This window comes from Vitis riparia, chromosome 5 (genome assembly GCF_004353265.1).
Source record: "Vitis riparia cultivar Riparia Gloire de Montpellier isolate 1030 chromosome 5, EGFV_Vit.rip_1.0, whole genome shotgun sequence".
Taxonomy (NCBI): domain Eukaryota; kingdom Viridiplantae; phylum Streptophyta; class Magnoliopsida; order Vitales; family Vitaceae; genus Vitis; species Vitis riparia.
Genome location: NC_048435.1, coordinates 3666046 through 3719745, shown reverse-complemented (window position 1 = coordinate 3719745; position 53700 = coordinate 3666046). Strand labels below are relative to the sequence as shown.

Below are 53700 nucleotides of genomic sequence, written 5' to 3'. Positions count from 1 at the left end.
ACGTCTCTTCATCATCCTAACTATATATTAAATTCATACAAGTAACCCATCATCGGGCTTAAGAACATCATTGTTGCACTCCAACATTACTAAATGGAAATTAACATGGACGCACTTCTAGTTTTGCAACCCTTGTTTCAGTTCATAGGGGCTTCGCTTGTCTTTTCATTTTAGCCTAACCATATTTTTGGAAAGCAATTAACTAAAATAACCTCTCAAATGTGGCCAAATTTCTATTCAAATTATCTCCCAATATCATCACCAAATTACCACCAAGTGCACCACAAGAGGAAATCCTTTACACAATTATAGCAGCCCAAGTAAGGTTTGGGCCCGGAGGCCAATATTTGGGTTGGGTTGAAACAATGGGCCACAATTTAGCCAGACCCACAAAATGAGTTGCAGTCCTAGCCCACCCAATAGTTGAGGCATAGCCTGGGCCCATTCTGCTTTCCAGACCAGCACCCCATCTGCTTCTAAATCCTTAGGTAGGTGTCATAAGCAAGGTATATGATAATATATACTATTATAATCTATGGTAATGTAACATTCATTAGTTGCTTGAATTGGCCTTTTTGTAATGAAATCCAATGACCCATACCAAACATATGCTTTAGAATCAAATCCCTTTTTTTGGATTACTTGTCAATTGAAATCTAAGATTTTCACCCATAAGTTATGCTTTTAGTAAGCTTATGCTTTATTATTCTCTCTATTATCCATCTTCACCTTTATTTTCTTGATTTCATCCCTTCTACACTCCCCTTTTCTTTTCTTTTCCAAACATGTATAAAGCAAAAATAAAAAGAAAAAAAGTAAAAGACTCAGAAGAAATTTGAAAAGTAAAGGAAAAAAACTTTTCATATACTCCAAGTAAAATGTAGAAAGAATTGAAAATATCATCATTTTTTGAATTTTTGTGGAAGTGCTTATTATATATTCAATGAGATAAAAAAGAAAAAAACCAAAAAAAAAAAAAAGGGAAAGAAAGCTAAAAATGTGAGAATCTTGGTGGGGCTGAAACCCTAGAAGGTGATATGAAAGAGATGGGTTTGGTCCCTAATGCTGTTGAAGTTTGTTACCCAATCCAAAGCTTTTTCCAAAAGCTGTTTTGGAGGCTTTTGCTTCCATCACCAAACCCCAATGAGAGAGACTTTTCCACCTACTGTGTGTCTATCTTAATATTCTCATACCCTACAGAAACTTCCAAAACTGCATTTGGGACAAGCTCTAAGATACAAACCAACCATACCTGATATGTGGGGGATCACCTTCTTCAACTTCTAGGACAAGTGGGCTTTTTTTCTTTTTTCTGATTCTTTTTTTTTTCTTTTTTCATATTGACTTTTAATTTCATAAGATATTCATTTTTTGGTCCACAAATACATGATCCATTATCTTATTAATTAATTTTTATTATAATGTTAAATGGCCAGGATTTGACTTGGGAGAAATCAAAAATCAAAAATTAATTTTTAAGTTTAATAAAAAAATTATATTTATTTAATTAATTTTATTCAAAAAAATCTATAACTTAAACAATATTAGCCTCAAGTCCAAAATAAAAGGTTACCACGAAATTAAAATTCGACATGGCTCCGAGAGGTTTCAATCACTCTATACAACCACGAAATTTGTGGTTGTCAAATCATGAACTCAAGGTTTATCTTCATTCATTGTAAATGTTCAACTTTTTGCACCAATCCATCAATAGTATTCTCTCAAGGCATTATTTCCATTATATATGTATGGATGTAATGAAATCTCACAACTTTAAAACACCTCCACATAATTAATAGGAGTCTACACTTATATAATGTTGAAAACTTTTTCTCTTATTCAATATGGGACATCACAAACACCTCTTTTACAAACACAACATTGTCCTACAAATAGATACCTCTCATGAGGCAAAACAAACTTTTATACCAGGTTGGGAATTGATTTTGATATGATTTATAATGACCGTCACTTAATCGTGATATTGTCTGATCTGAGCTTAAAGAATCTTTACGATTTTAAAATGTGTTTATAAAATTTAAAAAAAAATTCATGCTTATATAATATAAAAAACTTTATCTACTATCCAATATGAAATATTACAACGTTTATTTATATATCGATTTTATTTATTTGTATTTTCCTGATTCGGATCGTTATCTAATAATGTAAATTTCACTATATACATTTAATGGTTTAGATGATAAATTGATTAATATTTGATCCGATAAGTTAATATTTTCTTATTAGATATGAGGGGTTGAAGAAAATGGAAGCTTAGTCTAAATTTGTTTTCAATTTATGGGTAAATTAAATTACGGGGGAAGGTCTTAAATTATAAGAGTGAAAAAGGAGAAGGGACAAATTGTGTTACACACGAGCGACGACCAGAGTCTGGCTCTGTGGATCGTGGAAAATATACACTTGTCACTTTCCCGGGATTTTCATTTCAATTTAATGGATGGACCTTTGTTCCTTCTCTCTTTCTCTCACGCACACATCCACAATCGACTGTGCATGTTTGTCTTGGGACATGGGCTTTGTTGCATATGCGTACATGGATGGACAAATCTTTATCATCTCTCTTGAAAGAAGCCCCGATTTCGTCATCATCAGAACCCCATTTGGACTCTTGCTTTAGGTTTTCATTTTCTTCAATCTTTGCTTTAAATGCTCTCTTCTTGAGCCGTGATCTTCTGCGCCAAAAAAGTACATTGTTTAAAATTTTTTTTTTATATATATGTTTTTTTTTTAAATTGTGTGTGAACCCCACAAGACGTCCTGTTTGAGGAAAGGGTGTTGTATGATCAGGGCCAAGGTGTCTCTACTTTTTGCTTCTTCTTAGGGTTGATTTAGGGTTTTCTTATCCCTTTTTCTCTGATGGGGTTTCGTGTCAAGCGTTTCTTGTTCTATAGCCTATTCTAATCTTGGGGAATTTTTGTAGGAAACCTTTTGTGGAGGATAACCCAGATGCCAATCATCATTTGGGAATTATAGTTCTCGTCAACAGCGCAACCCTTTTTGTTATTTGGGTTGTTTGTTTCTAGGGTTTGCTCATTGTGGCTTAATTCTGCTCTTGAAACATGGGTTCTAGGCAGAGCATCGTTGTTCAAGACCACAATGTTGACTGCGAGCAACGCCCATTTCACCACACAGCCCTCCAGGATTTGCATTTCTGTCACGGTTTGGCTCAACTCGTTTTGTATTTCGCTTAGGGCTTCTTGCAAACACGTGGGCTGCGTTTGGATTTCTTTGTTTAGTCGGTTGATTGTGTCCTGAAACATGGGCTGTGTCCATGGAAAGTGCTGTAGTCGTTACCCACCATCATCAAACGGTGATTCCCGGGACTACCGTGAAAGGGGCCGGTATGGTGGAAGGCACATAATCTCAGACAGGTTGTTGGAGTGTGTTGCTGTTCCTTCTCATAACTTCAATTTGGAGTACTCGGTCCTATCGCAGCGTGGCTACTACCCTGACTCGCCAGATAAAGAAAATCAAGACAGTTACATCATCAAAACAGAAATTCAAGGTAACCCCAACGTCCATTTCTTCGGGGTATTTGATGGCCATGGGCAATTCGGTGCTCAGTGTTCGAATTTTGTTAAGGACAGGTTAGTAGAAGTACTATCAAATGATCCCACATTGTTAGATGATCCTGTAAAAGTTTATAATTCAGCCTTTTTAGTGACAAATTCCGAACTACACAATAGTGAGATAGATGATTCAATGAGTGGTACAACGGCGATTACGGTCCTTCTTATTGGGAATACCCTTTTTGTTGCAAATGTGGGTGATTCAAGGGCTGTGATTGCAGTTAAGGAGGGGAATCGAATTATTGCAGAAGATCTGTCTTATGATCAGACACCATTTAGAAAAGATGAATATGATAGAGTGAAGCTTTGTGGGGCCAGGGTTCTGAGTGTGGATCAAGTGGAAGGCCTTAAGGACCCAGATATTCAAACATGGGGTGATGAAGAAACTGAAGGAAGCGATCCTCCAAGGTTGTGGGTACAGAATGGTATGTACCCTGGGACTGCATTTACAAGGAGTGTAGGAGATGGTACAGCTGAGAAAATTGGTGTGATTGCTGTTCCTGAGGTGTCAATGATTGAGCTTGCATCCAATCATCTGTTTTTTGTTGTTGCAAGTGATGGGGTTTTTGAGTTTCTCTCCAGCCAGACCGTTGTCGAGATGGTATGATAATGAACTCATTCTAGGACAGATAAATAACCCTCCTTAATCTAGTTTGTACTTAATTTACTTCATCCGTCTTTCACTGTTCATATTCCATTTACTGTTTTTTGTCATTAATTTCAATTTGATTCACCTGTTTAATTTTGAAAGTTGTTCAATATGGCGTGACCCTTGACCACTTGCTGCTTCTAGGTATCACCTTAAGATGTGAAGGAGTTGGAGAATTTAGCTCTAAAATTTCATTGGGAAATATTAACATCTAAGCATTATGTTATTAATACAAATGTGTAGATAGAAGTCTCTAGGTTAGTCAAATTGCCATCAGTGTGCTATGACTATACCCACAATGTAGTGAAGTACCAAAAGTTTCTTTCTTCCTTTCTCCTCTTTGGTCCTTTTCTTTTTAAAACAAGGGTCCTTGTATGTTGAGCATCACTAACATTCCACATTCCTACACATACTTTATATGATCTCGGGCCAAGAATAGAAAATATCATAATATGTAATTGTATATTATTTTTTCTTCTATAATCCAAACCTTGCAACAAATAAGCCCAGGTGTGCTGTCCTGTGTATTGTCTTGTTCTGTTTCCTCATTATCTCATTGCTGTAACTTTTCATCATGCACTTTTTTACCATCCTGTTAGAATATTCAAAAAGGAAGCCTTAGACGCTGCATGGAAAGGGACATTGTCCACAATATAAAGGAATGTAAGTAGGGTGATGTCATGAAATTCTAAAACCAGTGTGATGTATAGTATGGAGTATATTGATTTCAAATGGTTTGGGAAACTAAATAATCTCATTTTTGTGTTCTATGTAAGTCACATTGGTGTGGTGCATTCCAAAGGTGTGTGCTAACATCCCTACTATATTTCATCTGTCCAGATTTCCATTTGAAATAGATTGGACGGCAAATGTTTTTTTTCTTTCTTCTTGACAGGTAAATTTTTGGCCCCATTGGGACATGAACTTGAAACCTCCCACGAGCTCTCCCCAACACTTTACCACTTGAGCCAAGCCTCAAGGGCTGATTAGACATCAAATATTATTACTTGATTGCTGACTAGAATTTATTACCTTCAAGCATTTTTTTTTCTTCACAATTTCTGATGTTGGTAATTGCATAGAGATAATCACAGTTGTGCAATTTGGGGTAGGATATCTGCTTGCATTTGCTATATTAATTAATGTAAATTTATATTCTAATCATGCTGGTATTAGAAAAGGAAAAAATTAGCATTTTTCTGAATTGGGTCAATCTCTCCTTCAATTGTATGGCTGCCTTACAGAAATGATGGGCCATGAACATCTCCATTATTTCTAACCAGGCATATTTAATGCCTTAACTAGTAGAAATGTGAAGGTAATAATAACTGCGGAAGCAATGAAAATGTAAGAGAAAATTTTGTTATAATTTATAAGTCTATACTGCAGTTTATTCACATTTTATGCCCCTTATTTGGCAATCAAGTTGTTTTCTTCAACTGCTTGTGAGCCTCTGCGTAGCAATATCCATTTCCAACTTGTATTTTTGAGTCTGTTGTTCTGAATACTTGAGACAAATTGATTTTGATTTTTCATTTTTAGCAGTTCTAGTCCTATTTTTGGAATTTTTTTCCTCCTGAACATAGAGTCAGAGAACTAAATTTTAGCATTAAGAGTGCTATCTGTTTTAGTGAATATTGATCAGTTTACTTTGACAAACTGAAACAAATAATTTGGCTTCAAAAGCATTGTAATTTTGTTGTGGCATTCTTGCTTATCTTATTATTTCAACTGTACTTTTTTATTAACCGCAGTCCCACTGTTCCCCTAACAAGTTCTAATGGTAATTCTTATGTAGGTGGCAAGATATCCAGATCCTAGAGATGCATGTGCAGCCATTGCTGGAGAATCATACAAACTGTGGTTGGAGCATGAAAATCGAACTGATGATATAACAATCATCATTGTACACATTAGAGACCTATCTGATGTATGAATAATTCAAATCTTTCTTTGGATGTTCATTCGTTACTTTTCTTTTCACTATAAGCTAAAATCTTATCTTCTAATTCTGCATTAATGTTCACTGTTGGCAATGGTGGAACTAGTGGTAAGTAAGCCTCTACCTCCATTTTGGCAGGGTCTAAGTTCAGCGGTTTATGCTACGAACTGCATGCATTGGTTGGCTGCTACTGCTAATTATATTTCATGATTTTTGGCATGTTTAATCCAAGAGAAAGCTTAGATTCAAATGGTTATGATCATCCACTGGTTTAAACTCAACTGTAGTGGACATGGACCCCTTCCAAGAAAAATAAATATACTAAAAGTAATATTGAAAAAAAAAATCTTAAAATAAAATTGTTGTGTGTCCCTGCCACATTTTTCCTTTGCTCACTTGCAGAATTTGCTGCTACCATCTGGGTGCATTAGTATTCTATCCCACTCCACTTTTTTTGGTTTTATGGTGGCCTAATATTTTTTGTAATTGGTATAGTCAGGTGCCAATACCACGGCTATTTTGAGGACAGGAAGAGGAGGAACTCCTGATGTATCCATTACTACTGGGTCAGAAGTTTTTCATTCAACGGTAAGTGAATTCTCAGATATGCAGCTTTGTTAGTGTGCTCTTTCAGTGAATCAAAGCCAAGCAATTTGTTGCTCCCTCTCCAACACATTTTAGACTGTTGGAAATGGTGGGTTAATCAGGCTCTGTTTCGTTCCAATTATATACCTTTTTCTTGCAAACTGAGCATTTTTCTTCTCTTCATTGATTGCAGTGATTGAGTCAAAAAGAAGTTGAAGTTGACTCAAATTGCCCTGTTTCATTTGCCTTGAAATGGTACAATATCCACGTCTTGGAATTTGATTTGCTTTTAAGAACCAATCAAAGAATGTGTTCAGGGAGACTACGTGTAACTATTTGCATTCAATCCTTCATTTGATCTCACTGGACCTTCTTTTAAATTGATAGGGGGTGAAGGCAAAATAAAATAGGGAAAGAAAGAATAAGAAAGTAAGTTGGAGAATTGAGCATCTTTATTTTTTCTCAGAATACTGAACTACTTTTGACAGGGAACATGGAACAGGAAGGAGGTTGTTATTGTAGGCTACTGGGGTTGGAAGCATTCTGTTCCTGCCCATACCTATCTACTTATTTGGCTGATCTCCACACTACAAGTCCATGTTAAATTTCTGATGACACAGATCTTTTAACTATACAAGTTGGCTTTAAGGTTATTCTGCAGCCACTGGCTTGCACCTGCTAACATACAAAAGCTGGGACCCATGGATCGTGAGATCAGATATGAGCACAGATACGATGATGTTTCCTCTAGATCAGATTTAGGAAGAACAGATTTCATAATGTGTTTAGCTGCAATGCTTAACCATGTCTATCCACAAATAGTTATGATTTAAATCAGAGATGTACTCTTGGGACTGTTAATTTCATTCTCAATCTTATATATAGAAATATCAATTTCAATGGTTCAAATGGTGTAGCATTGGGTGTACCATGATTGAAATTAAAGGAACCACAGTTGTTCCAATGATTATGCTTTTCATTCAATAATGTTTGGAAGGTGTCATCTCTGGATGTTGAAGGTTAATTCAGTAGTGTTATGTGAGGTTGGAGTTGGTTCAATAATGGTGTTGAGGTATGAGGTTGTTCATCATAAGATGCGGCTTTTCATCCTCTTGTTCTTGTTTTTCCTTATGAAGTGACTAAACCATGGGGTTTCAGAGTGACCCACTTGCCTACCCAACTTGGTGAGCAACCTTGCTTTCCTCTCCTCAGAAATATGAAGCATTCCTTTCTGTGAAGAGCTCCATCCCTTCCCCGAAAGAACCTGCCATTTCACTTTCCTAATGGGTTTAGCTCGTGTCTAATCATTTCCTTTGTAAAGTGATGAGTGTGCGTATTCCGTTCTTAGAATTTACAGTTTGGAAGTTGGTTCAAAATAGAAAATTCACTTCATATCAAGCTCAGAATTTAATGAAAAGACATTTGGCGAATGGAAGGAGAAGGCACGCAACAGTTTCGGGGCCTTCGATCAAGAAAAAGAAAGATTCCAGCAAGGCAGCAACGAAAGCACTTTCTCCTTTTGCAGAACAAAGGCCCAAGCTCAAGCCATTGCCAGGGCTTTCGGCTATGGGTCCCTTCTACTGCAAGGCATTTTAACAGATTCCTTTCAGCTTTTCTTTCCAACAAACCCAAAGTTTCCCCTTGCAGATAAACATATAAATATTAAGAAATATCTCATTTGCTGAGAACCTAAGCCCTTGAAAAGTTAAGTGAAGTTGGATGATTCTAAGCAATTTTTTTTTTTTTTTAATTTCTCTAAATAAAGTTACTGAATATATCAATTATGGGAAAAGAGCATAAACTTTACACCCTGCTAAGATTTTGTTAGTCACTAAGGTGGCATCACTCCTTGTGACCCTTTAAAAGATTGACCATGTAATCGCCATGAGCGAGTGAATCTACACAATGCCTGCCCAGAGAAATGTCTTCAAAGCTCTTATTATTTTCATTGCATGAAGAAACATTACAATAGAATTACAGAACTCCAAAACGAAACAGAATTCTTCGAGAACATGTGTGCGCACCTATAGATACAAAAATTTTCAAGTAGAATAATTAGCATATCAGAAATAAACTGAAAGCTTCTTATCTATCATGTTCTGCAATCTGTTACACTGCTCTACCAACTTGCTTAATTTTCCAGCTCCCATCGTTGCCTCAGTAACCACTACCAATTCTCTACTGCCAGTAGCCCTTAATCCATCAGTTGAGTAAGTATAACCATTTGATTCTGCCAACTCAACACCCTGTACAAAATTCCCTTCATCCTCCTCCAAATCATTGGTGTTATATTCCTGAACATGAGAACTATCATAAACCAATCTTGGTAGAGGTTGAAAAGGCTCGGGCTCTGACCGACCCTTCCTGGATAAAAGGGGGCTACAGCCAACTTCAACCATTTCATCTAGAGTGGGATGAATTAAACAATACGGTGATGATCTGCTACCTTCAAGCCCTGGTTTATCAGAACTTCCCGATTTTGTTGGAGCAGCACTGTAGTGCTCCAAAACATAAGCTGCAGAAGCAGGTCCGCTAGATAAACTCATTAACCGCCAATTGAAAACCCGTCGGAAAATCATTACCCACTTCGGAACTATATAGTAGCTTGAATTATGGAGCTCAAGTTTGGTGCTGTTCTGAAGCATGACATGGACCTCCCTTTTTGCCAGTGCCAAGCCCATCATCTTACTCAACTGAGTGAGGTATCTGATCAAGCAATTTTCAAGAAGCAATCTCTGGTTCTCAATCTCCTGGCCCATGCTGGAACCTCTGTTCAACCAAGATATATCATCTGGGAAAGTAGGGAGTTTACAACCCCTTAATGCACATACAAGGGGTTCAATTCTTGCAGCAGAGCTCCATCTTATGCTTGGCAAGTACAGCTTAATGGCTCTATGCTCATGAACAGACTCCTCTAGCAAAGCAATCTCAGGACATGGCCAACTGGTACGATTTGCATCAGCTGCAACACAAATCTCTCCTTGAGATCGATCCAATGCATCATTGAAGGCAGAGATACACTGGTCTGGACCCACCTCGTATATGTTCATATTTTCAAGAACCTCCAAAGAACAATTAAGGTGGGTCAGAACCAGTTCACGTGTTTTGACACAGTGAAGAATGGGTTGTAGGGGTGATTCGCTAGCCAACCAATACAGCCCCTTTCTTAATTGCTCGTCACTGAAAAACCCATCAGTGTGTTCAGTTTGCTGATCTTGAACAAGGAAAACAACTGAAAAGCGACTTACACGTGACCTATCAATGCTGTTGAGCCCCAATTCATCAATTATGGCAGAGGAAGGATCTGAAGCATCCTTTTTGTATGTGCCACTTAAGATCAGCAGTGGCAAGCATGAACCAGAAGGTAAAGACATCAGAAGGTTATGGAGTCGGGCCTTTTGAAGCTCCAATGGGATGCTTTCAGATACAAGGAAAAGAACTGCACTTGCACCAAGTGCTGTCTGGTTTAGATTATCAAATTTTGCTTCCACAACAATGGACAAACAGCAGGTCATATCAGCATCAGATTGGCTAGGAATCCATTTCTCCCACATAGACAGCCCGGGTAATGAAATTACTAGACCAGCATCGTCATCTTTTCTGGTAGGCAGAAGCTTAGAAAGCAACCACGTACCTGCTACAAAATGGGCAACTTGGCTCCTATGGCCCATGTTTTCTCCTCCTGGGTTGTTCATCTGGGAACATACAATAATTTTCCAGCACAAACATTTAGAATCGGGATTTCTTCCACTCAATTTATCTGCTACCACTTCTGAAACATTCAGCCTGGACCAGGATTGTTCATGTTTTTGGTATCTCTCCCTCATAATTTGGTCAATATTGAACTCGCTGAAAGTGCTTGGTTGCTTCACAGGAGGAAAATGAAAATGAAGTGAGAAATACAAAATAAGTTGAAAGGTCAGGAAAAAATCAATAGAAGGAATATTGTTTGCGCAGTGAGTGAAGTTGGTCATTCAACTACAATATACTGTACATAAAAAAAAAAAGGTCCCAAAATGCATAATAAGGAACTTATCTAGTAAGCAAACAATCATTAAAGTCAATCGTGACCTTGCATAATTACAGTCAAATAATGATGTGTAGAAACACAGAACAAAACAACCTTTATGATTTCACTTTTCTAAAATGGCTGGCCCAGCTTTTGTTTGCGGACTGTCACCCCATCAATTTCATAGTAAAAGGCAACAAGATGCTTATTATTGGGTTTTGAAATGCCAAACAAACAAAAGTTTGGAAACCAATAAGGAAGAGTTGGATTACCCATACAAGATTTGCTCACATGTATATAAATTGCATTGATGCTTAGCCAATGGACATGGGCTCAAATTTTCATGAATAAGAAACTGGAAGCCAAGAGAGGAGAGGTAAATTACATAGAAAAGAGACGCACACACACACAAAGAGAGAGAGAGGGAGAGAGAAAAGAATTTCAGTTCAATTTTTTTATTTATTTTATTCAGACAAAGAGATAGGAGGAAGGCCCAAGAGAGGATAGGATGGACAAGATTAAACAAGAAACAAAAAAACAAAAACAAAAAAAAAAAGGAAGAAAAATAGTGAACAAACTTACATCTTCATTATGTTGAATTGGTGGGCCCAGTGATAGCAAATCTAGTGCAGCACTTGCTGCTAATTGCCTCTGTTCACGCAACTCCCTTCGCTTTGAAGAACGTCGCCTCCATATTCTGACCAAAGAGACATGCAAAAAAATAATTATTGTAAGGGAAACCCACATTCATTTACAAACAAATCAGATGCACAAACCACAAACCTTAAGATCAATTTGAGTTTAGCTTCCGCGACTTCTTCAACCTGACTACTTGCCACAACATCATTTTCAACTTCTTGGTGAATGTCAGTAAGTTCTTCATCTTCTATATCTTTAATTACTACAGTTTGTGGTACTGAATTTTCCACAGGATAATTAAATTCAGTAACAGGGAATCTCTCTTGCATAACTGGTGTTGACACAACCTGTGGCATTGCTTCCATGTGAGACTGTCTTCTTTTCTCCAGAGAGTTTCTGAAGAGTGCATCAAAATTTGGTTGCCCCACTTTTCCAACTTTAGTTGGCTGAGATTCAGGGGACTTCTGAGCTAAGGCAAAATCACATGCCATTGAACTAACACTTGCCACCCAATGGCCATCTGCACTCTGCTGGGAAACTGTTGATGGCCCAAGCATCAGCTGGATCGGCGTGCCATCTTTTGGGGATGAAACAGCTTCAAAATCAGCCATTTCTTCATCCGTTGCAGGGTTATAATCATTTGTGCCGACAGATGCAATGGCTATTGGCTCATGATTGTAGTCCTTACTCAACTGAAGCTCTGTTGCTTTTGCAGAAGGCAAGGACATTGATTGACAAGAAGATGCAACATCCTCAACTATAGTATTTGACTTTTTTGAATGGACAAGTTCTGAACATTTGGTGGGATAGTCCTTATCAGCATTAAGAAATGGGCCTTCCTTCACCATATAAGGCTCTTCAAATTCCTTTATCAAGAACCCATGATACTCTATAAGGCTTTCTATGTCTTCTTCCTGGTTTCAATAATCAAAGCACAAAACATGTGAGAATTGAGATAAGTTGGTTGGGGACAACTTCAGTGTGTAAAATGGATATAGGATAATAAACACCAAGCCAAAAAAAAAGGTACCTCCATCCCAAGCCACCTGGCAACATGGGCAACAGGGAGACCTTGGTTATTCTGTAGGCCACAGTGTAGAGAAGCAAGTGCCTGTGTTCGTAACTGAAACAAACAGCATAACATATGAGACAACACCAAACCATGTGTGTCCACATGAGCATGTTCAATGTATAACATATGTGTCCGTAACTGAAACAAACATCATAGCATACAAGATCCCCAAAAAAAATGGAAAAATATAAGGATTCCACATAACCAGCACAAAATGTAAATCTCATGATTAAGATTCAGATGACATGTTATGACAATCTAGAATTTGACCAATCCCCATCCTGGAATTTCAATTGTTGTGATTTAATAGATAAGGAAATTATTGATATCCCCAATCTTGTGCTTTATTTGAACAGTCTTTAAAAGTCCCCTATTTTTTCAAGTAAGAGGTTTAAATCCTTGATTCCTCCATGCTTGTTCTCCTCAAAGTCCCTTTTCTTACCGATCTAAAAGTGATTTTCCAGTGCCTTCCCTCAAGCTAACTTTATTTGGAAATTGAAAGTTCAGCCTGTAGTCAAGATTCTTGTTTGGTTTGCTTAGGCCAGGGTGAGATGGTGGATCACCCTTTTCTTCTGTTTTGTTGCTCTAGGGTTATGACACAAGTCATTCTGCTTGGTGAGGTATTTGGGTTTCACCTAAAGGTGTTGCAGAGATAATTATTATAGCTTTTAAAGGTCTTACGAAGTATCATGAGTAAAGTGCTTTGGGAGGCTTCATTTGCCATCTTCTCTATCCATTTAATTTCAAATTGACTATTTTTTTTTATTTACCATGTTTTTTATACCAGGATTAATCCAATTTCTTATTTCTAGGTGAAATGCACGTGATATGATTGGAGAGGAATGCCAAGATTTTTTTAGGAAGATTGCAGTTTCATAGAGTTGTGAACACAATCCACCACCTCACTTCTAAAGATAAGTTACAAAAGCTTTTCTGGATGCTCCCAAGATTGATAATGTTGGATTGAAGGGAGGTAATACAGTCAACAAGCAACAGGTATGGTCAGGGTGTGTAGAACCCCTTCATCAAGTTGTCTTAAACAGTTAAGCTTAACTTTGATGAATGTTTCCCACAGAACCTTGGGTAGTTGGGAATTCAAGTGTTCTCAGAGATTATTGTGGCAATACAAGAATCTTTGAAAGGTGCCTCCCAAAAATGTTTCTGAATTTGATCTCTCTTTGGGACACAATCTCCCCTTGGGGATTTCACCTCTCCCTCTCTCTCTCTTTGAAAGGTGCCTCCCAAAAAATGTTTCTGAATTTGATCTCCTTTGGGACACAATCTCCCCTTGGGCATTGGACCTCTCCCTCTCTCTCTCTCTCTCTCTCTCTCTCTCTCTTTGAAAGGTGCCTCCCAAAAAATGTTTCTGAATTTGATCTCTCTTTGGGACACAATCTCCCCTTGGGGATTTGACCCCCCCCCCCCCTCTCTCTCTCTCTCTCTCTCTCTCTCTCATGGGTTTTTTGGCCAGTTGGGGGCACCAGAGATGAAATATGTGAATTCATAAGATTATAGATTTTCAAGTTGGGTTATTTCTTGAACACAATTCATTATTGGTCAACCAGGTTCCGATCTAATTAGTTAAGCATATAACTTTCTAAGGGATTTCATTACTGTATCACACTAGAATGAGATCATTATGCATAAACCTAAATATATAACTAATTTACCTGCTGCATATATGATAGCTAATAAAATGATCAGGAAAGGCAATTAAAATTGTAGTGACATGTTGTTCTCTGTCTGTCCTTGCAATATGCTGGAAACTACACACACACACTACCCACACAGCCCCACTATCCACTAGTGAATGTAACAGCAATTGAGTTCATGGTTTAAAGTAAAGAGAGCTTAAGGTTTGTAGAGCTGAAGTACCAAATTTCAGTGGTGATGTTCTCTATTATAAGCACTAAAACCACAAGCAGCGGTGACTATACCTTAGCAAAGTGAGCATGCATTAGGCATGCTTGAAGATAACTTGCTTTCTTCCCAAGCCGAAAGAAAGCAATGAAATTACTTGTTCTGCAAGCTCTGCATGAAGACAATCACTCTAATATGAGATTCTGTTCAATGCTTCAACCTGACAAGTGGATTTAAGGGGAGGCAAACCTTGCTACATCTCGGGCAAATACCACCTCTGGGGTTTGTCTCATCTCTGGAGTCATCTTTGCAAGATCCAGTGAGAGCTCAGCAGGTTCAACCTAATAAAAACTGCTTATCTTAATAAACAACAGCAGAAACAAAACCTATACAATTAAGCCGTCAATAACCGCTAACTTACTTTGTACCCAGGGTGCTTGTCCAGCTTAAGAAGTGCATAATAGCCACGGAACTCTTTTTCTGTTGGCACAATTATTCCCTTCTTTCTATGATCATCATACATTTGGAATAATTCAACTGAAGTTTTGTTCATCTGCTCAATATTGAGGTGTGCATCAAATCCCTCAGAAAATCCCTCTCCTTTTGTGTATTCACATAATTCATGCATGGCTATTATATGAAGTCTTATCTGGCACCCACAGAAATCAGAAAACTCTCTTAGTCTTGAGAAGAATCATATGACACTTTGGAACACATCACTCAGACTAATGCATATCCTCCAGCAGTAGAACAAAACTATAGCTCAGGTAGATATTGATAGAGTAGATAAAGGAAAATAGTTCAGGGAGACAAGAAGATTGACAAAGTAAATAAAGGAAAAAAAGGAACAAATGAATAAAAAACTGACATAGAGCTAACTTAAGCTTGTGCCACATAATCAATAAAAAAGGAAAATCTATCAGTCAATCCTCCTAAAACAAATATTATATATTGCTGGATGTGTGTGGTCCTACTAAAGATTAAAATCATCATTTAGCATAATTTGCATAAGGAAAATAAGGTCATTGCCTCCAAAAGCAACACCATGCAACTGCAATGAAGACGCTAAATCTGGAACGTCTTACTGGGGAAATCTTCAAGGTCAGAAGTCAATTAAATTAAATGATCAAATTATATAATGGTAGCACTTCTTATCTGGATGCTCAAAAAAAAAAGTGTCACAACACAAAACATATTCAATAAATACTTTTTCATCAAGTAGATGTTTTTTTGTCATAGAGCTCATCTATATGGGCCCCATTAGGACGGTTGCACATAAGCTACATGCATACAGTAATCAGGAAGAAGCATTTCTTTCTCTCCTCCCATCCTGACCTAAGTTTCTTCCTCAACAAAGACATGTTATCAAGATGTTAACCCATGTTTAGGAACTGGGCAAATAGCATATACATGATATGCAAATGGAAATTGAAGAAATAAATTAAAACATGACAAACCATTTGTTCCAGCATACTAATAGCCTGTAGGTCAAAAATGTGCTGCATCCTCAGGTCCATCCGGATTGCTCTCATCCTATCCCACAAGAAATTATACATGCCAAGGAACCTGTCATCATAAGGCTCATATAGCAAATTCAGAAGATAATCAATTGTCTGCTGCAGGACCGGCATGGGACGTATCAAGACCGCTTCTCTCTCTGCTGTCCTATTATACTGAATTAGAATCACATAAAAACATCCATCACATTTCCTCTTATGAATTATGACAAAGTAATTCATACAAAGAAAACACATGTTTGCTTAAGAGGGAAAAAAACAACCAAGGAGTATGCTCTTAACAGCAAGATATTTGCTCACATTTCCTCTTATGAATTATGACAAAGAAATTTAAAAAACAAAAAACACATGTTTACTTGAGAGGGAAAAAATGACCAAGGACTACCTTCTTAATAGCAAGATATTTGTTGGTTTGGTTTCTATCCCCATCCAAACGCTCATACTGATCAAGATCCCCTTTCCTCTCTCGTTCTGCCCTTTCTGACTCTGAAACATGAAGTAAGAAAATAAACATCTGACAAATTTCAGATACCCTTAAAGCTCTTGCACAGAACACACAAAAGATCAGCTAATTTTCTTCAAAAACTAAAAAATGAACAGAGATTCAACTCAAGTTACAATTCTCTTTGTATTTAAAAACAATGAGCTTCTTCTTCACTAAAAGTAAAAAGGGAAATCAAAACTCCATGAAGCTAGTAATTTGATTCACATAGATGGGACGGTACCAAGCAACTGAAAATTGTAATTTGCAAGTTTGCTCCTAGATCAAGAAGCTAAGAGAAATACCAGGACACATATCTGGACATAACCCAATAATAATACTGGGTGGTTCCAAGCCTTCATGATCAGCTAAAGCATTGCCATCAGGGAAACTCCTTGCTACATCCACAGAATGTTCCCCAGCTATTTTTTGCTTCTCCACCATCGACAGATCACGTCTATTTGCAGAAATCTTTTGATTAGCAATATCAAAGCTGCTTTGCACAGGTTGCTCTAGTTCGACCTTGAAGCGGGCCAATCGCTTTGCCTTTGCTTGCATTTCCCTACAAATCACATGTAAATATAAGAAACATAATGCACTGGAATTTATGAGGACTAGTTAAAATATAAGAAACATAATGCACTGGAATTTATGATGAGAAATATGAGGACTAGTTAAAATGGAATTAATCCATCAACATTTTACCGTTCAGTATCATCTTGAGTGGAAAAAGAGTTTCCCTGGAAGACATGATCATTGGAATGCAAAGGGGGTGACCTTGTCCGTGAGATGCTAGTGGGCTTGGTTGCAGCAGCTTCAGCATCAATACTGAGCATAGATGGTGGGGACTTCTTAAGTATTTGAGAAGCAGGAGGAGCATGAACACTTGACCCGCTGAACCTTGGAGGAGATATAGAAGGCCTGGATAAGCAAGAACATGATGGTGAAGTGAAAAGGAGAAGGGAAAAAACTGATGAAAGATATGTTTATAAGTTCCCATTAAATCCTACATAGAGACTAAATTATCTTTTCCTATCAAAATTTTTTTTCCTATCGGCAAGAAAATAGTAAAAGACTTTTACCTTTTCTTTTGAGCTCTCTTATACAATACTCTCCCTATAACTCCTCTTATTCTCTTGCTCTGTAGCCTTGCCAAGAATTCTTACTACCTAGATTCAGATAGATCTACATAAATTAGAGTTGTCCTCAGTGCAAACTTTTTTCCTATTATCCTTCATTCCTTTTTCTCTTTGATTTTGAATGTGGGATTAATGGTGGCCCCACTTCCATCATCTTTAAAGGCATAGGAGGTGGGATGTGCGTTCTTCACTTGGCATGAAAGATATGTAATTTTCTTGTGGCTTCCTGGTGATCATATTGTGAACCTTAATTCGGGCTTTATATGTCTTTTTTCACCACAGTTGCAAAGTTTATCACTGTCATTCCATAATTCTTGAGAATTAATGATACTACATAACCTTAAAAAATTTAAGATTCAAAAATCTCAAGTTTTAATATTTAAATTAACAGGTGGATGGGGGTGGTGGTTTGCTTTTGATGTTTTGACTCTTAAAGACTAATGGTGCCTTCATCAGCACATTCAAAGGATCAAAGATTAAAATTTGGTACTAATTTCCTATTCTAATTTGTCAGTTCAGTCATCTTGAGTCAAAACTTTAAATTTAGAAAGTCAGATTTGTAAATCTAAAAGATCCCATGGGTTTGTAGATAGACAACCCTTGAAACAGGCTCTTTAGCACTTTATTTGTTGGATGGAAAATGGAAATGTTGTCATTAAAACATTAGAAAATCAACCTAAACCCAGTTCCTCCTAAGATAGGCCACAATGTGAAGAAAGAACTTCAAAGAAAATGGGAGAGTTTTACAACCTCACTCCCAAAAAAACCAAAAGAAAATGATAAATAAAATAAATAAAAACAAAAATAACAACAATAATAATAGTAAAAAGTAAATAAGAAAAAAAAAAAGGCAAAATAATTTGCTTTGTTTTGGATTAACCAAGAAATTATAGAAATAGAACTTTCTTTTTTTTTTCAATTTCTGTGGTGGATTTAAGCTCCAGTTCTGAAGCTACAGACAAACATTTCAAATCCTAAGGTGGAGGGTTTATTTCATAAATCCTTCATTTTGAGGTACTATTAGTATATTTGCTAAGCAAAATCATTGCCTTTGCTATATTGCAATCCCCACCACATCACTACCGCCCCATTGCAGGCACTATAATTAGGGCTGTAATAAGCTTCAGTTTGGTCAATTCTTGGGGGGAAAACTGGTCAAATCCACATGGTCAGCGTATGATTCAATCAAACCACACCAAGCTTCTAATAATGGGAAAACTTAACCAAACCAAACTCATTGCAGTTTGGTTTGGTTTAGATAGATTGGTTGAATGCAAACTAATTTAGCCCAAAAGACCAATCAGATTTAAAGGTTGTTTTTTTTTTTTTTTTAAATAGGTAAAAGAGCAAAAGATAGTTTAAAACCCATTTGGGATTGAAGATTCAAAATTTCAAGTCCAAAAATATAAGGGATGCAATCAATACAAATAAATACATTTAACATCAAACAATTCACAAGGAATACAAGTCTTCAAATATTAATTTGCTTAAGTTCTACTGCCTAGGAGATAAGGAAATTGAAAACTGAATCAATTAAGTCGATTTTTACAATTTCCAAACTGAACTGAGCTTTGCTATTGTTGAAATTCAAACCGATTTGATCAATTCTGTTGGATTGGGTTTCCATCAGATTTTTGGTTTCCACTTACATCGCTAAGTATAATCATCATAACCATCGTCTCCATCAATTCATTGGAATGCAACATACTCCGCCAAAGAGCAGAATAGCCAATTTGACATATTTTCAATTACGTGGAATCTAAATCATCTATCCAGACAGTTTTTTTTCCTAAAACACAGCCTAAGGATTCAAGTACTAGTATTTCCATAATTACCTTTTAGAGTTATTTTGAGCAAGATGAATATTTCCCTGGAAAACTTCATTTGCAGGAAGTATTGGTGGGGACCTGGTTCTTTTGGGGGCTTGAGCATCAGTAATCTTAGTTGGAGAACTTCTTCTAGAATCATAAGAACCAACATAAGGTGAGACAGAGCCAACGGATTGATGAGTTGGCAGGTTAGCATAACTGCTTGGCACCTCAGGACGGTGACCCCATCCAGAGGAAGATAAAGAAGACCTGCAATACAAAGTGATAGCACAATCACAGAAAGACCTGAGGGAAAATAAAATACATATATCTCAATCTAAGACATCTAGTCAAAGTGTCAACTGAAAGCCACAAACAGACATATTATATTTTTGAAAATGATCTTTTAGCCATACAAAGGATGATCTCCTCATGAAAATTTTACATGAATAACAAAACCAACAAGAACATAAAAGATGCCTTTGACTGGAATTACAAGAATCCCCAACTAGCATGGATATTGTGAAAGTAAACTTGCATCCAAGGCTCAAAGCCAAAGCAAGGGTTCTCATAATCATGAGTGGACATATGGTACTGTCACACTAGTTTAATGTTACAAGGTTGGATACAAGATGGAAGGAAATCAGCAAGTCCAGAAATTATCAGATTGGAAAATAATGCCTTAATTTTGTATGGTCCAGAACAGTGCAACCATCCTAATGGTCATCACTGAACATATATTTAATATGAGCCTTATTGTGGGTTCCAGCATTATAGTTTAAATCAAATGAATTAAGGGGAAAAAAAGGGTGCTTCATGCACTTATATGCATGTGCATGTATCGGCAAACAAAGCAATTGAACCCAAAAGCTTACTTATGGGTTCCAACATTTTGCTTTGAATCTAATGAACAAGAAAGAGGGCAAACTATTGCATACACATTCAAATGCATGTGCCTGTAAACAGAGCAATTGAACCTAAAACTTACTGTTGAGCTTCTGCAAAAGGAGAGCGAAAACCCTCAAGAGAATGATTCTTTTCATGAGCCAAGGGAGGTGATCGCATTCTCTGTAGAACTAAGCGATTGTGATTTTCACTAAGAGAATCTGCATGGCTACCCAATCAAGCACACAAAAAGAGTCAGGAATCCTTTAAAAATATAAAAAATAAAAATAGAAACTGGTAAAGGAAAATTTAAAAAGCCAGGACCTTTTGATATTCAGAACTGTTTTCGGTCAAACAAAATACGTTTGCTACGAGATGGGAGCTACACTACACCAACAATAAAACTGGATCTCTTGAATTACGTGGTAGAGGGACTAGAATTAGAATGAAATGGAAAAGAGATATCGACATATTCCTCAAAATCACCATATTAAATTTTCGAGAAAAAAAAAATAGTTTGCTATTGATAGCATGAATAAAAAATATCTGGGACTTTTCGGTTTGCTGGATCCAGATTCCAGAAAAGATGGATATATCCTGCAGTTGTGTCATATTGTTCTGGACACAACAACCAATAAGCCCATAAGTACAACTTTAGGAGCCAATCAATATGGCAACTAATACAGATGTGGAACAATGATCAAAACCACTGGGGAAACTAGTGTGACATAAGCAAATTTTGAAAGTGAAAACGAGTGCAACATCCATCTAGTAAAAGGGGATAAAAAGTACACATTCCAATGTATTATGCACATCAAGAACAATGCTATTAGTAGGCAATGCAGAATAAGATATAAAAAGCTTACCTTCCAACAACAAATTTTTTGGAGTTTCGTGAAACTTCATCACCCATAGATGGTACAGGAGGAGATCTGGCCCTTTTGGAGTCTTGGGATCTGGAAACCCTAGCTGAAATGCTAGTTTCAGAATTATGTGAAGGAAAAAGTGATGGAGCTGCTGAAGGCCTCTGGTAAACTTGGGCATCATAATCACTCCATCTAGGTGGGAAAAAAGATAGACTAATCAATAAGAAATTATATGACACCTTAGACATTGACATTCCATAATCACAATAATGGCATATGGCCAGAGTTTTGTTCCTAGTAGGGAACAAAGATTCTTTTAATGCAATCAGGAGATGACAAACTGTTTTCTTTGTTTAAGAGGATATGTTACAATTGAGGGTTTGCCTCAATGGATCAAAAAAAATTCATCAAGCAGCTCTTAACCTAAGTCAAGCATCTATACAATTGATTCCAAAGTCATGGGAAGCCAGTTGGTGACAAGAGAGGGGTCTCCCATGAAGCTGAGACAGCTCATGCAATTTCAATTCATTCTAACAGGGAATAACCCTCCACAAGTTCCCTATACTAGTAAAGGGTCTTGATTGAGTGGGCAATTCCAGAAAATATCACACATGCAACATAAATACAAAATATCACAAATTCTGGAACTCCATCCAAGAAATCTCCAAAGCATAATAGAGACTCAACGTAAGCAGAATCCTATCTTTTCTATTTCTCTTAAAATAAAGACTGGATAAGGTTAATCAACTACAGTTAAAGTCTCATGCAATAGCAGTTAACTAAAAAAACCCATAACTGGTCCTAAAAGGACAAATGAAAAGGGCCAGTCTCTTTGCTATGTAGAACAAGTTCTGCAGCAAATACCATCAATTTTCGGAGGTTCTTTTCCATTATTTCCTTGCGTTGATTAGCACAAATAGTCTCAAATTTATTAGGGCAGATAACGTAGAAAACCTTTTTTAAAATAAAACACATTTTTTAGTGTTTCTAGGGCAATATCACAAGTCACAACACTGCAAACAAAAACACAGATCCCCCGTAGAAATAAAGAAGGAAAGACTCTCCGTTTGGTTGCCTAGAAAGCAAAGAAAATATGAGAAACAAAATTTTTGACGTCTATTCTTTTAGGTTGTTCTTGTTTCCCTCATCCCAACTAAGTCGCCTAGCTGCATTAATCTTTAGCTGATATATTTCTCCTTCTAGTTAATACCCCAAAAAACGAAAAGTTAAAAATTCAAAAATTTTAAAACTCCAATTTTCCCGTACTTTCTAACCAACCAACGAAGTACACCCATCGAAAAAGAAAATTCCCAAAAGAAGAGTGCAGGAAGAGAGTACCTTGGCGATCTCTGAGAAGCAGTAACTTGAGAAGATGGGGGAGGTGGCGAAGGTGGATGAGTCATATGGAGAAAAGGGTTGTCCAAATCGGTGTATTGTGGTCCCGACTTCTTTCCAAACCCCATCACTGTTGCCTCTGAAACGTCTATTGCTTCTTCTGCATCGAATTTTTCTCAGAATTTCTGAACCAGGAAGCGGAACAAACCCTAGAATTCGATTTTCTTTTTTCTCAGGATTTCCGAGCCAGAAAACTGAATAAAGAATCAAGACTATAATAAGCTTGGGTTAAGCTTGTTTCCTTGAATCAATATTCAAAAAGTATCTAAATCTAGGGTTTAGTTCAGGGATCTCTACGGACAGTGCCGTTTGGATTCTGTGGCTTTATTTCTAAAATCTAATATCCAAAACTTTGAAAATACTTTCCCTTTTGTATTTTTATCTTTTTTATCAACGTCACTTTTATTTCTAAAATAAAAACTGAAAATAATAATAATAATAATAATAATAGACAAATAAAAAAGTTGCAAGGACAAGTATTGTTTTTGCCCTCTTTGGGCTTTTTTTTTTAAGAATATTATAATTTTAAAATATTATACTTTCAAAAATATTTTCAAATCTACGACTGAGTGTCACATAAATTTTAGTATGTTACCTGTTTTAGTGTTAAAGTGGTAACTTGAATACATAATTTTGATATATTTTATTAAAATTTTATTATAAACTCACATTTTTCACATATATTCTCAGCCAATGACAATACTTGTTTTATATGAAAATTTGATTTTTAAAAAATCTAGAATTAACTACTTATTTTAGTTTAATTTTAAAAACAAAAACAAAAATAAGAAAAAAAAATCTCACTCCTTATCTTTAAAAACGATAAATCTATAAACCAAAAATAGATTCAAGGTCAATTTACTTATCAGGAATGTATATTGATAAGTCGTAGCACCCTATAAGTATTTAAAAAAGTATTTTATTAAACAAGTGGAGAAAATTATGACAATTGGTCAATAAATCAATAAATCATGATACCACAAAAGAATAATATAAATGTACATTAAATATAATAATAAAAGTGAATTATGCAAAATTAATAAATGATACAATTAAAAAAAATCTTGAAAGAATTTATTAACATTAAAATCAATTTGATTATTCATAAAACTTCCATTTATTTATCAAAATATTTCATTTTATTTAAACCCTTTTGCTTATTTTTACTAAATTCTTTGCTTATTTTTACTAAAAGAATTTATTAAGAAAAGCTTGAATTTGATTTTATTTACAAGGAGATGATTTTTATTTGTTTTATCTACTTTTATTAGAATGTGGAAAATGTTTCATTTCAAATTTGATTCAATAAATTTTATTTAAGAGAAGTGATTGGCTAAAAAAACATTTTCAAATTTATTTTCAAGAAATATTTCAAATCAAAATTTTTTAAAATTATAAATTATTTAAAAAAATTGTAAATTTATTTATAAAATAATATTCCAATTTGATTTGAAATCTTATTCATCTTTTTTTAATTTACCAAAAAGTATTTTTTTTATGGATTAATTGATTAAAAATGATGAAAACATCTCAAATTTGTAAAACTAACTTTCCTAATTTTTGAACTTGAAGAGTAACCAATTTTTGACATAATAATCCTTCAATATTTTCATTATTTACATATGTGTTTTAAAAGAAATTGTTACTTTTGTAAGAAAAATACGATGACATTTTTATTAAAAATTGGTATTTTTTAGGTTGAAAAAAGGTGAATGGTTAGTTTTCCAAAGTGGAAAAGATTTCCTCCCTTTTAATATGTTATTTCTTTTTGTATTCAATTAGAAAAACTTGGACAATTTTATTAAAAAAATTTGTGCAATTTATTAAAAAACAAATTTCGGATTTTTATGAAAAACAATTTTCTGAAATTTTATTAAAATCAATTTTCTTAAACTTTTTTAAAAAACAATTTTTTTTTTTAACTTTCTAAGATGAATTTTCTGGAACTTTATATTTATTTAAAAAATGATTTTTGAACCTTTTAAAATAAAATATAAAAAAAATTGGACTAATTTTATTAATAAAAACATTTTCTAAACTATTTTATTCAATAAAAAAAACTCTGGACTGTTCTTATTCAAAAAATTATTTTTTAAAAAATAATTAATTTTTATTAAAATAAAATAAAAAATTATTTTATTCAATAAAATATTCTCTGGGCTTTTATTAAAACTAATTCCACACTTTTATTAAAATTAATTTTTCAGAACTTTTGTTTTAAAAAAAAAAAGAAAAACAAAACAAATTTCTGAAATTTAGAAATAAGAACTGAAAGTTAGGCCGAAATGAAAACTCAAACCAACCCAACAACAAACAGGAGAGCCCAAATCCTCAAATTTGAAAGCTAAACTCCATAAACAAATACCGTAGGAATCAACAAATGAATGAGTAGTGGGATGGTGGATCGAAACTGACAGTGGTGGTGCAAGCACAGTGGCGTCAACCGGAGGTGGTAGAGGTACGGCGCGTGAATGAGGCAACTCCATGGGTGCCAAGGTATAGTGGGTGGTGTGTGGAGAAGGTGCGACAGTGGTGGTCGCCAAGGAGATCAACAGTGGCGATGGAATGACGGCGTTGCGGCATGGGTGTGACGTGGACTATCGACATCGCGGAGAGAGGGCGAGTATCAATGACGGTGATAACAGGAGAGAGAAGATCTAGAGGAAAAGAAACAGAAAAAGAGAAAAAAAAGGGAAAAGACGTCTTTAAAAGGAATGGAGGTGATGTGAGGGAGTGATAACAGGAGAGCAGGGGGAGGGGTTTTGCAATATAAAAAAATTGAAGATTTTGTAATAATAATTAATAATACATGACATAAATAATTTAATTTTTTTTATTTACCGTAATTTTATCACAAATCCGGCCCCCACTCCCCTCTTACCCGGTTCCTAGGCCACGTTCATTTTCCTCGAAAAGGATATATGTAAATTTTCCCGGAAAACCGAATCAAATCATTACCTACTCTAGTTTTGACAGCCTCGGTTGGGTGGAACACTCTGGTAGTTGCAGTGGCAGCCATGGCAGCAGAAGGTTCGATCCAGAAATCAGAGGAAGAGTGGCGCGCTATTCTCTCTCCGGAGCAGTTCCGAATTCTACGGCAGAAAGGAACAGAGTAATACCCACATGTTTCTTCTGTATTTCCTCTTGATTTTGATTCATTTTGCTCCTTTTTTAAAATTCTGAAATTGATTCAGGTTTTGACCTTACCCATGTGATTGGTCGGGTCTCGTACAAGATAAACCTTAACCAAGCCAAATGCTTATATTAGGCAAATTTCCTGGAGGATTTTGCCATTTTCGTTTTCTTCCTGTCAGCCTCAAATGTTTGGAATATTCCATTGTTATTTCCTTGGTCTCCTCATTGTTGAGGTGTGCATCAAACCCCTCAGCAATCAGCAACGCTGTTTCAGTTTTGAGAAGAATCAAGGGGAACCTAGGCACATATTGCTACTAATATTGATTCCGTTTGCTTTTCCTGATCTGTTCTTTCTTGATCTTGGATTTGCCACATAATGATGGTTGATTCTTATGGTTTCCATGTTTGATTTTGGCTTTGACCTTACCCATGTGAGGGATCAGGTAGGGGGTTTGGATGATCAATTGTGTTGGGTTTCCCCAAACTGAAAAATTAATGTGAACTGAGGCAAATATTTTTGTAAGGCACAGTTTCTAGTGGGGGGCTTTTGTTTATGTTAAGAATCTTAAGATTTGAAATGACTTCTCTTCATTTCCTTCCTGTTCTCAGCAACCAAACAAATTAGGGTTTCTCCCCTGTTCTTGGAGCTCAACAGTCTTTTACTTGATTCTCCCATGCCTGCATGACAGTGCAGTCTTTAGGGCTATCTTAAGAGCCTATAAACAGGTGGAGGTCTCCATTTCGCCAAAACTATAGCCAAAATCAACCAAGATTTTAACTCTATACTTGTTCAACATTCTTCCTTCATATGACCCCATACCAATACATGAAAAGACGCATACTATAGCCATAGAACCACAATTAGCCTCTTTTGGATTTACAAGTAAATTCAATAAATTGAAGAAATAAATATACAATGAGGTTCGAACTTGGAACTTGTCTGGAAAAGCGATGACTTAGCAACACAGAGGTGTTTGTGCCTGGTTAAGTGGCATCATTGGTTAGGAAGCCGCCAAGGCCTTGGCATCAAGGTCATTATGAGCTCTTGATTAGTATGAACTTGTCCGCTCGTGTATTATTTGAGCTTTAATACCAATTTGTGATGTTTTACGTGTTACCCCATATCTAAGTTGTGTTGGACTCCATTAATGCATTGGTTTATGGCATGGTTTTCGGATAAATGAACAGGTTGCAAGGCACTGGGGAATATGACAAGTTTTATGGAGATGGGATCTACAACTGTGGTGGTTGTGGGACACCGCTCTATAAATCCACTACTAAATTCAACTCTGGTTGTGGCTGGCCTGCTTTCTACGAGGGACTCCCCGGAGCCATAAATCGTACTGTGAGTTCCTCTTGTCTGCATGCATGTGTTTGCTTATTTTCTCGGATATATGTTTGTTGATTTATGTTCTGTTAAACAATGTTAAAAATTGCCAGCCCGACCCAGATGGGAGGAGAACAGAAATTACATGTGCAGCTTGTGGGGGACATTTAGGCCATGTCTTTAAGGGTGAGGGATTCTCAACGCCTACTGATGAACGCCACTGTGTCAATAGCGTTTCGATCAAGTTTGCCCCTGCGAATTCTTCTGCTTCCAGCTGAATTATGTGGACTTGGTGTTTGTGATGCAAAGACAATGTTCAGGTTCAGGATTGCAATAATAATTATGCAAGAAAAGTGGTTGAATAAGAGAGACATTGTTGCCTTTATCGTTCTTAACTTCTTATAAGTGGTGGAATAATAGCGTTTCTATTGTCTTGACACCCAAGTTGATGTAGGCAACTCAAAATTTCTATGGGTTTTCACCCTTAACCAATGCTTTTAGTAGTCTTGGTCCCCAGGAAAACAATAATCATCCCACTCTTCGTGAGTGGGATGATGCTTGGTGTGGGGTGGGCGGCCGGTAGGAATCTTAATTAGAACCTGTATTACACAGAACACTTACTACCCTTTCTAGGTATGATCATTCCGAAAGCCCCCACTCAGCTGCCTAGGGACAAATAGCTTCATCAAATAGATTAAGTGTGTGATTTGTACAAAATTAAGAGCTTTTTGCCCTGGTAAGCTATTCTTGCTGAATAGCAATTGCTCTTCCTAGTTCCTACCATCACCCATCCAAAAAGATTTAAGCATGACATGAATCAATTGTGAAGAAGATATACCGACAACAAAATTGGGAAGTTAATAGTTCTTCAATATAATCAATATCCAAGGTTCATTCCACAAGTGCTTTTTGTTTATTCCACAAGATTGAGAAGAATTGTAATCAATGAAACAGTAAAATTTCATCACATGAACCTGGAGAAGCATATCAAGAGAGACAATGAGACGATATTCAGATCATGGTCAGTGCTATTATTTTAAATTTCTCAGCTAAATTAGAAACAAAACCAAGGGATAATCCCAGATTCAAAATATAGTCAGTGACTCGGCTTCTAGATCACGGAATTTTTTCATGTGCTTTTGTCTTTCTTCCTCCTGTCATTGCATGCCTTCAGAGCTTGAACTTCTAATAGAATTTTGAACAATGATGCATTAAAGAAGTGAAATATATGAATATCAAACAACTTCGTGCACAAAAGAAACTCTGTAAAGAACAAATAAGTATAAGAATCCACAAGTAGAACTGTTGATACAAGTCTATGCTAATGGGAGGTAGAGGTAGCTCCACATATAAGGTCTAAACAACATTGGTAATCCCCACTCAGTTGTTGACACCCAGGTCAGCGAGTATAGGGCGAGTCAAGCAAATCTCACTCTGATGCCAAATGATATAGACCACATACACCCCCAAAAGCCTAAGCTACTGGGATGTGTTGCTCCACATAGCCCAACCAACATTAGTAATCTTTCGTCCTATCGTCAACTGTCCACTGGGACTACCATAAATGAATAAAGCTAAAGTTTTTTAAAAGAAAATGAGAACTGTGAAGTTCTCTTTACTAACATTCAACTCGGCCGCTAAACAATTTTTTTTGAAAGAAAAATGTCAAATTAATGCATTCAAACATGCTAATTGAGGATAAGACCAGAAAAATCATGTAAAATGATTCACTGATGCATAAAAAACCCTAATGTACAGTAATAAGAAGCAATTCAATTCAATTTGAAGGTACTGTGAGAACAAAAAACGGTTAAATAGAATGTGGGCTGATGATATGATGGTTAAACAGTACGTTGAGGCAATGATCTAAAGCACAGCACTGCCCTAAATGGACTATGGAGTCAATCCAATTAATCAAGAACCAGAGCATTAGGGTTTATCAAGTTAAGCGATATTGATATAAATTCTAATCAATTTCTGACGATGACAATAAACAAAAAAAAAAACCTAAGAACATGCCCCCAGTCTCTAAAAAACGCCCAAACGCTTATTCACAAACAACACAACAAAAGCGACAAAGAAAGAGGGAAAAAGCATACCCTTCTGGCAAGATCTCCAATTTCTGTCGGTTTTAACAAGACAATCCTGCAAAACATCGAAATCGGGTTCTTCAATTCAATGATAATGGTGAACACCAATTCAGGGTTTAGGGTTTAGGGTTTTAGAGAACAAAAATTCAGTTTTTTTTTTTTTTTTTTCGATGTAGAATTTGTAAAGAACACCTGCAATAACAAGTAGAGAGAAGAGCATTGTTGAAGCTGCTTCACATTCTCATCATCTTCATCTGCATCGTCCTGATGCAGTCCCTGTTCTCTTGCCCCCATCCCTTTCCCTTCCCCTTTCCCCTCTGCCATTTACAAAACCAAAAAAATTAAAAACAGTGAAACCTTATTATTATTTATAAGTTTGCATTGTAATTTAAACAAAATGAAAAATAAAAATCGTTATATATAAATATTTATAAATTATCAAAATTAAAATAACGTATAATAAAAAATTATTATTATTCTTCATAAATGATTTTTATTTTCAAAATATTTCGACCATAATAAAAAAAATATATTTGATTTTTTCACAAGGTATAAATTCAATTTTTTTTTACCACAAATTCAATTTTTAATCAAAATCTTTTATTCTATAAAATTAGTAATATATAAAAAAAATTAATAAAAATAAATAAATTTATAATATATGGGATACGTATACTTATATTTTAACCTAAAATTAACTTATTTCATGTAAAATAAATATTTAAAAATAAATAAATTATAAATAGTATATTATACTACTGTATTTCAGGTTTGATTAAAAATAGGATATGATAAGTAGCATGATAAATCTTCTTATTTATCTCATCTCATGTTATATCTAGTTGATTAAATACTATCATGATATAATTAAACTCAAAATTATTATATTTTAAATATATTAAAATATCACAAATCAATCATATTATATACTAGATTAATATTTTAAACTTTATTAAGAAGTGAAATATATTAAAAACAAAACAGAAAAGGCAGTTGTTTTAAAAAACACTATTCTTTTTCCAAAACAAAAAACAATAAAATATTTTTTTTTTAATATTTATACAAACATGAAAAATGGTTTAAAATAAAGCATGAAATATAACATTTATTTTTAAAAATATTAAAAATAGGTTAAAAACATTTCACATTTTCAAATAGATGTTTGTTTTACAAAATATTAGAGAATAGTTTTTAAAAAATAATTACCAAACAAAAATGATGTTTTTTTATTAAAATAAATACCTTGAAAAAAGTTAAATGTATAGAATGGTTGCAACTTGAGAAGGTTGAGTTGGTTTTGATTAAGTTAAATTGAATCCGCTCTCAATGTTTTATTAAAACTTTCTTCTTTGTATGCATACCAAATTTTAAACAATAAATGGAACAATAATTAAAGATAATAGCAAAAAGTATACAAATTAACAAATGTGTTCATTTTTTTAGAAAAATGAAATAATACATTAATATTTTCTTTCCTTCAAAATGAGGAGATTTAAGGTAGCGATAGTCGAGACAAAGGGCAATGACAGTCAGGACTAAGGAGGCGATGACAGTCGAGACGAAGGAAGCAACAATAGTTGGGACGAAAGAAGCAAAGACAGTCATGACGGTTCGACTGAATTAAAATTGGGAGAGAAATATATTTTAATACAATCTTTGGGGTTGAACTAAAATCAATGTTTTCATAACCGAATCGGAAAAGTTACCGATTCACGGTTCGTTGGTCGGACCGGCGGTTGAACCGTAGTCGAATCGGTGACGTAATAAATAAATAAATAAATAAATATATATATATATATATATATATATATATATATATATATATATTTATATTTTATATATTATTTAAAATTAATAAATTGATAAATTCTATCTAAATTAGTAAAGAAACTAGTTAACTTACCAAATTAATAGAACACTTAAAAAGAAAAATATCAAATTAGAAAGGTAGAGTTTTTTATTTGAAAAAGAAACTACATTGCATGAATAATGACAATTTTTTTTTCTTTTTCCGTTTTTTTCCCTTTCCCTCTCTTTTCTCTGAAACGCTGGGGGTAGGGAGGGTACCAGCTGGTCGGGGTGGTTTCTAGGATTCCAGTGACAGGGAGGGGTTTCCAACGCCGACTTCCAATGCCACGATGAGGATATGGGAAGACTGGAAGAGGTGACGACAGGGAGGGTTGCCGTCTTGTAACGGTCGCAGGCCACGACGCATCAGCGGTGGGCGACAACAAAGACTTTGGAGGTTGCATGCTTAGGACTCCAAATCGACATCGTTTTGATACAGTTTTTTTTTTTTTAAAAAAAAAAAATTAAAATCAATTGAACCGATTGCTTCGTTCGGTTCACCGGTTGGACCGTCGGTTCAAGTGGTTTGACCCCGATACAATCCTAATCCGGTCCAATTGACCGGACCAGACCAGAACGTTGATCGACCGGCGATCGGACCGATCCGATTTTTAAAACATTGACTGAAATGGTTGGGAGAGATAATTTTTGGGTAGGATGCATCGTGAAATTTTAGTTTGTATTTTGTGTTTTTGTTTTTTCACAATTAGTGAAGGGCATATTGGAAAATATTGAAGGATAATATTATTTTTCTCAATTTTCATACTTCTATTGGGTTTTGGGCTTAAATGAGCAAGTTATATGGACTTAAGGCCAATTTTTAGACCCAATTTGATCGAACATAATTTTTCCAATTTTAAAAGACAAATATCATAAATATTATTATATAAAATAATCAAATTATAAATATTATAAAAATATAAAATCAGGTTGGTTAGTAGGTTATTTGAACATGATAAGAATGATAACAAGATGAGTTTGATTAGGTTATCCCATTCCGACCAACCTCAATTTGTTCCTTTGAACAAGAAAAAACAAAAACAAAAGGTGTTTATATAATCTCTCACTTAATAAAAAATACAGTTTATAATCATGAAAAGAAATTAAAATTTATGAAATTTTAAATCCCTAAATTATATTTATTAAATTTAAAATGTTCATAAATGAATTAATTTGACATAATTATAGAAAGCACCAGGTTGTGGGCCAGGCTGGATCTGGTTTCAAATCCAGGGCTGGGCCTCATTAGGATTATATTGGGATTCATGTATGAAAATTTATCACAAATAAAAGAATAAAAATAAATAAAAAATAAAAGGGAAAGAAAGTGAAGTATCATAGTGTTGGCATGTGGTGAAAACAAGGGACAAAAACCTATAGTGGAGGAAGTATTAAGTTTATGGTTGAGGAGTCCACATGTCTTTCCTGTTTTGTAATGAGTGGTACCACTTCACATCTCTCCCCTTTTTTCAGAAACCCTATCTCTGTGGCTGCAAAATTTTTCTCTCTTAGATAACTTGATATTTTTATTTTATTTTTCTAAGGAAATTGCTATTTTATTATAATTTTTTAGCATATATTATCGGGTATATATATTGAGAAATAAGGTTAAACCGATTATGTAATCTCGTTGTTTTATACTTTACTCTCATTCTTTTATACTTAATCTTATTTGTTTGTATTTTCAATTTAATGACTTAAATTTCATTGTATTTTAGATATTGATTTGACAAATTCCTCTGCCCATTCTTTTAATGATAAGTCTTTGTTACATACTGAAAAATAAAACTAATCCCATGACATCATCTTATTGTTTAGTATTTAAGTTCATTCTTTTATATCTTAGTTTTATTTATTTATGTTTAATCTTATTTGTTCATATTTTAATCTCATATATTTATGTTTTTATTCAGTGATTTAAATTTCATTATATGTCTCTAATTATTAGAATTGTATATTCAATAGATACTGATTCAGTAAATACCGAATTAATACTCTAAAATTTTCTTTAACATATAACAACTATTTTCATCATATTTTAATAATATATATATAATTATTTGATAATTTATATGTTATTATTATATTTTAATAAAAACAATAAATATTTAAAATAATAATAATAACCATCTCCTTCATTTATCCAAAAATGACCACAAGGAGTGATAATTGTCTACAAAAATAAAGCCACCTACTACAAGCTATGACATATTAGTCTTACTTTTTATATTAGATATTTTGTATCCTACCAAACTCCTTACTAATTTAAGCATAGGAGGTTTTAATTTTCTAAAATTTGTAAGCTTTCTTCCAGAACTTGATGCCACTATGCAATTTCCTATAAAAAAATTTTCCAATATATATTACTTAATTTTTTTTTCCCCTCTTTTTGCCTATATTTCATAGTTTTTATTATATATATATATATATATATTTTTTTTTTTGTGAAAAAAAAAATGAAGAATTTTAGGAAATAAGAAAGATAAAAATGAAGTCTCACTTGTAGTAGTTGTAAACTATGTTCCTTTTTTTTAATAAAAAATAATTATTTTAACCAATGTGAATATCCATATGACCAAAATAGATTAAATTGAGTTAAATTGAATTTTATTTTTATTCAATATTATATTAATAGTTTTTTTAAGACCTATTATGAAAATTAAAACTGCAACTAAATTAATTATTTTTTTCATCTTTTTTTATGGTTATCTCAATGATTATAAATGGCTAAAGTGTTGTTTGTTTGTTTGTTTTTTGTTTTTTAATTTTTTATTGAAATGAACTTGCTTTAAGTTTCATAAATTTTTAATTTTTTGATTTTTTCTAAATGCTAAAAGAAATATGATGGTTTTCTTTATTTCTTAATGCTTAATATAAATAAAAAATTTTAAAAAATAACTTAATATTTAATACTATTAAACACATTTAGTTTTAGGTACTACTTAGATTTAAGTAAAAAAAAACTACATTTTTTTTTAGTAATCTCAATACTCATAATTGTAAACTACGTTACTAGTTTAAATTATTATTGAGTTACTAAGTGTTTATTTGAAAACTATTAGAATAGTTTTTTGTTCTTTAGAACAAAAAATTACAAAAACACTTTTAATAATTAAAAACTATTTTATGTTTTATACTTTTATGAATAAAAAATAGAATATTTTTAGAGAACATTTTTTAGTTTTTTTTTTTTTGTTATTTTCACTTCTTTTTATGACAATTTTAGGAAATAATTATACAAAATATAGAATGATTAAAAATAAAACACTAGGTATAAAAATCAGTTTTAAAATATATTTAAAAATATTAAAAACAAGTTAAAAGCATTTTAGGTTTCAAACAAACTTTTTTTTTTTTTACAAAATTCAAAAAATAATTTTCAAAAACTATTTTTCTGAATTGCTTTTTTACCAAATAAACCATAAAGTATTTTATCTAAATCATTTTAAACTTTGATTTATAATACTAAATTCCCATACCAAATATACTTAATGTATTTAACAACTTGAATTAAAATATTAAATCATATTAAATGATTAAATTGACTTATCAAACACTCTCATAATGAATATCATTTGTTTCTTTCAAAATATTCTACACATTCTTCTCCATGCTTCCCAACAAATAATTATTTTAAACATTCATTTTTTTTTTTGTTATCTTAAATATACATATGAATTTAAATATGATAATGTTCACTAAATTTCCATTTGTCAAATGTCAAATGTCCAACATCAAATTGATTTTTTTCCACTATCATCAAAGTGGTGATTTAGTAAGAAGGTTTTTGTCCATTTCTTTTTGTAATTAAGTGCTCTCATTAATTTTTTTTATTTCCTTCAAAGACACCAAAGAAGTTTGGTGAAAGAAAATTTTTTGTTACGAGGTTTTTATTATATTTATAAACCATATAATAAAATTAAATTTTCCAGTTAATTAGAAATGACCAATATTATAAAAACCCATTTCACATTCTTTTTTCTACCTTTTTTTTTTCCATGAAGGATAACCCTAAGGGCTTGTTAGTTTTTTTCTACTAATTGGAGCTCTCCCCTCATCATCTCATGGGGATGGTTTACAGAGTTCATAACTAGTCATCTTCTTATACGATGTTTACGTAACTAACGCTTAGATCCGATTCTACTCAAATTTTTATGATTCACCTCTATATTTCATACTTGTTCAATTATTGCTGAGCAAATGGATATCTAATGGATCTTTCTGAAAAGTAATTTTAATGTGATTGATTTCATTTTAAGAAATATTTATAATATTTTTAATATTTAGATTTTTTTATTAAAAAAATTGTTTTCAAGTGATAAAAAAATTAAAAATGTTTTTTAAATTCGTTGTCAAAGAAGCTGATAATGTTCTCAAATTTATAATAAAAATATAAAAATTACTAATTAAATAATTTGAAAAAAAAAAAAACAAAAAGGAAAAACCAAATGGAAATAGAATTGAAAAATTATTTATTTATTATTTTAGTCCTTTTTCCCCCAAATATAGGTTGGTGGGGGAGGAAAATCTGATAAAATGGACAAGAATTAATTAATATTTTCTAAATTTCCATATATTTTGTTTCGCCCTTTTTGTGAAAGGGCAGAAGGACCCTGGGTGTATCTTAACCATGGTTAACTTAAACAAGGCAAATTTAGGTAACCATGGTCACTTGGTCTGGTTAACACCTAAATAAAAATAAATAAATGTTCCCAAACCCAAACATGAGGGAGAGAGAGAGACGTTCAATGCTCTAGCAGAACCAGGAAACAGAAAGAAAATAAAGTATTGATTTTCTCTCAGTTTTCTTCTTCGATGCTCTGAGATTGGTGGTGTTTTTGATTGTTCGAACATTAGCTCGAATCGGGTATGTCTCGATCATTCATTAATCTGGAATTTTCGTGCTCTTTTTGGGGATCTTAATTTATGTGTAAACTGTGGATACATAGTGATTTTTTTAGATGATTTTTCTATGAGGGTTTGTTGATCTGGGGGTTGATTTTGATTATAGATTTGAATTTAAATTATTGGAAATCTTTGGGATTTTCTTGTTCTGCCAAGTGGGTATTCTGCCAATGCATGGGTTATTGAATTTTGTTTGCTGGGTGCTTCTGTAATGATTAATTTGGGTTTTTGGTGCAGGAAAATTTTGATTTCATACTCGGAGTCAGAGGTATGATTTCTAGTGTTTGTTCAATGCAATGGCTAATTATCTGGTTTAGATGTTTTGATTTACATCTGTTATGAGTCCTTGATTTTATGAGCTGGTTTGTGAATCTTATTGCATTTTGGATTCTAAAGGTTTTTTGTTGATTTTTATTGTTCTGATGAGATGGAACTATCTGGTTTTTGGTGTTCCATGGAGGACTGATGGATGGATAGGTGATGTGATTTGATTAAGGTGTTCAAATATGTTGTTTTTGTGCAGCTTAGAATGTCATCAATGGCTGTTAATGGCAGTAGTAGCTGCGGCACTCAAGGTTCACCTTCTGTATCGGCCCAAGAAAAAGGAAGTAGGAATAAGAGAAAATTTCGGGCTGATCCTCCTCTAGGTGACCCCAATAAGATTGTCTCAAGTCAGGACCAATGTCTGAGTTATGAATTCTCTGCTGAGAAATTTGAAGTCACATCGAGCCATGGACAGCCAGGTACATGTGGCATGTGTAATCTTAACCAGGACCATTCTGATGGCTTGAAACTTGACCTTGGATTGTCAAGTGCGGCAGGTTCATCTGAGGTGGGACCGAGCCAGCCTAGAGATGAATTAGAAGCAGATGATTTTCAGGATGCTGATTGGAGTGATCTTACTGAAAGTCAGCTTGAAGAACTTGTTTTGAGCAATTTGGACACAATTTTTAAGAGCGCAATTAAGAAAATCGTCGCATGTGGTTACAGTGAAGAAGTTGCTACAAAGGCTGTTTTGAGGTCTGGTCTTTGTTATGGTTGCAAAGACACCGTGTCGAATATAGTGGATAATACTTTAGCATTTCTTAGAAATGGCCAAGAGATTGATCCTTCAAGGGAACACTATTTTGATGATTTACAGCAGCTGGAGAAGTACATATTGGCAGAGTTGGTTTGTGTTCTTCGAGAAGTTAGACCTTTCTTTAGCACTGGGGATGCAATGTGGTGCTTGTTGATATGTGACATGAATGTATCACATGCTTGTGCAATGGATGGTGACTCTTTCAGTAGTATAGTTAGTGGGGATGGGGCTTCAAATGGGAGTTCCTCCACGTCTGGGCAGCCCCAGTCAAAGACAGAGGCTAAAAGTTCTGAACTGAATCTTCCAAATCCCTGTAATCCAGTTCATTCAATTCCTTGTGCTCATAGTTCTCAATCAGAGACACCCATTGCATCAGGTGTTCCAAACTTAGCAAAACCAAAGAATTCCCTTGTTCTTAATGGTCTAGTCTCAGAGAAAGATGGCCTGAACAACACATCTGATACAACAGATAAATCCTTTAGTGTTACCGGAACATCACAATCTGCAGCCCCAGAAGAAAAGTTTGGTGTCTGCAGAAAGGTGCATTCTGGTGGTACAAAGAGAGAATCTATGCTTCGACAGAAGTCACTCCATCTGGAGAAAAACTACCGAACATATGGATGTAAAGGGTCATCAAGGACGGCGAAACTTAGTGGCTTAGGCAGTTATATGTTAGATAAGAAACTAAAATCTGTGTCTGATTCTACAGGAGTTAATCTGAAGAATGCTTCATTAAAAATAAGCAAGGCAATGGGAGTTGATGTGCCTCAAGACAATGGAAACCATAATCTTTCACCTAATTCCAGACTCTCTTCCTCTGCAGCATTTAATCTGGAAACTGTTAATACCATAGGTTCGTTACCTAAAACTAATAGCCCATCTGCATTACCTCCTGTCAATACCCCACCCATACCTTCAGGAGCCGACACAGAGCTTTCTCTTTCACTGACAACAAAAAGCAACTCTGCTCCAGTGCCCCTCAGCTGCAATGCTGAAACTTCTAATTGTAGCTATGCTGGGATACCATATGATAAGTCCCTGGGACAGTGGGTGCCACAAGACAAGAAGGATGAGATGATTCTAAAGCTGGTCCCAAGGGTGCGGGAATTGCAAAACCAGCTACAAGAGTGGACAGAATGGGCTAATCAAAAGGTTATGCAGGCTGCTCGTAGGCTGGGCAAGGACAAAGCTGAACTCAAGACACTGAGGCAAGAGAAAGAAGAAGTAGAACGGCTCAAGAAAGAGAAACAAACCTTGGAGGATAACACTGCAAAGAAACTTTCTGAGATGGAGAATGCCTTGGGCAAGGCTAGTGGGCAGGTGGAGCGAGCTAATGCTGCTGTTCGGAGGCTTGAGGTGGAGAATTCTAGCCTCAGGCAAGAGATGGAGGCCGCTAAATTAGAAGCTGCCGAGTCAGCTGCAAGCTGTCAGGAGGTATCAAAGAGGGAGAAGAAGACATTGATGAAGTTTCAGACATGGGAGAAGCAGAAAACTTTTTTTCATGAGGAGCTTACATCTGAAAAGCGCCGGCTGGCACAGCTGCGGCAGGAACTAGAGCAAGCCACAGAACTCCAGGATCAACTTGAGGTACATTTATTCAAAGTTGAATTCTTACATTGTTTTGGTTTTCTATTTTTTTCCCTACGAGAAATTTAAGCCTTGCACCAATTACAATGTATAAATTTCCTACAACTGCTTGTGGTAAAATACATGCATGGGGGGAGGGGAGGGGGATTCCTTACACCATTTGATCCTTAAACTGTGAGAGTTTATACACCTGATTGCATTCCTTAAACCGTTTGATCCATTGCACCTTTTAGATGGTTGAGAGAAGTTGTAGCACTAGTCTGGAAAACAGATACATGGAATGGTGAAAAAATTTCCCATCAGGTTTCTCATAAGATTAGTCCAATAAAAAATCCTATGATATTGCATATCTTTATGGCCACATGCATTAAATAGTATATGAAATTTTCTCATTGTATGTTAGACATGATGTGGTTATCTCCGTAAGCAAGAGAATTGAGATGATGTGTAAAGTTAAAGATGCACGTCTGTGCTTTTCATAAAAACCCATATGCTGTTGAAGAAGTAAGTAGTCTAGATAATACCAAAGTATCCTTGGATGTAGAATGGCCTACTTCTATTCACTTATGCAGTTTGTTTCCTCCTAGGCAGAGGATTGTAGGTCACTCTGTTCCCTGATCAAAATCTTCCTAAAGTAGTTGTTATATTTAGAGTCATGTAAGCCCCTGAACTGGATTTCTTCTGCTCTCCTTTCCTCCCCTTTTCCACTTTATCTGGCAAGCACGTTGATATCCATGGTTTTACTGAAGTTATTAGGATAGTCAGTCTTGAACTAGATATCAATGGGAGAAAAAAAATAATGGATGTAATGCTTAGTGTTCAAACTAAGGAATGTTGCTTCAATTTACTCATGTATTCATACTTATATATTGGTGTGCTCCTTTTCTTTTTTTTTTGTGTATGCGTCATTGACCTATGTAGTTGAGTTTGAGATATTTGTTTTTAATATTATTTGTAATTTAATGTTTTTGAAAATATAGTTAAATCAGTGAGGTTTTGCTTCTATTTATTTTGGTCCTTGTGATTGTTCAGGTTCTTGTTTTTGCAGCCAAATGTGTTCTATATTTCTCTTATCTGTTTTATTAATCACAAAGTGTATGGTTATGGAGATGTTTAAACTGATGTATCTATGTGATGAAGATTGATCCTAGAATTGACTTTCAGATTAGGAGGTTTTTCTATTGAAATTTCCCACTTCTATCTGTTATTCATACAATATTGGGTTTGATTGCAGAAAGTTTATGTCAATGGTTGCCCAAGTACTGGTGTCTGTGTCAGCGCCTTCTTTTTGGTTCCATGTTTTTTGACAATGGAGATGATATATTGGCTATATATATAACTCATTCATTGTCCTTTTTGGGGTTCAGCTTTACTTCTGGATAAGTTTTTGTTTATGTTTTTCTAGTATGTCTGTGTTATGGAGCTTGTTCTAAGATTCATATCGTTTTCGTTTGTGTTCTGGTATGGTGTTAAAAATGTTGACATTTTTTGTGCTGGCCAAATTGCACAGAATTTTGAACTGTCTTTTATAAGCATGATTTTGAAATACCTGAAGTGTGTTTTCTTTTGTGGAAAGATAAACTTCAAAAATAAAAATGTTCAGAACCATGCCATTTCCTGCTTCCACAGAAATACTTTTCCTATCTGTGCTAGGCCCTTCTGGCATTTGTCAGTTTATACTGAGTACTTGCTCATTGAAAAGTAAAAATCACAGGCTAGGTGGAAACAGGAAGAGAAGGCAAAGGAGGAGCTTCTAATGCAGGCCAGTTCAACTAGAAAAGAAAGAGAACAGATCGAGGTTTCAGCAAAATCCAAGGAAGATATGATCAAACTAAAAGCAGAAGCTAATCTTCAGAAGTATAAAGATGATATCCAGAAACTTGAGAAACAAATCTCTGAATTGAGATTGAAGACCGACTCTTCAAAAATAGCTGCTCTGAGAAGGGGCATTGATGGAAGCTATGCTAGCAGATTGACAGACACCATAAACGGCTCAGCCCATAAGGAGTCTCAGGCCCCTTTCATCTCTGAAATGGTGACAAATTTCCACAACTATGCAGGGGCTGGAGGAGTGAAACGTGAGCGGGAGTGTGTCATGTGCCTTTCAGAGGAAATGTCGGTGGTTTTCCTCCCCTGTGCCCATCAGGTGGTTTGCACAACATGCAACGAGCTCCATGAAAAACAGGGAATGAAGGACTGCCCTTCTTGTAGAAGCCCCATACAGCGACGCATTCGTATTCGCTATGCTCGTCCTTGACTTGTTTTCTTGAACTAAGTTGAGAGTACCTCAAATAATGATCTGTGGGACTTCCTCTGAAATAAATAATGCATTTGAAATACCCCTTTTCAAGAGTTCAGACAATTAAGTTGGCCTTTAAGAATGGTGAGGTTGTTGATGCTTCTTCATGTGTGGCTTCCCCTTCCCCTTCTGCTATATTTTGTTTGTTAATTCCTTATTCCATTTCTTTCATGCTATATATTATAGCAGAAAACCTAGGCTAAATTTGTAAGGCAGCTCCATATCTGTTTGCCTTGATTGCAAATTTCCTAGTCTTTATCTTGAGCACAATGTTTTAAGCTCTAGTTTCCAAATCTCTTTGGTTACTCTTACCAATACAAAGTTTTGTATACCTCAATTTAGTACATATCTCAATTTTGTGATTTGAGTTGATTGATGCTTTATCTTTCTTCAACCTCTCATGCATTTTCTTCTTTGGAGAAGATAAAGCTTTTCTTTTAAGTTTAATAAGAGTTTGGTTATTTTTTTTTTAAGGAGTTTATGATTTAAAAACAAATTTAATATGGAAGTCAAAAAGAAAATATATATATTTTGTAAAAATCTTATTTTGGTTTACACAAAAAAGTTCATTTATGTTAAATAAAAATTTTATAATATCAATATTATTTTTAAAAATTGTAACTTGGACTTCAATTTCTTATTAAACCATAAAACAAAGAGTTATAAGGCCAAAATTCCTCCATAGCCTTTTTATTGGTAGATGAAGCTAAATATTATTTATTTGAATTCACTTTTTGATATTATTAGACGAAGTTTTTTAGTAATAGATTAATTGTAACAACCCTTAAAATGTGCTTACGAGATAAAAAAAAAATTAACCATTAAAGAAGAAAAGAAAAGAAAAGGTATTGATTTTGATTTAGTGTTAATACGAACGACTCGTTTGGAGGAGGACCAAGACACAGAGTTATCACCAAGAAAAATACAGAACCTATCGGTGCTTCGACGGCCATCAAAGCATGAAGCCTAGTCTACATCAGTAAATGTAGCAAGGGACAAATTTGATGAGGCACGAAATATAAATACCATGAGTAATGGAGCTATGAAGATAACGACGAATCCCCTTCACAAACTGCCAATGCTTTGTGGTAGGGGATTGCGTGAACTGACAAGCATTATCAACAATAAAGGCAAGTTCAGGACGAGTAATCGTAACATATTGAAGAGCACCAACTCAAGCTAAATGGCAGAAGACCTTAGGGAAAAACATAAATGGATTTGTCGTAAGGCTAGTTAAGTAATTTTACTGCATCAGACGGTTAGGAGGGAGACCTTCCGTCTCGGGCACGGATCTTTGGAGTATGAAAATGGGGCAGGGAAGATAAGGTGGGAAGGATGTGGGATTACACTGGCTCGTGTGTGGAATATTTAGCCACGTGGCGCGATGTCGTAGGGCCCCCCAAGTATATTCTCCAAGAAAGAATGACTGACCCCACCATATTTTCCCCAATATAATTTCTTATTTGGATTATTTTTTTAAATTTATTTATTTATTTTGTCTGCAAAAGCATATAATAATGATTGAATATTTGTGACGCAAATTAAAAGTCCAAAATGCAAATTATTTGGGTCTATTGGTTTGTGTGCCACGAGCCAGCCCCATCCTCTGGATCCGCCTGAAAGTACACAAATATCCCATCCCCTGCCATGACATGTCACTTGATTTCACCGACACGTGTAACCGTACATCAATTACATAAAGATCCAGAAGGGCAATACGGGCAGTTCACATCATTCCAACCAAATCAGTTTCTCTGGCGCCATAACCGTAATTTCGTCCACTCACGCCCTCATCAAAGATTCAAAATCTTTCCACAAATTATTTCACACAAAATACCAAAATAAATAAATAAATAAATAAATAAATAAATAAAAGAAAAAACTCCAACCGCCATTTTTCGTTTTCTTCGATCTCTTCACTCTCTTCTGCAACCACTCGAGGTACGCAATTTTGCAGAATTTCCAATTTTGTGACTTCAAATGCAAAATCGTAGCCTCCATTCGTTCATCGTTATGCTTTTAATATTTGTTTTGGCGTCTTCAGAGAGAGATTTTGAGCTGAAATGAGCTGGATTTTGATTTTTCTCTGTTTTTCAAAATTGAATTATTTTCAGTGGAGATAACGACGGCAGTGAAGGGAATGATGATGAGGAGCAGTTCAGATGTTCATTCTCAGACGCTCTTCAATGGCAAGTACGTTAATCAGATTGATCTTCTCCGAGACAATCGTCCTCCCTCGCTCCGGTTGAGCCGGTGTGGTCGTCGAGTTCGGCTCACTCGCTGTCAGGACTCAAGCAGCGCGTTCAAGCCCAAAAGGCGGGAGCCGCCGCTGGGAAGCCTATCCCGAGCGCAAGCCATCCTCACGCCGGTCTCAGACACTACTCCCACCACTAAGAAGGTAACGCTCCCCTCGTGATTTCATCCAATCCTCTTACTGTTGATGAAACGTGGCGCTGAGTGGGCCATAGATTTAGCTTTTTGCCACGTGGCATATGAAGTACGCGTGTCAATTTAAAAAAAAATTTACTTTCCTTGCTGATATCAAATTTTTCTTATTTTACTTTTGTTTACGTGGCATAGTCAACATTTTCATACATGCTAATCTGAATCTCAAACATAAAACGGAGATGGATAGGAAGAGAAACAATAGGACTTTCAGGTGTCTAAGAGACAAAAAGTCTATAAAAGCTCGTGAGTCTTGGGATTTTTATAAGTTGTATGAATTAGAGTGCTTTGTTCAGAGAATTTACCAGCTAGGGAGAGAGAGAGAGGGATCACTCTATACCAACGATGGCGTCTCAGGTATTTCGGTGCTAACAGTGGGTTGTGTTACTTCTTAGCATCTTGAATTGGAAAAAAGCTATTGATTTTTGTATACTCCTTTGATCAGTAAGAGTGACCAGCTGAATCTGTAATATGTAGTCTCAAAACACTTATGGAAGATGATGAGTTTGTATGATATTTTCATGTTTTATGATAGGAAAATGATCAGTTTCGTGGATAAATTCCTTTATTTTTATTTTTTACATTTTCAGTGTTATAGTATGTCTTCTCATCTCTTGTCCTACACTTGTTTACTCAGCGGGTATTCACTTTTGGCAAAGGAAGGAGTGAGGGCAACAAGGGCATGAAGTCCTTGGTAAGCCATCTTCATTTTTTGACATCAATTTTGAGCTTTTTACCACCTAGATTTGTCATAATTAGAGCTGATTTGAATTGAAGTGTTGGGCAATATTATGTTGGCATCCCAACTCAAGCTAATTTTGTTTAACTTGAGATTTTCCTTTTTAATGATTCTATAACAAATATGCCTTTCTCTTTTATGGTTTTATTAAGATCCAACAATTATTGGAGCTAATTCGATTGTTAGGCAATATTATCGAATCAAATTAATTTGGTTTAACCTGAAATTTTGTTATGATTACTTCATATGCCATCAATTTTTGGATTATTTCTATTAAAATAATTGTCACACTACGGTGGTGTTTGTTTTTTTTACTTAATTCTAAATAAAACCTTAATACTTAATAGTATTAAATATTAGGTTGTTTGTTTTTGTAGTATTTTATTTCTATTAAGTATTAAAAAGTAAAAAAAAAAACAATATGTTATTTTTTTTATTTAGAAAAAGTTACATATTTTGACTTTTTATATTTAGTAAAAAGTTTATAATAAGTCATGAAAAAGTAGAAAAATAAACAACCTAAATTCTAAAACTAAATTGTTTTAAGTAAAAAGCCAAAAAAACAAACACCACCTAAGTTGGAGAAATTTGTGAAGACAGATTATTTTGTGAATTAACCTATGCATGGTACAATGTAGTTGGGAGGGAAAGGAGCCAACCTTGCAGAGATGGCGAGCATTGGGTTATCTGTGCCGCCTGGTCTCACCATATCAACGGAAGCATGCCAGGAGTATCAGCAGAATGGGAAGAAACTACCAGAGGGCCTGTGGGAGGAGATATTAGAAGGGTTGGAGAGTGTGGAGAAGGATATGGGAGCTTTCCTTGGTGACCCTTCCAAGCCCCTCCTCCTCTCTGTTCGCTCTGGTGCTGCGGTAAGAGTTCTCTTGTCATGGGGTCTATTGGTGGGAAACAATGTTAACTATATATTCTAGATAGGCCCGGACAATGAATACTTCTCTGATTGTTTTTTATTTAGTTATAAGGCTTATTGAAGCTATAAGCAAGGGAATATGTTGCCATGGTCTTTTTTGTGGGAGATACCAATAGTTTTTCTTTCTTATGTCAGGTTTCCATGCCTGGAATGATGGACACTGTCCTCAACCTTGGACTAAACGATGAAGTAGTTGCTGGTTTAGCTGCAAAAAGTGGAGAGCGCTTTGCTTATGACTCATACAGACGATTTCTAGACATGTTTGGAGATGTTGTAAGTATTTCTTATTAATGCAGCTTGTTTTGTTGATTGAGAAATGTCACTTTGCTCAGTTTTTTTAATTCTCTACTTATTAATTTTGCTGTGATTATTTGTTCCACAAAATTCTTAGCCTTGAGCTACCTAGCTAAACTGCTTTTCCCAAATAAATGCAATAGATTCATATTTTAATACTGATGCAAAACCATCCTGCTACCCTTTTTTGTTCCTCAATTTATTAATAACTTTCCACCGTTAATTGGAGGTAATGGGCATTCCACATTCATCATTTGAGGAGAAGTTAGCAAAATTGAAGGACACCAAAGGAGTTAATAGTGATACTGATCTGACAGCTGCACATCTCAAAGAGCTGGTGGAAATGTATAAGAATGTCTACCTTGAAGCTAAGGGTGAAAGGTTTCCTTCGGGTACTACCTATTTTGCCAGCAACTAATTTGCTTGTATTTGCCATTTTTCCTCAACCACTACTATCGTATTCAATCCCAATATTTGAGATGTGTATACTGGATTTTAGACTAACCCTATTTTACTTCTATCCATTGGCAGATCCAAAAAAGCAATTAGAGTTAGCAGTCAAAGCTGTTTTTGATTCTTGGGACAGTCCAAGGGCAATTAAATATCGGAGCATCAACCAGATAACTGGGTTAAAGGGGACTGCAGTGAACATTCAGTGCATGGTGTTTGGGAACATGGGAAATACTTCGGGTACTGGTGTTCTATTCACTAGAAATCCAAGCACCGGTGAAAAGAAGCTGTATGGGGAGTTTTTGCTCAATGCTCAGGTCATAAATACTAATCTCATCTTTATGTTTCTAACCATATGCCCCCCAACATCTCTTTGTAATGCATATGATTTTCTAGTCTATTATTATGATTGTTATGGGTCACTTACCCAAACAAATTTGAACAGGGAGAGGATGTAGTTGCTGGAATTAGAACACCAGAGGATTTAGACACCATGAAAAATTGCATGCCTGAAGCCTACAAGGAGCTTGTGGAGAACTGCGAAATTCTAGAGCGACATTACAAAGACATGATGGTAAAGGGTTCATTCTTAATGTGGAAAATGGTTCTTCCACTAATTCATGGCTTCTTCCTTTCCTAAGCTTTTATTGGTTGTAATATTTTTTTGTTCTCTCCATTTCACTGTATTAGTGAAGTGTAGCATACTAATTCATTTACAGAGTATTGGATTCTTTTCTTGCTTTTTGCCATATGTGTGACTGTGCATGAACTTATTGTGGTTTCCAAATACAGGATATCGAATTCACTGTTCAAGAAAATAGGCTATGGATGTTGCAGTGCCGGTCTGGAAAGCGGACTGGTAAAGGGGCAGTGAAGATTGCCGTGGATTTGGTCAATGAAGGGCTTATTGATACTCGCACTGCCATCAAGATGGTAGAGCCACAGCACCTCGACCAACTTCTCCATCCACAAGTATGTATTTCCACTGGGAAGTTAATTTCTACAGGCTATAATAGAAAACACAGATGTAGTAATAAGGGTATACTATATGAGCTTCGGATTGATAGGTAATTTGTCTTCAGAGCAACTGAGAAACTAACCATTTTGTGGTTAGTTTATGTATGGAATGACCAGACCACAAGATACTGAACTTCTTATGGTTATCCAAGCATTTTATTTTATTATTCAAGAGTGTCAAGGGCAATAGTTTTCTCGTTTATATGTTAACAATTCTGTGTTTTATTGTGTCATTTCCACTTCATTTTATATATAAAAATAATCCTGTTCTCTGAAGGTATAGCGAGTAGGCATGAGCACAACACTTACACACTTGTATGTGTAAAATCTTTTGCTAATTTCATTAAGTTTGTTGCATTAGTTTGAGGCTCCAGCTACATACAAAGAAAAGGTAGTTGCCACAGGGCTACCGGCATCTCCTGGAGCGGCTGTAGGGCAGGTTGTGTTCAGTGCTGAGGATGCTGAAGCATGGCATGCACAAGGAAAGAGTGTCATCTTGGTACGCTCATTTTGATCTCATTTTCCCCTCCTCTCCCCCCTTTTCTTTTCCTTTTTAAGTTGGTTTATATTGATCATAGTTTTATCCTTCAGTTCTCTATGTGGTATACTGGAACCATATATGACCTGGCTGTACACGTGAACAATATGAGTAGACTGTAGTTAAGCGATCTGAGGACACAATCCTATCACAACTTTCAAACATGAAACTCTGTGTTACCCTTTAGTACTGGTGAAGGTTTTTAATTATGTTAGTTTTATAGTAATGCATATCTTCTAGTTTGAATTATTTATAGGATTTCATTCCTATATCAAGGTCATTCATGTAGTTAGTCTACTATTTTGATTAAGCTCCTTTTTCTTATCTAGAATATAACTGGTTCTATATGACATTCCAATAGAAAACCGTCATAATTACACATTCTCTAATACTAGTCGTATAATCTTGGAGTGGCTTGAATTTTTCCATTTTGATTGTGCCTAAGTCTCCATCTCTCTAGTAAAAAAATAACTATTTGAGAAGTAGCATGGTAGGAGGCTGCAGTGTCTACAATCTAGTCAACTGCATAGTCTCCAACATGCAGACATTCATCAACTGCAATACCCAGACTTCATTACTCTCAGATGCTGTGTTTGTGGTGTTTTTATCATCTTGATTTTTTTGAGTTTGCCCCATTCTGTTCACTTTTCCAAACACCACAGTTCTTTTTCATATGGCCTTCTTTGCTACAATGAAAGCACTTAGTTCTCTTTGGATTTGGACCCTCCCCTAGACTAATCGTGACACTTCTGTACTCTGCTTTTTTGCTTCTTCCTCTGTTTTCTGTGATGAGGGCCTGTATACTGTCTATATTAGTAGTTTTTCTCTTTGTTTCTTCGGTAAACATGCTACTTGTAACTTGACTTGTTGACAACACACCTCCACAAGCAGAATTACTGACCGTAACAACCAAGGTTTTCCAACTATTTGGTAATGGACCCAAGATCAACAAGGCTTGCAATTCATCATCAAGAACCATCTTCATTGTGGCCAACTGATTCACAACATCAAATTCATTCAGATGATCAACAACCGAACCACCATCTTTAAACTTCATTAACAAGCTTCGTAATTAAGAAACTTTATTTGTTGCAGTCTTTTGCTCATATCTGACCTCTAATTTCTTTCATTATTCACGAGCAATTGTTTCATTAAACATATGATGAAAAACACGATCATCTAACCATTGTCTAATGTGTGCAATAGCCTTTTTATGTAGCCTTTTCCAAGCATCATCATCCATATCTTTCGGTCTAGAACTCTCAAGCTAATCTGGTTCTAATAAATTTTTACAATAAAGGATGTCTTCCATTTTCGGTTTCCAAATCAACCAATTAGTATTTGTAAGCTTAATCATTGTGTTAGAAAACCCTTCTATCACAAGCAACACAAGCTCTGATACCACATGTATAGATTACGAGACCCAAGCTAGGACACAATGCAGTATTCCCTTTATAAACCCAAACAATGCTCCGATTCAACCCATACAAGAAGTAACCCAACGCAAACACCAATGCAATATTCCAATATAAGCAGGCAAAATGGATCAAAACAAGGAACACCAAATTTTTAGAATGGAAAAATCCTCCAACAGGAGGTGAAACGCCGCTATCAAGCTTTCTTCAATTTCAACCAAAATAAAATTGGGATACAAGTCCTGGAAACTAGCGGAGATACTCCAACCCTTGAGATGGATACCCCTCCTCTCATAAACACAAGGAAAGAAAAGAGATTGGAGAGAATATACCACAAAAGGGTTTTCACAAATGTTGAAGTTGAAGGAATCTTGCACAAAGCTTCACCTTCATCTTCATAGATCAACTCACTTGAGCTGTGGAAATGGCCAGAAAACAGCCCCCTGGATTTCCTTTTTCCCTCTCCTTTTTCTCCTCTTCACTTTTCCACGATCACCCACAAAACTGCCACACAGCTGCCTTACTTGCAAACAGCCCTAGCTGCTGTCCAAAACGGGCTACAAAAACAGCCACCAAAGCGGTAAAAAAATGTGGGCGTCTAAAAGGAAATGCTGTCATGGGCTGGAACCCATTGTATGGGCTAGCCCAAAAATTAGTACTCAAAAATCTCACATAGTATTCGATCTAGCTAGAAGTCACAAAATATCATATAGAATTTCCTTTCCCAACTCAGTGTTGAGAATTTTCTTGATATTGTGTCATTGAAGGTAAGGACAGAGACCAGCCCAGAGGATATTGGGGGCATGCATGCTGCTGTAGGGATCTTGACAGCCAGGGGTGGCATGACATCTCATGCAGCTGTTGTAGCCCGTGGGTGGGGAAAGTGTTGTGTTTCTGGCTGCTCTGACATCCGTGTAAATGACACTGAGAAGGTAGACTTTTATTTCTCTGTTTTCAAAGCACAATAGTTGCTCTACATAAAGATGGGTGGGTTATTTTATCAATAATACAGGTAGTTGTAGTTGGAGACAAAGTGATCAAAGAAGACGACTGGATTTCACTCAATGGGTCTACAGGTGAAGTGATCTTGGGAAAACAGGCACTTGCTCCACCGGCTCTGAGCGGTGATTTGGAGACCTTCATGTCTTGGGCTGATCAGATAAGGCATCTCAAGGTACTGTTCCATCTAAGTATTAAAGGTTTTGTGTTATAATAGTATTTTTTTTCCCCAGAATTCTCTAAACTGGTTTAATAATATGACGCCATGCTAGGTTATGGCGAATGCTGATACACCTGATGATGCTCTAACAGCAAGAAATAATGGTGCCCAAGGAATTGGACTTTGTAGGACAGAACACATGGTAACTTTTCTTAATTATATTTGTCATCAGCATTCTTAAACTTCTTATTGCTATTATTTAACTCCTAAGAGCAATGGACAATGTAAAGAATTTTCTTCTATATTTCCGTATGCATTCTGAGGGATTATCATATAACAGAAGTTCTAGATGCTGAATACTTTCAAGGACCTGTGCTCTTCTTTATTTATGGGTTTACCAGATGTTCCATGGAAATTAACAGGTTATTATGCTTAGTTAGGTCCATAAATGAGTTTTATCTGTTTTCCTCAAGCTTTGCTTGGAAACCAGATTATACTGCCATTTTTCTTTCTTTGTTGTGATGCTATGTAGGTCAAATTGGCCTGCTTTCCTGAAGTTTTTTGTGCATTTATCTGAGTATATATTCAGTATGCCTGGGATCAAGGCTACACACTAGTATTGTAACTCCTTAATTGTGCTTCTTTTGTTGGTTTTCTCAGTTCTTTGCTTCAGATGAGAGGATAAAGGCAGTGAGAAAGATGATAATGGCAGCTACACATCAACAGAGGAAGGCAGCTTTAGACCTCTTATTGCCTTATCAAAGATCTGACTTTGAAGGCATATTCCGTGCAATGGATGGTACTTCTCTGTTCTAATGAACAGCATTGTTGAGTCAAATATAATATTTGTTATGTTTATGAAAAAAGGGTATAGTTGTAACATCATCAGACCAATGTGAAACTGATAGGACAGTAGCGTAGTTTGTAGGGAGCGTAGAACGCATTAAGGTTTTATAATTGATTTTCTGGATTCTTTTCTAGCTATATTAACCTAATTATTGGAACTTCAGGTCTACCTGTGACAATCAGACTGCTGGACCCTCCACTACATGAATTCCTTCCAGAAGGTGACCTAGACCATATTGTTGGTGAATTAACTGCAGAGACAGGCATGACTGAAGATGAAGTTTTCTCAAGGATTGAGAAATTATCAGAAGTAAATCCCATGCTTGGTTTCCGAGGCTGCAGGTTCAATGCTCATCTTAAGATATATATATTTTTTCCTGTCTAATTTTTTATGGAAGCATTTTGCAAAATGCAATTCTTGTGATTATTTCTGGTTATGTTTTTAGATATAAGATCATTTTATCGGTAGCTTCCTACATTACATCGTACTGGCTTCTTAATTTCCTCAGGGTTTTAGTCAATAATGGTTGAAACAAACAGAAACATTATTACCCCCTAGCTGCAGCATATATTGCTTAATCAAGAGCATCATGCATTGAATTTCATGTTATTTTGACTGGAAGTCCCATATAAAATAATAAGACTATTTAAATGCTTTCTCTGGGTGAAAGCAATTGGAATATTGCTGACGAATGAGAAGGTATGAGATAGCTGTCATCGTGGAATCACTGCATGCATCTATTCAAATTGGTCTATGATATTGAATTAAACAATCCAAGAGATATTCTAATCATCGTTCATGGATGATTTTCATTGATGTGTCAACAGGTTAGGGGTATCATACCCGGAACTAACTGAAATGCAGGCCCGAGCAATCTTTCAGGCTGCTGTCTCTATGAGCAGCCAGGGTGTTAAAGTTTTTCCAGAGATCATGGTTCCCCTTGTTGGAACACCTCAGGCATGAGTCTTTTTCTTCCTTTTTTCTCATTACCCGTTTCCCATTTTCAGGTCTTGTTCAATAATATATTTTTCTGAATGAGATAGAAGATGCCAGCTGATTTCAAGTACCTGGCACTTGGGGCTTTCTTGAGAGACAAAAGTGCTATTTGTTCTGCATCTAACCCTGCCTTGCTCTTGCTTTATTCTTTATCTTTCTTTTAAAGCCTACTTGTCTCTTTAAGCAATAACACAAGGCCACTGCGTCCAACAAAATGCAGTTCTAGTTTCTTTACTGATCTTCGTCTCGTAAAACACTCAGAAGTGCATTCTTCAGAAACTTGACATTTTTGAGTGGCAGGAACTAGGACACCAAGCGAGTTTAATACGTAGTGTTGCAAAACGTGTGTTTTCTGAGATGGGGTTGACCTTGAGCTATAAGGTGGGAACCATGATTGAGATTCCTAGGGCTGCTCTGGTTGCAGATGAGGTATGCTCAAATGAATTGTCCCCTTATTGTTTGTATATTCAAAGAAATTGTTCCCTTCTTGTTCTGTATATCTTCATTTAAATCTACTCTGAACCTATGCATGGACCTTTTGTAAATAAACATTAAATTTGTATTCTCACTTTGCAAAGCATTATAAGCAATTTTTTTTTTTTTTTTTTATGTGAATTAAGTACAACTCGAGTTATATGTTAAGCTTTTTGCTGATTCATGCTCTCATAATCATCATTTGACAATAATAGATTGCGAAGGAAGCAGAATTCTTCTCCTTTGGGACTAATGACCTCACACAAATGACCTTTGGGTACAGTAGAGATGATGTTGGCAAGTTTCTCCCAATATACCTATCCGAAGGCATTATCCAACATGATCCATTTGAGGTTAGTTAAACCCTATAACTATTCCTGAAATTAGTAATAGAAGTTTTCAAATAAATGGGGGAAAGTGATTGAAACTGCTTATGGTAGGCGGTAATATTTCACATTCATTCCTGGCAGGTACTTGATCAAAAAGGTGTAGGCCAACTCATCAAGATGGCCACAGAAAGAGGCCGTGCAGCTAGGCCTAGCTTGAAGGTAAGTGGTAATTTGTATAGTACCCACCTGGTGAAATATGCTATAGAACTCAGGCCCTTCTTTAGATTAATAATAGGTTGGTTTGTAAAATTCAATGTTGCCAGCTGGATCACTGCCAAGCTTCCACAACGGCAATTACCCACAACTTAAATGGGTAAAAGATGGTGCCTCTCATCAACACTGAGGCAGACTAGCCTATATGATATCCCACATCGGAGCCAATCCCCGACTCTGGTGTGAAAATTTGTTTGGCCTTTTTAAAGTCTTGAGGGTCACCTTTAGACCCATAGTGGACGATATGTACATGGGAGGGAGTGGATTCTTATAGTCTAGCTGTTGGTTAACAGTTCATTGGAACACTGGTCCTAACCGAGGATGTCAAACAGGTTGGAATATGCGGGGAGCATGGTGGGGAGCCTTCCTCTGTTGCATTTTTTGCCGAGGCTGGATTAGACTATGTTTCTTGTTCTCCCTTCAGGTTGGGTTGCTTTGCATTCTGAATGATATATAACAAAATATACGGACAGACATTGGATTAAATTCAGAATTTCAAATTTTGTTTGGCAGGGTTCCTATTGCTAGGCTAGCAGCAGCTCAAGTTGCTGCATAAGGAGATTCCATGAGCGGGGCAAGCCTTTACAACTTTGTGCAGCTTGTAAATAAATAAGGTTTCCTGTTAATAGAATAATCAGACTTCACCAGATATCTGAAGTGAAACGACAAAAAGAAGAGGGAATGCCTGGGTACTACAGAATGTGGAGAAGAGGGGATCAGACTTTCTGCTTTGTAAATGATACCATGGAAGCTTTCTTGTGTCTTTATTTTTGATCAATTATATGCAATGTGAAAATAAATCTGTGAAATAAAAAAAACCCAGTCATGATTCTGTTGTTGTTGATCCACTCATGAGTTCGTACTATGTTCAAGTAGATCCTCAGCCATGAATTCGGGTTTAATTACTTCGTATCTAGTACCCATTGAGTCTCAAAAAATGAGAAAATATTAAGGTATTAAACGACGTCGTTTAACTTCAAACATATTCACTTGATACTGCCTTTGTTGTGGTGAGGCAAAAGCAAAACGACGTCGTTCTTATTTTTACCTTAATAAATAGTCCACCTCAGCCGCAGCCGCT

The 53700-nt window shown here is 35.4% G+C and overlaps 7 protein-coding genes across 15 annotated transcripts in view; 5 read left to right on the top strand and 2 right to left on the bottom strand.

The window, feature by feature from the left end:
* Positions 1-2430: 2430 nt before the first annotated feature.
* Positions 2431-7678, top strand: LOC117914949 (probable protein phosphatase 2C 35). Of its 6 annotated transcripts, none has more exons than XR_004651343.1 (6): positions 2431-2641; positions 2945-4194; positions 6041-6172; positions 6680-6772; positions 6963-7024; positions 7258-7678. XR_004651343.1 is itself a non-coding variant. In XM_034830476.1 (4 exons), exons 1-4 carry the CDS (start codon positions 3283-3285, stop codon positions 6963-6965), a joined length of 1140 nt encoding a protein of 379 aa, XP_034686367.1. In that variant the 5' UTR covers positions 2740-3282; the 3' UTR covers positions 6966-7678. The 6 variants fall into 6 exon arrangements, 1 of the variants encoding a protein (XP_034686367.1); XR_004651344.1 differs by having other exon boundaries at positions 2640-2709; XR_004651346.1 differs by lacking the exon at positions 2431-2641 and having other exon boundaries at positions 2739-4194; positions 6684-6772.
* A 1001-nt stretch (positions 7679-8679) lies between these two features.
* Positions 8680-22764, bottom strand: LOC117914948 (SAC3 family protein B). The gene is made up of 15 exons (XM_034830473.1): positions 22384-22764; positions 21046-21237; positions 20283-20408; positions 19322-19564; positions 17053-17268; positions 16653-16909; positions 16252-16352; positions 15807-16022; positions 14771-14998; positions 14599-14690; positions 14427-14520; positions 12448-12540; positions 11562-12331; positions 11361-11475; positions 8680-10635 (listed from the first exon to the last, which is right to left on the bottom strand). Exons 1-15 carry the CDS (start codon positions 22506-22508, stop codon positions 8833-8835), a joined length of 4671 nt encoding a protein of 1556 aa, XP_034686364.1. The 5' UTR covers positions 22509-22764; the 3' UTR covers positions 8680-8832.
* A 2536-nt stretch (positions 22765-25300) lies between these two features.
* On the top strand, positions 25301-27346 carry LOC117915375 (peptide methionine sulfoxide reductase B5). Its single transcript, XM_034830942.1, has 3 exons — positions 25301-25552; positions 26764-26920; positions 27016-27346. Exons 1-3 carry the CDS (start codon positions 25458-25460, stop codon positions 27178-27180), a joined length of 417 nt encoding a protein of 138 aa, XP_034686833.1. The 5' UTR covers positions 25301-25457; the 3' UTR covers positions 27181-27346.
* Positions 27347-27751: 405 nt separating this feature from the next.
* LOC117915376 lies at positions 27752-29314 on the bottom strand. Its single transcript, XM_034830943.1, has 3 exons — positions 29185-29314; positions 29002-29047; positions 27752-28087 (listed from the first exon to the last, which is right to left on the bottom strand). The coding sequence occupies exons 1-3, from the start codon at positions 29284-29286 to the stop codon at positions 28032-28034; spliced, it is 204 nt and encodes a 67-aa protein (XP_034686834.1). The 5' UTR covers positions 29287-29314; the 3' UTR covers positions 27752-28031.
* A 6252-nt stretch (positions 29315-35566) lies between these two features.
* On the top strand, positions 35567-41084 carry LOC117914594 (putative E3 ubiquitin-protein ligase RF298). 2 transcript variants are annotated; one of them, XM_034829979.1, is made up of 4 exons: positions 35567-35707; positions 35983-36013; positions 36269-38413; positions 40128-41084. In XM_034829979.1, exons 3-4 carry the CDS (start codon positions 36275-36277, stop codon positions 40668-40670), a joined length of 2682 nt encoding a protein of 893 aa, XP_034685870.1. In that variant the 5' UTR covers positions 35567-35707; positions 35983-36013; positions 36269-36274; the 3' UTR covers positions 40671-41084. The 2 variants fall into 2 exon arrangements, with proteins under 2 accessions (XP_034685870.1, XP_034685872.1); XM_034829981.1 differs by lacking the exon at positions 35983-36013.
* A 1464-nt stretch (positions 41085-42548) lies between these two features.
* LOC117914566 (pyruvate, phosphate dikinase, chloroplastic) lies at positions 42549-53414 on the top strand. 2 transcript variants are annotated; one of them, XM_034829932.1, is made up of 21 exons: positions 42549-42653; positions 42827-43110; positions 43795-43851; positions 44535-44768; positions 44963-45100; positions 45351-45513; positions 45653-45888; positions 46017-46145; positions 46364-46543; positions 46950-47087; positions 49309-49473; positions 49554-49715; positions 49813-49902; positions 50361-50499; positions 50711-50888; positions 51375-51504; positions 51844-51972; positions 52233-52370; positions 52488-52565; positions 52952-53043; positions 53133-53414. In XM_034829932.1, exons 2-21 carry the CDS (start codon positions 42853-42855, stop codon positions 53173-53175), a joined length of 2877 nt encoding a protein of 958 aa, XP_034685823.1. In that variant the 5' UTR covers positions 42549-42653; positions 42827-42852; the 3' UTR covers positions 53176-53414. The 2 variants fall into 2 exon arrangements, with proteins under 2 accessions (XP_034685823.1, XP_034685824.1); XM_034829933.1 differs by lacking the exons at positions 42549-42653; positions 42827-43110 and adding an exon at positions 43394-43514.
* A 138-nt stretch (positions 53415-53552) lies between these two features.
* LOC117914567 (putative TrmH family tRNA/rRNA methyltransferase) overlaps positions 53553-53700 on the top strand; it is a 3524-nt gene continuing 3376 nt past the window's right edge. For both annotated transcript variants that reach the window (XM_034829935.1, XM_034829934.1), the window contains exon 1: positions 53553-53700. This exon is cut by the window's right edge and continues 362 nt beyond it. The gene's annotated coding sequence lies outside the window, so the exon portion shown is untranslated.

Excerpts from the sequence above, each read along its gene's own strand:
- LOC117914949 (XM_034830476.1), top strand. The coding sequence starts at position 3,283 with ATGGGCTGTGTCCATGGAAAGTGCTGTAGTCGTTACCCACCATCATCA. Across the intron at positions 4,195-6,040 it reads GCCAGACCGTTGTCGAGATG|GTGGCAAGATATCCAGATCC; the intron begins GTATGATAATGA and ends ATTCTTATGTAG. Across the intron at positions 6,173-6,679 it reads ACATTAGAGACCTATCTGAT|TCAGGTGCCAATACCACGGC; the intron begins GTATGAATAATT and ends TAATTGGTATAG.
- LOC117914566 (XM_034829932.1), top strand. The coding sequence starts at position 42,853 with ATGATGATGAGGAGCAGTTCAGATGTTCATTCTCAGACGCTCTTCAAT. Across the intron at positions 50,500-50,710 it reads CATATTCCGTGCAATGGATG|GTCTACCTGTGACAATCAGA; the intron begins GTACTTCTCTGT and ends TTGGAACTTCAG. Across the intron at positions 51,973-52,232 it reads CTGCTCTGGTTGCAGATGAG|ATTGCGAAGGAAGCAGAATT; the intron begins GTATGCTCAAAT and ends TGACAATAATAG.
- LOC117914948 (XM_034830473.1), bottom strand. The coding sequence starts at position 22,508 with ATGGGGTTTGGAAAGAAGTCGGGACCACAATACACCGATTTGGACAAC. Across the intron at positions 21,238-22,383 it reads GCTTCTCAGAGATCGCCAAG|ATGGAGTGATTATGATGCCC; the intron begins GTACTCTCTTCC and ends TTTCCCACCTAG. Across the intron at positions 14,999-15,806 it reads TTAGTATGCTGGAACAAATG|ATAAGACTTCATATAATAGC; the intron begins GTTTGTCATGTT and ends TGTGGGTGCCAG.
- LOC117915375 (XM_034830942.1), top strand. The coding sequence starts at position 25,458 with ATGGCAGCAGAAGGTTCGATCCAGAAATCAGAGGAAGAGTGGCGCGCT. Across the intron at positions 25,553-26,763 it reads CTACGGCAGAAAGGAACAGA|GTTGCAAGGCACTGGGGAAT; the intron begins GTAATACCCACA and ends ATAAATGAACAG. Across the intron at positions 26,921-27,015 it reads CCGGAGCCATAAATCGTACT|CCCGACCCAGATGGGAGGAG; the intron begins GTGAGTTCCTCT and ends AAAAATTGCCAG.
- LOC117914594 (XM_034829981.1), top strand. The coding sequence starts at position 36,275 with ATGTCATCAATGGCTGTTAATGGCAGTAGTAGCTGCGGCACTCAAGGT. Across the intron at positions 38,414-40,127 it reads AACTCCAGGATCAACTTGAG|GCTAGGTGGAAACAGGAAGA; the intron begins GTACATTTATTC and ends TAAAAATCACAG.
- LOC117915376 (XM_034830943.1), bottom strand. The coding sequence starts at position 29,286 with ATGGGGGCAAGAGAACAGGGACTGCATCAGGACGATGCAGATGAAGAT. Across the intron at positions 29,048-29,184 it reads CTCTCTACTTGTTATTGCAG|GATTGTCTTGTTAAAACCGA; the intron begins GTGTTCTTTACA and ends GATGTTTTGCAG. Across the intron at positions 28,088-29,001 it reads TTGGAGATCTTGCCAGAAGG|AAGTTCAAGCTCTGAAGGCA; the intron begins GTATGCTTTTTC and ends AAATTCTATTAG.